Source organism: Paramormyrops kingsleyae, chromosome 4, assembly GCF_048594095.1.
Source record: "Paramormyrops kingsleyae isolate MSU_618 chromosome 4, PKINGS_0.4, whole genome shotgun sequence".
Lineage (NCBI taxonomy): Eukaryota > Metazoa > Chordata > Actinopteri > Osteoglossiformes > Mormyridae > Paramormyrops > Paramormyrops kingsleyae.
The window spans coordinates 22,536,859-22,598,286 of record NC_132800.1 but is presented as its reverse complement, the minus strand read 5'-3'; the positions used below and the strand labels follow the sequence as shown (position 1 = coordinate 22,598,286).

General features: G+C 48.6%; 1 protein-coding gene across 6 annotated transcripts; it reads left to right on the top strand.

Annotated features, from left to right (window-relative positions):
* The first annotated feature begins 12,562 nt into the window (after positions 1–12,562).
* On the top strand, positions 12,563–60,905 carry LOC111840226 (zinc finger E-box-binding homeobox 1-like). 6 transcript variants are annotated; one of them, XM_023804852.2, is made up of 9 exons: positions 12,563–12,808; positions 43,609–43,779; positions 46,709–46,744; positions 50,662–50,820; positions 51,449–51,651; positions 52,617–52,722; positions 52,923–54,664; positions 57,477–57,657; positions 59,958–60,905. In XM_023804852.2, exons 4-9 carry the CDS (start codon positions 50,712–50,714, stop codon positions 60,665–60,667), a joined length of 3,051 nt encoding a protein of 1,016 aa, XP_023660620.2. In that variant the 5' UTR covers positions 12,563–12,808; positions 43,609–43,779; positions 46,709–46,744; positions 50,662–50,711; the 3' UTR covers positions 60,668–60,905. The 6 variants fall into 6 exon arrangements, with proteins under 6 accessions (XP_023660620.2, XP_072566985.1, XP_023660622.1 ...); XM_072710884.1 differs by having other exon boundaries at positions 12,627–12,791; XM_023804854.2 differs by having other exon boundaries at positions 12,627–12,795.
* The last annotated feature ends 523 nt before the right edge of the window (positions 60,906–61,428 follow it).

Sequence of the window (61,428 nt, the reverse complement as noted above, 5' to 3'; positions counted from 1 at the left end):
GCGTTTTCCTTTGCATGTTTAATGTGTCCGTCCAGTTGGCGCTGGAGTGCGGTGAGAATGAATGTATTAAAACACGTGAAGTTATTTAATGTGCTGAAATGTGTTGGACGTAGAATGCAAAATAAAAAGCGTTAAAATAATGATCATATTCTAGTAAAATGAAACCACCATTACTCTATATTAAGGCATGTGTGTTAAGATCAGGGGTACTGACAGAACTACAGATGCGGTCGTTAATGTTCGATTTCTTTCATTTGGTAGGATTTTAATGGGCGTTACCGTGAGATCTCTTTTTGCGCCTTAACGGGCCACCCCTGCGTGTGAAAATATGGCAACTGGCCAGTCCCGCGCAGCCCGCAAACGATGTCTCCCGGGCCCCCAGTCGGCGGAGGTTTCCGAAGGTGTGAACTGCAATTCACCCCACTCTGCTGCGGCCTTTGTAGTCCGTAGTAGTACATTGTACAGCCCAGTCAAACAGTAGAACTTGTTAGATTTATTCTTTATTCCTTTCATGTCTGGCCGTTGCGCTTGATTATTAGGGTGCTGTGATTAAACATTTCCGTCTGAACCTGAATGGGAATTTTCATTGTAAACTGAGGGTCTCCAGCTAGAAAGTTCAAAGCAGCCTCGTTGTACTATGTATGTACGTGTGTGGGCTATTGTGAATGGTGATGGATTGTCCAGCTGGGAAAGATGGAGGATAGTAGGAGTAATGTCATGGGTGTTACCTTTGTTTTAAATTACCTGTCCAGATTAGAGATTAAGCACTACAGGAAACCCCGCTGCGGTGAATAATACGTCTTTCTTCTTGTGCTCGGTCTCATCAGGTCGGAGCAGCGTAATGTTTATTGTAGGAAAAAGGTTGTGCTGCATTGTTTCTGGCCGACAATCACATGGAGCCATGCTGTCTGAGGCCATTCCGGCACAGGATGCCTGAGCGTCCCTGAATAATTTTTGGAGCTGACGTTAGCACCTTTGGTCATAACCGGATTATGATAACCACCGGAACATTGGAAGTATTGCATGTATTGTGAATTAATTACTTGGGGTGGGGGGTGGTGTCGGATAATACCAGTACCTAGCATAAAATAAGAAAAGTAAAGTCTATTACCAGAAAATAAACTTAAGTAGCTAATTGAATCATTCATTTAGTCCCAAGTTAGGTGACCTACTGAACCAAGTGAGTCCTGTATGCCTGTTGCCAGAAATTAATATTGGGGTTGGGGGGCAGTCAAACCCATCATTTAACTGCATGACTTCATCTCTGGTGTCCTGCTACTGTAGATAATCTGCATCAGATATGTGCCGTAAATACTGCACGTTCCTCTTACAGTATTCTGCAGCTCCTACCTTTTCCCCAAGTTACCTGGTTGTGGTTCTCCTCTCACTTTCATGTTTTACCAGCATCAGGATGTGAAAGTGAAGGTGAGAACTGAACCTGCTCCTGTTTAGTTTCCACTGCCTGCATGGCCTTGTCACATGGAATGGGCCCAGCTGTGAACCCATACTGTAAATGGTGTGTGGTGGCATAGTGATTTGCGTCTATGTCCAGAAGGTTGTGGGTTCAAGTCCTGTGGCTGACGGGGTAACTGGGCAAGGCCCTTAGCACCACCCGCTCCAGTGGTGCAGTTTCCTGGCTGACCCTGTCCTCTGACCTCAAAAGTTGCTCATGGGAGTTTTACTTACACAAAAATGTTCTGAGTGCAGAATGAAAAATGATTGGTTCAGAGGTAACCAATCAGATGTCAGACCAACCAGATGTACCTTCTCTGCAATCTGACGAAGATCTGATTTTGTTTATCTCTCTGAACCAATCATTTTTCATTCTGCCCTTGGAACATTTTTATTTAAGTAAAACTCCCATGAGCTCAAAAGTTGCTATCACCTGTATCTGCATGCGAGTCTGTCTCATGGAGACCAAGACTTCGGAATGCAAAACCCAAAGGATTCTTTTGTACCTTTCACCAGTGTTTCTCTAGGATGTGGTGTTTAGCACCATAGCAAAGCACTTGATGCATGCCTAGGCGTGATGCACCCAAAGTTTATTCTAATTGGCTGAGGTAGGATATACGCTCAAAATATCAGAGTCTTGATGGTCCTCAGAAACCATTATGGTGTAGCGCTCGACTGCCATATAACCACAATGCCACGCTATCACAGAGACATGTTCATAATGCCTTTCAGACTTAACGAGAAGAATTTCAGGCTAAGTATTGTTTACAACGGAAGAGAACATGGTTCATGGACGCTAAACACCACTGCCTTCTTAGTATTAATGTGTCTAGTAAAGTGAAGTAAGAAATGAGGCCGTAGCAACAATTTCAATGAGCATTAATGCTACAATAAGTTGAGATACGCTGTGTACATTTACTTCCTCCTTTGATGAGATAAAGAGATGACGACAATAATAATGCCCACACTGTTCTTCACTTTTCATTTATTTTAAAAGCACGTTGGTAGATACTGCAAATTTAGTGGGGGGGGATTAATGGGAACGTAATGACTTTAATCATGGAATCTGTAGTAATTGGAGTTTGATTGCTCCCCCATGTTTACCAGGAAGAGGCATTCATATGTAAAAATAAATATGACCAAGCAGGATGCCTCTGTGGTGGTAATGTGCAGGTGATGTGGTCAGCTCGCTGTCTTGGTAGGCTGATTTGTATTGGGGGCGGGGTTTGCACCATGGAGGCTTTCAGTGAGCCAATGGGATTCATCCAGTGGCACCGGGAGGCGGGACCCTCTGCATTTGCTGGGCTGTAGAATGTGTCGCCTTGCCAAACACACCAGCGCTAAAGGCATCACAGCTGACTGACTGCACGGACCAAAAAGGCATTCAGGGGCAGCTTAACTGTCACCCCTTCACTTTTTATAGCCTGGATGTTGTAATTCCTTTGCTGTGACACTTGCTGCACCGTTGAGCTTCTAATTTCAAAGTAAATAACCAATGGCATTTGCTCTAGAACTGGAACATCCTGCCCGTCTTGAGATGCGTACAGAGAGCAACGGAAGCATGGGCCACACGGTGTGGAGAAGGAGTACTGAGGGGGGTGTTTGAGGAATCAGTATCATAATAAGTTTCGTAATAAGTCTTGTTTTATTTATATTCAGTATTAAATTTTAGAGAACGTGTACAGGGTGGATATGACTTAAACGCTCCCAGTTGGGAACTCTCTCTATTCTTAGCATTTAATTGACAAAGGCCACAAAACCAAGTCTTTGAATATTTCTACAGTGCTGATAATGGCCATTTTACTATACAGGCTTGTGGCGTGCATAGTTGATCTGTTCCAGGTGCGTACAGGAACCAGGTGATAGGTGAGTGAGCCGGCCTCTTCCCCGTAATCAGCGCCTATCTGGTCTCCCTCTCTACAGCCGACGGATGGACTCTGGGTGAACAAACATGCTTGTGTTCCTCTGATACCTCTTTCCCAGGTAGATTCACCTGAAACTGCAGGGAACCGGCCTTATTGACCCGGTGCTCATGTGGGCACCACGTGACGCGTTACAGGTGAGCACAGTAGTTATTGATCGCAGGTCCAAGGTTAGCAGCACTAGGCCCCCCCTCCCCCAACCAAACCTCGGGGGTTTACTCAACGGGGGAAATTCAGATAAACCATATCTGAATGACATGCAAACATTGAGCCTATCACAATAATGTAAAACGCATTGAGTATGGTCGTATTGCTCAGAATTATGATGATATATACTCATGCATATATTTTTTTGCTTATTCACGCAGTTCTTTCATGTTTTTTGATACGTGTAAGTGTCATCCTTTTATGGTGTTTAGATTTTCTCGTAACTGATTTTCAGATCAGCTCCAAGTTTGAATGCCTCCTATGCTGCCACCTTGGGTGTTGGTGTCCGAATGGAAATGGATGTTTCATTTATCGTAGCTGTATTTTGTATTTATTTGTGACGCGTCACTAATACGCTGCATAACTAGGGCTGGACAGTCAGAGTGGGTCTAGACATAGCAGTCACTGCTCAGCGCCTAATGAAGTGGAGCAAGTCTCTCTCTCTCTCTCCCACTGGATATGGGTCTGATTGTCCTCATCCATGGAGAGCTGAATGTAGCCTCGTCAATATTCATTTTGCTCGTCTTCACTGGCTGTGCTTGAATTTTGTAACTTTTGTAAAATGAACTGCATTTATACAGGGGAACACTCACTTCCCTGACCTGTTAAACAAATGGGTTCTGCATCAAATCCCTTTCAACAATTCTAACCCTTTAAATGTGATGTACGACAGGTCTGTTTGGTGGAGCTTACCGGGGAAATGTGTTCAGGACAAAAGTGTTCTGTGTCATGGTCATTTGCTTGAGGGTTAAATTCCGTTTGTTGTGTCTAGCTAACACATATTTGGAGGACATTGTAATAGTCATTTTGAGATTTATTATAAATCTGGCAAACAAGTGTTTTTACATAGTTTACGTACAGATAACTTACAGCATCTGTCAAAAGCTTGGACACACCCACCCCTAAAAAGGTTGGTTTGTACTATACTCTGCATTTCAGAGTAATTGTAAAGATATCTCAGCTATAAAATAGCATATATAGAATTATGCACTGACAAAAAGGTTTTAAACAAAATTAATTCATTTGTTTGGGGGGGGACTAAGTGGGTTGGGACTCAGAAGGTTGCCGGTTCAAATCCCTGGGTCGGTGGAGTGATCCCATCATTGGGCCCCTGAACAAGGCCCTTAACCCCAACTACCCCAGGGGCAGGCTGACCCTACCGTCTCCTCTACACCAGTTCCATGAGGCTGGGATGCTAATCCAGCTGTCCTGAAGGAGGTACCACGTACAGTATAGGAACAACGGTATTGGGACACATCTCTTAATCATTGAGTGCAGGTGTTTCATTCAGACATATTGCCACAGGTGCATAAAATAAAGCGCCTTGCCATGCAGTCAAGTTTACAAACATTTGTGAAAGACTGGGTCATTATGAAGAGCGAAGAGTGAATTCAAGCGTGGTACAGTCATAGGATCCCACCTTTGCAATAAGTCAGTTCATGAAATTCCTTCCCAGCTAGATATTCTTAGATCACTGCAAAGTGGAAGTTTTTTGGGAAACACAGGAACTGAGCCACACAGTGGCAGACCAACGTAAGAGTAACAGAGCGGCTCGCCGGGTGCCGAGTTGAGGTGCGTAAAGGTCACCAACGCGCTGCTGACTCAGCAACTGCAGAGTTCCAAACTTCCTCTGGCATAAACTGCAGCACAAAAATTGTGCACCAGGAGCTTCATGGAACTGGCTTCCGGTGTTTTCCATAGGTTTACAGCTTTGGGGGGGGGGGGGGGGTTTCAGGTGGTTGACGCGACGTATTTTCCGACGTGCACTCTCTGTCCGCTGGTGGGAGTGCGCTCACCTGTGTCTGTGCACGCGCATCGGGGCGGAACTCAGAGGAGAAGTGTAAACGCGCGACCGTAAGGCTATTTAGTTTGTTTAATAAAAGGACCATGTATAGACCTGTTCTATAGGAAAGGTAACCTATAGAAAAAAAATTTTATTGACCTTCAAGGGGGGCGGGAGGTGCCGTTGGGGGCCGGGGCGCCCCCCCCAATATAATGGTAGGGGAAACACTGGCTTCCATGGCCAAGCTGTTGCAAGCCTCACATCATCAAGCCACAATGCCAAGCGTCAGATGGACTGATGCAAAGCCCACAACCACTGGACTCCAGAGCAGTGTAAACGTGTTCTGTGCAGTGACGAATCACGCTTCTCTGTCTGGCAGTCTGATGGACAAGTCTGGGTTTGGTGGACGGCAGGAGAACGTTACCTGCCTGACTGCATTGTGCCAACTGTAAAGTTTGGTGGAGGAGGGATAATGGTGTGGGGGTGTTTTTCAGCGGTTGGGCTAGGCCCCTTAGCTCCAGTGAAGGGAACTCCTAATCATATCGAGACATTTTGGACAATTCTATGCTTCTAACTTTGTGGGAACAGTTTGGGGAAGGTGGCCCTTTTCTGTTCCAGCATGACTGTGCCCCAGTGCACAAAGCAAGGTCCATAAGGTCCTGCTGAGTTTGGTGTGGAAGGGCTTGACTGGCCTGTGCAGAGCCCTGACCTCAACCCAATCGGACACGTTTTGGATGGACTAGAACGGAGCACGGCCTTCATATCCAACATGAGTGTCTGACCTGACAAATGTGCTTCTGGATGAATGGACAAAAACTCCCACAGACACACTCCATAATCTTGTGGAAAGCCTCCCCAGAAGAGTGGCAGCTGTTATAGCTGCAAGGGGGGGGCAACTCCATATTGATGCCAATGGATTCCGAATGGGCCACATGTCCCTATGCTTTTGTCCATATTATGCATGCTGAGCAGTGATTGGCCACTTTTCCTTCACTCTCTTGCAAAACCATTTCTACTGTGTTTAGGTCAAGTGGCCAGGTCATGTGATGTGGCACCATCAGTCTCCTCTGTAGGCAAGGTGCTCTGAAAAGGGCGGCATTGCGACCATAGCAGGTAGCAATTGCGCTACTTTGAGTTTCCGGCTTAAAGAATGTCCGCATGGCAGACATCTTGGTAGTTTATAGTTTGAAGCCATTTGCCTCAGGCTTACTGACGGAACCTTACAATATGTGCGGTTAATGTAAATTAGGCAGATGTGGGAAATTAAATACTGAGGCTGTTAGCCAAAATTAATCAATTAAAAAAAATGCAGGTACAGATTCCTAACCTGCAGAGCCACGCATACCTTTACAGGGTAAGTCTGTGTGTTTTCAGTGTGTATATTGTACTATATATCAAAAAAATACGTTTTTCTAGAGTTCGGTAGATCATGTTCAGTAGCGGCTATCAGTGCAGTTAGACAACCTCAATGTGCAATTTCTAGTTTCTCCAAAGTTTGTGCTCAGAAAGTTGGTAGAGTGAGCTGCTGCTTCAGGCTTTGGGCAAATTGTTCTGTCCGCGTCAATTTGTAAGCATGACGTCATGATATTTCATCTCCCCGCTTTGATGAAATGCTTAAATGTCATCCAGATGTCAGAGGATGTTTAGCATCTTGTTTTTTCGGCACTTAATTGTGCATTTCAGCAGTATTCTGATCAAATGTATGTTTTCCTGCTCCTCTGTCATGGAAATGTTCATTATCAAGACAGATATGTAGGGAAGAATTTACAACAAATTATATACTCCACACTTGGCTTAACTTGATAGCATTAAATGTACTTTAGGACAAATGTACTAATTACAAGAATGAACGGAAGTGTCTTAATGGTGAGTTGTTTTTGTATGATTTCATCAGTAGAAAATATTAAGTTTCTCTGTGACACTTCAGATTTTCCACTAATCATCTGGCACCATTTTCCATGGCCCACCCCTGTACAAATACCGGTGATCAAAAACAGGGAAGAGTGGAAGATTTTATGACCTTTTCCACTTACGCAGGCAAAACAGTAAGAGAGAAACTAAGGACCATTTGGATGTCACGTCCTGTCGGTGTGCCGGTTTCGACATGAAAAAGTTTCAAGGCTTGTGCTAAAATGGACCTGTGAAAAATGAGTCCTTCCGCTTCACCTTATAATGATCTGTGCTAGAAGGTCACAAGAGGAAGTAACGTGGTCCTTAAATTGCAGGAGGAGGTGAAAAGATTCCCGGCAGCTCGGAGAATATCAGTTTAACAGACGTTATCAATCACCACAGGTTTACTAGCAACATTTAACGTGTTTTCCAGGCGCTGCCGGAAAGGGAGCTAAAGCCCAATTCTGTAATCGGATCTAGGACGTCCAATAGTAACTGCTGAAAGCGGATTTCCCACAATGCACTGCGGTCTTCCACCAATTTCCAGTGCAATACAGTTGGTGTTTGTCATTCCTTCTACTACTGTAAAAAATTGCTCTGCAGGATATAAATGTTGTCAAAAACACTGCCAAAAAAAGTTTGTTCCAGCTCCCACAAAACTAAATAACGGTGGGAAAATGGTTTATCTTTATTGTTAAGCCCGTGTTCTTTTCCAGGGTGCCTATGTTTGTTTACCCGGTATAGTAATGCAGTTCTATATTTTAAAATGTCACAGCTGGGTAATTAGTAGGGCAATGAAAGCTCAGTAGTAACTCATGGCACCTTGGGGAACTTGAACCTGCCTCCTCTAAACCACAAGATCATTTCCCTAACCCTCTAGTACCTGCTGTCAACTAAGACAAGGATGTCTACAGAACGCAGTCTAATGAAGTGAATTGTTTCCTGAGGAATGGTCATGGTAACCCCATTAGTTTGTATGTGTGTGTACATATATATATATATATATATAAACATTGCATGTTGGGCTCATGTGCGCAAGTCTGGTGTTGAATTGGTTATGCAATTAGCACAGGTGCAAATGATACAACATTCAAAATTATATTTAGGTTGTCTGTGAAGAAGTGTCATCCTCTATTTCAGTTATTAATTAATTAAGGACAGGGAGGGGACCTTGGCCATCACAGTGCTGCCCCTAGTGGACGTACACAGCTAATATCCAGGAGGTGCAGCTCCTTGGGCGAGGGTACGGCGGCAGGGTCTTATGTAGCGACCCTCCTGTCCGCCCAGTTAGGGGGGCCGGGGTCTTCCGCAGTCTCCTCCAATCAGCTGTAGAACATCCATCCAGACGACAGTGAGGACCACGTCCCCAGAGAGTCCTGTTTCCGGGCCGCATCTCCCTGTCTACTCACTGGGGAGGAGGTTTAGCGTTCTGGCCCGCACTGCTATTGGCGTTGACCTCCTAAGCAGTGCCAGCTACTGGGGAACTGATACCACTCTGCAGTGCATAAACTCCCGGCAGCATTTCAGTGAGGAAATGAGAGGGATGCTTCTTAATTTTTCTTTCACTGTGCCTAAATCAGTTAACCATGGTGACCCAGAAGATTATAGCAAAATGCCAAAAAAAAAAAAAAAAACAATCTAGAAAAGATATTATTTGAATGAATGCTATTAACCAGATATTAACCTTATACCGAACCGGTCCTCAGGTACTGAAGCGATACTTTACTGCCTTAAAGTCATTTTCATGAAGGGTTTAAAATGTTCAGTTTAAGAGGTGCACTTCAAGCGTGATGTGTAGTAAGAAGTAAAACTTGAGATAAGTAAAGCATTCTCACGCATCGTGGGAATAGATGTAATGTCATTCTACTGATTTGGTTTGTCCGTGTGTGTTGTTTTAACAGCCAGCTTGGTTTTCTGGACTTATCTGTGAAATGTTGAAACCGTAATGAAACTCGGACACCCACTCGCCCTGCACTGGTTTCTCCACTGTTTGCATCACTGCCTGGACCTCCCTCTCATTCGCATTACTTTTACACTTTACACATACTGCTGCCATGTTTTTGACTTGTTTACATACTGGTCATGTGACTGTGAATGGAATCGCGTGACAGCCGGACTTCTGTATTTATGGTTTCATAGGGGGAGTCCACTTTTGAGGCAAAAGTCAGTATGGAGGAAAGAGGACATTTCTGCGGAGAAAAGGGGGGAAAAAAACGCTGCAGACACAAACACCTCCCAGCATGGTCACTTAGGTCCAACACAGGGAAAGGCTTTAGTCCTGTTATGGACTGTTACTGTTACGTAATGACACCAGGAATGAGGAACAGGTGGAATGACAGTCATTTGACTTACCCTCCCGAGATTAATGTCGACCCAATCTACCCCACAAGGGCTATATCTGCCTACCCCATTGTTAACATGAGAACTATGCCCTTAGGCCCTTACAGGGTGAATTCCATCGTCAGCAAGGTTTCAAACAGGTAAGGCGACACACTAGGTACGCAGTCAACAATCAGTTATATTCCCAAGGTTTATTACAAAAACTGTCATGTCCTTTGTTGTGAGACAAGTGTGTCCTCAGGGCAAGTATATAATCAGAGGCAATCTGGTCCTCCATCTAAACCATTATTACTGACACATTTTTTTACACTTCTGTGAAAATCTGACTAATAATTAAGGGTGAAACAAATGACTGCTGGTTTCACATAAAGGCACCAAGTCATTTTGTCCTAGAAAAGAAGAAGGTCCCCTGTTTTGTTATGATGCAGATAATACAATGTATTTGCCGGAGTCTTTTTACCTTTCAACATATGCATGGTATGATTATGAATTGCAGGATATTGCATAAAGTGAGGTACAGGCCGTTTTCACAGTCCACAGACACTGGTACTGAAATCTCCATTGTTTAGTTGGCAATATGTACTTTGTTCCTCAGTTTAGTCAACACAAGCAAAGTTGAGGACAACATTTCATTTTTACTCCTTTGGGGTTTCATCTTGGACATTTCATTCATTCAGTGTGCATGTTTGGCTGGCATTTGTGCTCATCCAGATTTACAAGGCCAAAATTATGTAATGAAATGAAGGCATCTATTTCTGGATTGGATAAGTGTCCTCAGTTTCAGTGCAAGGCCCATGCTAAGATTCCACAAGCCTTTTAAACATAGCCAAGAAATTTCCTCTATGTAACAAAATGTATCCAGTATTATGTTGCGATCGTTCTATTGCTAAGCCAGAACTTTCATGCTAAGTGACTTTGCATATAACCCCCTAAACAGATCGATATATTTATCCGAGTTATTCAAAATAAGTACATTAAACAGGAATACTACCATACAAACCCTACAGAAGCTCTGGACTGTCCTATTCCACTACACCACATCAGGTTAGGCACATTATTACACGCGTCCTTCACCACTACACCACCCGAACACTGTTTATTATTTATCATATGATACCAAAAAGCGAAACGGAAACTGATGTAATCGATCAGTCGTTTAAAAAAAACTTAAGGAAAAATATGTCTCCACGAAACCAACACAGTTCATCTCTTCCCTTCTCTGTGTTTTTTTTTTCTTTCTTTTTTTAAATGCTTCTTTGTTGATCTTTGCTGACTCGGATTATCAAAACATATACACGCGGAGCGAGATATGACTGTTTTTTAGGGTTCGCAGGAAGAGGGTGGAGACGGTAGTTCACCTATATGTGACGTCACTCAGGAAGCCCGACAGCTGTCAGGTACGAGAATAACTCTGCTGTGCGATTGCTGCTCCTGTGACCTGCGAACGACTGTCAACGGACCTGAGCCCTCAAGGCTGTGGGGGGAGCCTTGTTTTCATGTCATATGAGTGCTCTGCCCCCTCATTTCTGGACTCGGATGAGCCCTGTGATTATGTCCTGCTCAAAAGCAAAATCAAGAGCGTCTAATTGAAAGCAAACCTGCCGGAGCATTGAAGCTCCCCCGGAGCGCGCGCACGCACACACACTCACACACACACAAGCACATGCATTACGATAAACACATCCCTCTTATTTGAGAACAGCCAGGGCTTTCTTCTGGCGAAGAAGTCTCCAGTCACCGGTGAATGTCCCATGACTGTCCACGCCTGTAACAATCCCACCATTCATCTTCCCTGGAATACGAAGTCAAGTCATGTAAAAGTTATACAAATAATTGCAGCGACTTTTATTCATATTTTTTATAAAGATCCCATGCATATTTAGTAATACGGGTGAAAGCTCGCTATTTGTGCACCTGATTAGATATCAACTCCCCCATTAATCTTGACAGAGCGCGTGCTTATACGAACTAAGAAAAACATCCGCTAACAGTAATTTGTAAATTATTTGACTAAGATATGATTGATTAGTCTTCCGCAATGTCCCGGTATATGAACCGTAAACCAAGACGTACTGGCTGCAGTAAGCATAGGCTGACCTTCCATTCCTCGCCGCACCCCCCAGAACCAAAGGTATGACTATGACTGTTACAGTTACTGCAGTCTGTCCCGGGTCTATGTATTTGGACTGAAAAAATAAGAGGGTGCTGTGTGAATCTGGCTCACACGCATGTAAATAAGCTCTAAACTATATGTATGATTCTCCTTTGCGCATTTTTACCATTCAATCAGAACGAAGTTATGCAATCTGGACTATTTTAAAACGTTCTTTTTAATCTTGAAATGCTGTCTTTATTAATAGACTGTAAAAATAGAAGGCTGAACGACGTGTGCATGTCTGTTGCCGGCTGTGTAAAAACATATGCCCCACCCAGCACCGAAAACACGCAGTGACCAGTTTCTAGCAGAGAACCGTAACATTGCGAATTTATTTGTGACCAATGGTTAGTGTTGCCAGCAGAACTGTGTTAGTTAAAACTGATAAATAACCGAATATAAATTATATATACTACAATAAAAATATAGTATTCTATATATATCCATACACTATATAGCCTACGTATTTATAAGTATATGTATATACACATATATGCATTTATTTCTACAAAAAAATCTAACATAGTTAATCATTCATTTTGTATTCGTAGACTTCTGATGGTTTTTAAGTCCTGACTTTGCATCTCGAAATGCAGTGGCATGTTAAAATCTTTCTTTCGGTCATTATATTAATGTAAATCTTTGGCAGAGGGAGGAGCAGCCGCTATGAATTATCTTGAATTATCATTGTTCTTCGTGCTTAAAAAAAAAAAAAAAAAGTACTTTCACAATACGAATGACAGCCCAGCGCCTAACGGGTTAAAAGGCTTGGTCAGCAGTTAGAGTTTTTTTTTTTTTCATTTTTTTCTGTGGTAGGGGGAGTTGTTTTTCTTTTATTACATATAAAACGCACAAAACTTGTTTTTAAAATAGCAAATTGGCCACCTGTGGACGAGTCGCCTGGCGCACACGGTCGCAGCCCCGTCGCACGGAGACTCCCGCCGGCGGGGCGGATGGAGACAGCCGGCCCGCCGGGCAGGCGTCCCAGGCCGGGGAAGGAGGCAGCGGAGGGGGGCAGAGAACCGGGAGGTGTTACCAGCTAGTAGGTAATGTCGTAAAGTAAGTGTCGTAAACCAGGTGCAGGGAGGGGAGGTGGAGGGGAGGTGGAGTGCAGGGAGGGGGGGGGGCGCGAGAGAGGAGGTGACTCTCCGGCAACATTTAGACACAGCGAAAGGATCATGGCGGATGGCCCCAGGTGTAAGCGCAGAAAGCAGGCGAACCCGAGGAGGAATAGCGGTGAGTAAAAGTGTCGAGCTCCCAAGGGTCCTCTCCCGGGGACGCGGGCGACGGCTCGGCTTTGTCGTCCCGGGCTGCGCAGCCACTTTGCTGCTTGTTTAGTGCCTTTTTTCTGGAGTTGAAGTGGTTTAAAGTAGCGGCGGGCGAGCGCGTCCCGGCGCCGCGCACCGTTATACCTGGCGCCCCCTCCGCCTAGCGGTCCGCTGCGCCCTGCCTGCATGCACCGTTATACGCACCTCATCGGCTCGCCCGGGCGCCTGCCTTTCCTAACCCCCCCACCCTGCCCGTCCCACTCCAAATCACCCCGTCCGGACTTTTGCGGACCTCTGGGCGACGCCAGCAACTCTGCCCGTGAAATGTGGCGCTCTTCTCCCTCATTTTGTTCATCTTTTGGTGCCTTTTTTTTGCGAACTGAAACTTAACCAGCTCGGCACTTTGTAAACTAACCTGGTTTTCTGGCGCACGCCTCGCTCCAACAAGTCGCTTTACAATAAGCTCCTTTTTCCGAAAGGGCTCACATATTCCATAATCCTCTCTCGATTTCAGACCGATGCCCGTTGAAATGCTTGTGTTTTGAAAAACAAAACAAAAAAAAAAACAATAAAAAATAATAAGCTAAACAGGATGGCACAACTAGCTAAGTCACCCCTCCCTGGCAGTAAGATCAGGTATGACGGATACTGTTGCTGTCTTGAATGTTAAACTCTGGCTTTTGATATTATTTTAAAATAATTTTTATCAGGTAGACAGTGCGATGCTCCAGTGTAGCAATTAAAAGAGATTCTTCTTCCACACTTACGTTTTCTCCTTTTTAGGTAATGGTTTGCTTGTTTATATCTAGATGGGTAATAAATTACTTTTCGCCGCGAATAAAGCAATCTGGGTTATTGCAATATGCTTTTGGGTAAATTACAAGGGCCGCGAAGTGGAAGATAGTGTGATCGCAGTGGCTTTTTTTAGAGATGCCCTACCTGTTTAGCACAGCGCCGGGCGTTAGCTGGGTAACGTTTAAGGAAGGAAAGGGGCGTCGCTGTTCTCTAGTATGTGTGCGGCGGCCACGGTCTATATAAGGGATATATTTACATCCACATGCGGGCTTAGACAAACCCGATTCAGGAGTCCCAATGCATTTAGTTTATATCTTTATTTCTATATACTTTAATTGGGCATCTATACAACCACGTTTTTTTTAATTCACATATTTTTTTTCCAAGATTTCTTTCTTAGTGTCAGTTTCGGATTTGAGTAAAGTAGACTTGAAAGTCGCGGTAGCCACCTTTTCTAGTCAAGTAAGACTTGAGTTGGTGGAGTGGGTGTGAAAGTTTTTGTTTTTTTAACTGTGTGAGATATTGCAATGTGGATTATTCTCAGAAGACCATATTCGTTGCTGCCAAATAAGCTCGACGCTTAATTTATTATTGAATTAATTTATTTATACATTGATTTGTGTGTTACTTTCTTGATTCTGTTGGTTAAAAGGAATTTCGCCCACGTTGTAATTTCTACCGGGGCGGATTTGCCTGTTGAATTATTTAGCTAATAAGATCAGAGCGCTAGTTTTTTTTTTTTTTTTTTTTTTTTTTTTTTGAAACTCACTTTATAAAGCAATTGAAGAGATTTTCGTAAAAGCTCCGGGGTTGTTCAATGAATGTACTGAAGCAACAGAGAATGGGTTTTTCCTGCTGACGCTGACGACATGTGTGTGACATGCAGTCAAGTATTGAGCCTCGGTGTGACTGTACAGGAGCCATAAATGTGTTTACCTGCACGGGGAAAAACGGTACTTTCAAATGCCCTCCCTCAAAGCAAAACTCGCAAATCTGACACCGAGGGAACTCAATTCGCAGGCTGCGAAAGGATATCTTTTGGCGAAAGCGATCGGTTTGTGAAAGCAGAAGGGAAAGAGGCTTCCAAATCGCTGCAGCAAATGGCAACTTGCGCAGGTAGAATAAAAAAGATGGTGTTTAGTTTTTCCTCCTGCATGCTGTCCGCTTCATTATCACACCGATCCGGGTTTTGTGGGAGAAGTGTAATGTGTCTTTGCCGATATATATATGTTTAATCCCTATGTGCTTTAAAGGAGAGAATGATTTTTTTTGTACATTTATTATATTTGACTAACGGAGTTTTTTTTGTCTGTACTTATCTGTGCCGCCTTGTGTCTGCGCTGTAGCTCGGGGGGTGGAGGAGGGGGGGGGTTGACGAAAAATGAAAGTGGTGCGTTAAGGTGTTGCGAATGACATGTTGTTTCCGTCTCTAATGGACGTGTCGTTGGGGTTGTGCAACGCCCTGGATGTTTCCCTTGACTATTTTCCGTTTGCTGCGCCTGCCGTGCGCGCGATCGGGGGGGAATGGCGGTCCCTAAACCGCTACTGCAGTGCAGGCGGGGCTCGTGCTTTTTAATGTAGGCGTCGGGCCAGGTAAGCAAGGTGATACAACACCTATAAAGGTGCTTATAATGCTAGGTGTTTCTTTTTCGATGTACGATTTGCTGTATTCTAAAACGTCGTATTTTGTGCAGGTTCATTTAAAACGGGACAACGTGCCTTGAAATAGTAAAAGCACGGTTATAGCTGTCCGTCGACGGCGAACACGTAATGCATATGGTATTTATTACAGCCAGCGAATCAATGGCGTTATTTCCCCTTTTGTAAAATTGCGTTATTATATTTTTTGTAGTTATGCCGAGTTTTTTTTTTAAAACAGTTTTGCATAGCCCATTAATCAACGATAATTTCTCCAGAGCTCCACCTTTTATTTTCTCTTTTCTTTCCAGCGAAAGGCATTGATTTCATAGCGTTTAAGTTGATGATGGGGGTGAGATCACCTGCATGTTTTGCGGTTCTCGGTACGGCTCCGGATCCGCGGCGTTCGCGCTGAAGGGTCACGTGGTGCTCGGCTCGCATTCTGCGCAGGGTTTTTTTTTTGCGCTTTTCAGAGCGATGCTCTGTGAATGACGGCCGTCCCCATTGTTTAGGGATGCGCTTCGGGCTCAGGACCGCCGCACAGTTTTGCACGGAGTGAGGATCATTGGAGCGACGTGCATTAAGGAAGATTCAGTGCGTGCGCCACTAGCCACTGTGCCGTTGCGGGTAAATGACCTGGCAGGTGACCAGGACTCTATTTATAGTAAATAAAAATTAAGTGGAAGTAAATTATTTAGTCTATAACATCGGGCTGTATAGGTTTGATGGCACTGCAGGAGAAGGATCACAGTGTCGTTGCACTTAAGTAGTTAGCAGAGACAGTGTACACTTTGATGCGGTGCTTTTGATCACGTGTTTGTTGAACGTTTCACTTGCAGCAAAGGCAATATTTTGGTTACGTGTAATTTAAATACAGCATCTTGGGAAATTAATAGCTTCTTTAATACGGTTTGCTCCCCTCCTCTTGGCCCAGGTTTTGTTCTTTTCCTGTTTGTTTTGTTTTTAATCGGACACCAGGGAATTAAGTCTAGATGTTAAAATGAATAAAAAAAAATCTGCAAGGCATCCAGGGAATGTAGAGGGGGCCTCGTCGGCAGACCCCCAATTCTGCAGGCCCTGGAACGAGGGCTGTTAGGAGCCATCCGATTCTCTCCCCATTGGCACGGAGGTAGCTTTGTCTCGGCACAGCCGTATGCGTCAAGGTGTTAACAGCTGCCCGGGGTAGCAGGTGTTCGCGAGGCCGCCATCCTGCACTCGGAATCCCAGATATTACGGCGGTAACGTAACACCACGTTTTGGGAATAGCGGAATGTGGCCGCTTTAACGTACCGTGCAAAATTAACAGAGCACCTCCCAGTCCGGCGTGGCCGCTGTCCGCAACGGTGCCGGCTAGAGTATGATTCTGCGATGTGACTTCGGCTTGAATCATATCACGAGTCGTTTCAGCTACCGTGTTGAAATGTTTATCTGCAATAAATAGGTGTCAACTTGGGTGTCTGTCTGAGGGATCAGAGCGAATCAGAAATGCAGAAAAACGCCCTCCCTGGCCAATCGGGGGACATTTGTTTGGTGACGCTTTTGATCCATTTTTTAGGGTATTTCTGTATGAAAGGAAGCCGTCTAACTGCTAATGCAGGTACTCTGACAATTGGGGTATAAAAATGTTGTCTGCCTGTGGAGCAAAAAGAGGAAGCCCTGTTTTTATCAGCTTGCTTTACAGATAGGCCTACTTCCTCTGTAGGCTGTGTGTGTGTGTGTGTGGGGTGGGGGGTGGGGGGGGGCAGGGGGGTAGGCAGCCCCTCCAGCCCTCTGCCCCGTTCATCCTCCCGTGAGAGGTGCTGTAGTCAGCGCCGCTTGGGCTTTTCACCTTTGACCCTGAGAGCTTGGCGCTCCTGCCCCCTTTAAAGGCTAATTTTATACCCCCCCCCCCCCCCCCCCTTTCTTTGTCGTCCTGATGCCTCGCTGTCATGGTGGAGTTTGATCAAAAATCTCCTGACAAAAGGCACTAACTGCTCAAACGGAAAAAAATCAAAATAAAATTAAATAAACAAAAGTTTGGATGTCTCTGTGAAAAGAGCTTTGTTAGTTTAGAAAACTAGGTGAACATAAACTTTTTTTTTTTTTTTGCTGGAATGGTGAGCGTGGTCAGGGGTCAGTTATTGCAAGCAAAGCAGTGTGACCAGAAATGCAAGAGTGTTTGTATGTATCATTGTGTCATATTTCTATATGCAATGCTTAGGTACCTTTACAAAAAATGCACCCTGAAGAGTAACAAAAAATGAAGCGGATGGGGGTGCAGGCCAGACCCCGCCTTCAGACTGCCGTATAGCTGGGGGAGGGGCTGGGGGTGGAGGGGCAGGCCTGGGGGGTGGAGGGGCAAGCCTGTGTGACAAGGTGGCTGCACAGCTCAGTCAGGCTCTGCATGAGATTTGCATTAATTAACGTGCAACTGGCCACGACTTGTAGCTTCCTGTGACGTGTGAGGTGCTTTTATCAAACAAAAAAAAACTTCCTACTTGTCAAGGCAGAACTGTATAGAATTGTAGGTAATGTTAAAATATAGTCAAAATAAAAGTACTGGGTGTGTCAAAATAAAAGTATTCGGGGTAAATTGGGCCATACTAGCGGCAATTGAATGATTGAAATAAGAATTTCCATCACTAGTGTTACGAAGAAAAGTTTTTCTTCAGCCGAGCTGCAGTCGTAACGTCTGATTTTTTCAAACTGTTGTCAAAAAGATGTTATTCACTCTCTGCTGCAGATATTAGCAGTATCCGCGTGGCTCTTCTTTCAGAGCAGCGAGGCTTGCGTGGACGAAGACGTCATGCCGAAACGGCCTGGGAAGTAGGATCTTAAGGGAAGCTGTTTGGCAGATTTAAAAAGAAAAAAAAAAAGGTGTTTTGAGTTTTCTGGCCAGTTTCACACAGTGGCCGAGCTGCTTCTGGATCGGCTTTATTGGGCCTCGTCGCACTGAATACTTAAATAAGCTATTGTTTGTTAAGGCTTAGGGGAGAGTGAACCCACAGAGAATGGACCTGGTTACCTTCGTAGTTTTGCCCCCTCTACCTCAGACAGTGTGTGGCTCTGAAGAAAAGCCCCATTGAACAGGCGGAGTGGGGGGGGGCAGCTCTTTCACACGCCGCTCGTGGGAGACCTTCTCTCATACTATGTGCGCTATTTGCATACTGGCCCTCTCTTGTGAAGGTCTCAGGAAGCAGCCTGAGACGTTCCCTCTCATGTTCACGCCCCTCTTTCCGCACTTATGTATGTTTTTTTTTGTGTACGGTCCCCCCCCCCCACCGTCGCACCCCCTGGCCGTCTCTGGCTAGGATGCTCGGCAGGTCCTGGGCTCTGGAGTGCGCGTGTCCTGCGTTCACGATGCCCATCCTGCTTGTGGGGGTGGGGACTTTTGCTCGGCCCCCACCGGTCCCCGAAAAAAGCGGCCTGCGTCAGTCGCCGCGAGAAGCGGGCCGACGGGATTGGCCGCAGGCCGACGAGCCCCCCTTTTGTGATGGGACGGGGGAGGGGGGGGGGGGGGCAGATTAGCGGATGCTGGTCCCGAGCTCCGCGTGCAGCTGCACCGAGGATCAACAATGAGTTTATTCTGCTCTGGCTGTAGCGAGCAGAGTCGCCGGAGCGAAACCCCCCAATTCTGTGGCGACAAACCCAGCGGCTCCATCACCTCTAGAGGACGGTGATGCAAGATCACATCCCTGTAACAGGTGGATATTCCAGTGTCTCTGTCACACAAAACTGCAACTCCCAGTCTGGCCCTGACATATCATTCATGTGTGAAGTGAAAAGAGAAAACGGTAGAGATTTTTTTTTTTTAAATCGCATGTCATGTTTATGTCATCCTATTGAACGATTTGCAGCGGACAGAACACCTGTGGCGACTTTGGTTACAGTAGCTACAGCTGACTGGTGTGTTTTCGTTATTTGTCGTGTGTTCGCCTGTGTGGGGATGGCGACTGACCTTTCGGGTCTTAAGAATAACCTGTTGTGTGTCCGTCCATCTGGTGTCCGGGAGATCAGCCTGTCACGTCGCTCTCTCTCTCAATCAAGCGGCTGCACAGCTGGGCTGAGCTCGTATTTATATCATATTGCAGTCAGAGGTGTTATGGACGGAAATATCTAGGTGGCCCTGGGCGGAGAGCCTGCAAGCGCGAGAGGGGGAGGGGGTGGGCGTGACGGAGGTAAAGGCCCGCCGAGGTCCACAGCCCCCACCGCCTCCGAGCAGGAGTGTAACTCATCCCAAAATAAACCCCTGGCCTGCTCAGTCTCCTTTCTGTGTGACAGGTCTGCCTCCAGCAGAGATTACTGTCCCAGTCGACAGGCGCTCCACGATGTTAGACTGGCATTTACCTGCGTCTCTGTGACTTCCATCTGATCTTAGATGCTCCCTCCTCTCGCTGTGTCCTGCCACTCCGACTTATGTTTTTTTTTATTTCACTTAAGAGGTGAACTCCCACTTGTAAGTTTGGCCATCTTTTTGCTCGATTGTTTAACACGTCGTGTGTGCTGTCTGGGCCCCTAAACAAAGCCAATAAACAAAAGAAATAAACAAACAAACAAATAAATGTGAACAGTGGTTGGGGGTCCCTGCTTGCAGCAGGAAAAAGATGTCATTTTTATAGATAAACAAATAAACAAATAAATAAATAACAGAATTTGAGTGTCTTGGTCTGTCAGTGTTATGCTGCAGTCGTGGAATTGGACGAAAACTTAAATGGGGGAAAAAAGTGAACTCAGATTATAATCAGGGAGGCATGTCTGTGCCTGGGAAGCTCTCACTAGTGAGTCACACATGGAAGCAGGTGCTGCGATTGGAAGAGGGGTCTTCCACTGCCCCGCCCCCACCTAAGCAGGTGCTGCGATTGGAAGAGGGGTCTTCCACTGCCCCGCCCCCACCTAAGCAGGTGCTGTGATTGGAAGAGGGGTCTTCCACTGCCCCACCCCCACCTAAGCAGGTGCTGTGATTGGAAGAGGGGTCTTCCACTGCCCTAACCCCTACTTATGTGTCAGAAGACGTGTGCGTGTGAGTGGGAGGGTGGGTGAAAACAAAGCTCTGCTCTGAGTGGCCCACATCAAACCATAACCCCCCACCCACCCCCCCCCCTACGCAGTCCTTGAAAACTTCCTCTCCCTCTCGGCGATAAGGACCTTCCCCTATCACACATTTCGGATGGGCTCGCAGCGCTAACCCGATGCGTGGCCTAACGGCTGTGTTTATGTTCCACATTAAAGCCTGCCTTTATTCCCGAGGTGTCTCCCTGCGTGATGTTTACCTCCCTTCCGACGTCTTCGTCTCCCCCTGTGATATCTCGCGCATGGCTGCCACCCTCCTCTTCATTGTTCAGATATAGATATGAAGCAGACAGCTTTTTTAAGGGGGACGGTCAGTCGGTCTCCTTCTTGCCCCCCCCCCCACACACACTGTCCCCATTGACTCCTTTGCTGATCCACTTCTGCTCATATGAACCACACCAGCTTGTGGGAAAAGCTGTTTCGGGGCTGCAGTCCACCATGAAATGCTGGCAGCTGAAGGAGAACCCATGCCGCGTCTATCTTCCTGTACCTTCCTCTCTGCCACCTCCTTCCTGTACCTTCCTCTCTGTACCTCTGCCACCTCCTTCCTGTACCTTCCTCTGTGCACCTCTGCCACCTCCTTCCTGTACCTTCCACTCTGACACCTCCTTCCTGTACCTTCCTCTCTGCCACCTCCTTCCTGTACCTTCCTCTCTGTACCTCTGCCACATCCTTCCTGTACCTTCCACTCTGCCACCTCCTTCCTGTACCTTCCACTCTGCCACATCCTTCCTGTACCTTCCTCTCTGCCACCTCCTTCCTGTACCTTCCACTCTGCCACCTCCTTCCTGTACCTTCCTCTCTGTACCTCTGCCACCTCCTTCCTGTACCTTCCACTCTGCCACCTCCTTCCTGTACCTTCCACTCTGCCACCTCCTTCCTGTACCTTCCTCTCTGCCACCTCCTTCCTGTACCTTCCACTCTGCCACCTCCTTCCTGTACCTTCCGCTCTGTACCTCTGCCACCTCCTTCCTGTAAATTCCGCTCTGCCACCTCCTTCCTGTACTTTCCTCCCTGCACCTCTGCCACCTCCTTCCTGTACCTTCCTCTCTGCCACGGCCCACCCAGCTCTGGTCCTGTGACCTTGCCTGTACTGATGGGTCACGCCTTCTAAGGTTATCCAGTGTGGGCCAGCTGTCCCCGCCCCACCCCCCAGTGATCCCTCCCACCCTGCCGAGGGATTCTGCGGGCTGGGGGGTAGACGGGTCTCTGCTTTCAGTCCCAAAATGCACAGGTGTTTAAGGCTGGTGACCTACCAAAGCCATTTCGTCCCCCCCATAGTCTTTCCTCATAACGACTGGATCTGCATTTGCTGTCGAGTGAGCACAGCTGGGCCAGCCAGCGTTAGCCGTACTTAACAGGCAGGACAAGCTGGGAGATGCCAGGTTCAAATATTTTGAGTCCAGACAGACACCAGACAGATGAGCTTGTCATTGAGACAGGAAGTAGAGTTCACGGGAAGGCTGAGGGATGGTACTGATTGGCTGGGCGCCTCAGGAACATGTCACTGTGCCTGTGTGAGGTGGCACTGATACCCATAAAGATGACAACCATCAAAATGCCACATTTAACCCTGTAGACCCACTACTGTTTCACCCAGCTCCTAAGACTGGGATTTTGAAACATTTTAATGCATTTCCAGAACCTTAGCACACTATACATAAACATCAGCCTGTCCCTGGGTTCTGTGTGTGTCTTTGTGTGTGCGTGTTCATAAATAGAATGTGAGGAATCTCAGTGGGTGGGATTACCGTCTACTGTCAATCACTGCCCACTTCCTGTCAGCTCAGCCCACTTCCTGTTGGCCTGCCCTGAGGAGACGGTATGTGTTTGAAAACACGAATCTGCGCACGAGTAATTGTTTACATGCATTAGAGGCAGAGGGAGCCCCAGGTGGGCGGAGTCGGAGCGGAGCGGGGTTTGGGCTGAATAACGGGAAGGAGCCGGACGGTGAGAGTGAGCGAGCGTGAGCACGCACGTGTCCTCGAGCGTGAGAGCTCCTGTGTGATGGCGGCGTGCCTCTGGCCCTGCCAGCTGGCTCCGCGGTGCCTCCCGCAGGTTAGCGAGCCCCGGAGGGGCCTTGGCCTTCGCCCAGAGCGTGCCGCGCGTCCCCCGTGTAAACAGTGAGGAGGCTGTTATGCAGGACTGTAGATCCTGAGATGACTATCTGAGTGGGCAGGCCGCCTCCGACTGCCAGGCTGACTGGCCATAATGGAATGGTTATCGAGCTTTGTTTGCTCTCTCCCTGACACATCTGAAAGTATTTTGTATCCAGAACCTGACTGTGTTAGTTAAATATGTCACACTTTAAAATATATATATATGGCGAGTACGGAGTTCCTCAGCTATATATGGCCATGGGTCCCGTTGCTGTGTGTGATCTCCAGCGTGCATGTAGGTGATGCCCTGTACCTACAGGTAGAGTTGGGTGCTTTTAAAAGGTATTTTTTTATGCAATTATTTAAAAATATGCCTATTAATGTTGATGTGCTCATGTGCTCTTTTTCAAAGTCCACTTAAAATCGTGAAAACCTAAACTTCGTGTATATGTGTGGCTGTGTCATGCAGCTGTCACTTGAATGTCGATCTGTGTATATGTGCGGCTGTGCTGTGGCTGTGTCGTGCAGCTGTCACTTGAATGTCGATCTGTGTATATGTGCGGCTGTGCTGTGGCTGTGTCGCGCAGCTGTCACTTGAATGTCGATCTGTGTATATGTGCGACTGTGCTGTAGCTGTGTCGTGCAGCTGTCACTTGAATGTCGATTTGTCGGGGGGAGAGGAAGGCATTAAATCCTGCGGCGGCCACATGAAACACAACCCTGGGTTTGTCTGTAGAGCGCTGTATGATATCGCCAGTGTCGCAGCAGTTTAAAGGTTGCGCTGTGAACTGGGCCCCTGAAGGTGAAGCCTGCGGTGTTTCCCCGAGCCGCTGTGATGTCGTCTTACTTGATTGGCTCATTTTGTCCCTTGGGGAGGAGTCACTGAGGGACATGGATGAAGCCCCCTCCTAGCGAGTCAGAAGCAGAGGCACAGTTATCCGAGTCCTGGACAGGTGGGACCTAGACGTCAGCTGCCTCCAGGCATGACTTTCACACTGGCAGCCTCTCCTGATGTCACTGCCTAAATTTGGGCTCGGTTAGAGCTCTGAGTTCTCAGTCTTCTTGTCTTCTGTGTTTCTTTTTTTTTTCCTGAATGAAGCTTTTTGCCTGTACATTCTAATGTGATTAACAGTTCCTGGTCAGAATTGAATTGGCCGTTGTTTTTTTTTTCTGCAGTAAGAAGAAAAAAATGGCAGCTCTATGGAAATATTTGCCTCGTAGCCTCTAATCCTGGTCTGGGTCACAGTGGGGCTAAAGCCGATCACAGACTGTACTCTGGACGGGACCCCTGTCTGTCGCAGGGCACATACAGTCATACGATATGGGTGAATTCAGACATGCCAGTTCACGTAACTGCGTGTCTTTAGACTGCGGGAGGAAGCACACGTAACATGGGGAGAACATGCAAACTCCACACACACAGCAAAGGCGAGAATCAGAGCCCCAACCCTAGAATTGTATGGCATCTATGCTCCCACTGAATCCCCCCGCGGGACATTATCTGACCCATAACCCTGTCCCTGATAAGCGATGGCAGGACAGGTGAACTTGCTTGGTAGGTGACTTCAGTTCAGCAATGTTGGCAAAGGTGCTATATGACGCTATATAAAAATGGACTGAGCTGAACTGAGTCGGGTGACAGTTTCCTGCTACAATGGATGTAGTGATAATACGTAGCATCTTCCATAGCTTGTGATTGAGTGTGTGTGTGTGTGTGTGTGTGTGTGTTCGTCCTGCAGTGGGCTGGCATCCCATGCAGGGTGCCGTCTTGCCTCAGTCGTCTCTGTTTGTGTGGCTCTCCGCCGGGTTTCCTACAATCTGCAGACACTCAGCTCACGCCAGCAGGTTATAGTTATTTCCTGTTATGTGGCTGAGCTTTTAGCATATAGCAATGCACAGTAGCAATATGCTGCCGTCCAGTGTTTCGTCAAATTGAATTATGTAACTCACGCCGTTATTCTAGGCGCAGTGGGTAGCGTTGTACAACGGCCGCCCCCGTTTCGGCTGTGCGGCATTTACTTCCTGTGTCACGCAGGTTTCCTCCAAAGTCAAAGATTGGTGTTTCTAAATTGCCTGTTGTGTGTATGTGGCCGCCAATAGGCTGGTGCCCCCCCCCCCCAGAGTGTATACCTGCCTGGGGCCTTCGCCTTTGGAACATAGGAAGCTCTTAGCTCTGGGTACCCATACCAAAGACCCGCTCGGGATTTGAACCTTCGGTTTGCTCCCATCAGCCCAGTTTGGTTCGCCTAGTCTACAATCCGATCACATGACGAGACCAGGTGGAAGCAGCTAGGAATCTGGGAGGGGCTTTCTGTGATGCGGCGGATGTCTCCGGAATTTACGGGACACGTCCTCCCATTCTGGTGTAAAGCACAAAAAACCCAGAGCCGCCCTCACGAGTGACATCACCGGACAAAACCCACAGCTCCCCGCGCCCGCACGACCGAAACGTGAGAGAGCGCGGAGGAGCTGGAGCGGGAAATTTACATAACCGTGCGAGTCTGGAGCGAGTGAGGAAACACGGAAACTCAAAATATACCGAGCCGGTTCTGGGTTTGAGCGCTCAGCCTTTCATGGGATACAATTACAGCTAGCATGACAGCAGCGGGGGTCTGTCATATTTACAGTGGCTGTGGGGCTGCTCTGCTAACTGAAGGGTAGTAGTTCAGAGAAGCCTGAAGATCCAGTCAGGGCATTCTGCAGGAATGCTATCTATAGTCAAGTCACTTTACTGTCATATCTTGCTGGTTGGGGACTCAAACCAGCAACCTTTCAATCACAAGTGCACTTCCCTAACCATTGGGCCACCACTGTCTATACCACCATACCAGTTCATGTAGCCTTTGAAGTGCAAATGAACAACTGGTGACAGTTTTTCCCCAGAAGAACCTTTTGTATTTCCAGGTCTTTCCTGTACAGTAGTCATTAAAAGTGACCAGGGGTGTCTGCCATCCTGACTTCATCCTCAGGTCCTGGCAGGTGACACATGCTGACACTGTAGCCATGGATGGTCTCTGTCGGTTTGATTCCTTAACGGCCGTGACTTTTGACCTCTTTGAGGCCAATTAGCTTTTATTGGGATGGCTGCCACTGGAGCCTGAAGGTCCTCTACTGTCTGTTTGATCTATGGTGTTGCTGCGGTAGCAGCCTTACTTGAGGAGCCCTGAAGACAACGGCAAGTTCTGTGACTGATATGAAACCATAGGGATGGGAATACAGACTCTGTGACTGATATACAATGATGCGAATGGGGATGCAAGCTCTGTGACTGATATAAAATGATGCGAATGGGGATGCAAGCTCTGTGACTGATATAAAATGATACGGATGGGGATACAGACTCTGTGACTGATATAAAATGATGCGAATGGGGATGCAAGCTCTGTGACTGATATAAAATCATACGGAAGGGGATACAGACTCTGTGACTGATATAAAATGATACGGATGGGGATACAGACTCTGTGACTGATATAAAATGATACGGATGGGGATACAGACTCTGTGACTGATATAAAATGATACGGATGGGGATACAGACTCTGTGACTGATATAAAATGATACGGATGGGGATACAGACTCTGTGAGTGATATAAAATGATACGGATGGGGATACAGACTCTGTGACTGATATAAAATGATACGGATGGGGATGCAAGCTCTGTGACTGATATAAAATGATACGGATGGGGATACAGACTCTGTGACTGATATAAAATGATACGGATGGGGATACAGACTCTGTGACTGATATAAAATGATACGGATGGGGATACAGACTCTGTGACTGATATAAAATGATACGGATGGGGATACAGACTCTGTGACTGATATAAAATGATACGGATGGGGATACAGACTCTGTGACTGATATAAAATGATGCGGATGGGGATACAGACTCTGTGACTGATATAAAATGATACGGATGGGGATACAGACTCTGTGACTGATATAAAATGATACGGATGGGGATACAGACTCTGTGACTGATATAAAATGATACGGATGGGGATACAGACTCTGTGAGTGATATAAAATGATACGGATGGGGATACAGACTCTGTGACTGATATAAAATGATACGGATGGGGATACAGACTCTGTGACTGATATAAAATGATACGGATGGGGATACAGACTCTGTGAGTGATATAAAATGATACGGATGGGGATACAGACTCTGTGACTGATATAAAATGATACGGATGGGGATGCAAGCTCTGTGACTGATATAAAATGATACGGATGGGGATACAGACTCTGTGACTGATATAAAATGATAGGGATGGGGATACAGACTCTGTGACTGATATAAAATGATACGGATGGGGATACAGACTCTGTGACTGATATAAAATGATACGGATGGGGATACAGACTCTGTGACTGATATAAAATGATACGGATGGGGATACAGACTCTGTGACTGATATAAAATGATGCGGATGGGGATACAGACTCTGTGACTGATATAAAATGATACGGATGGGGATACAGACTCTGTGACTGATATAAAATGATGCGGATGGGGATGCAAGCTCTGTGACTGATATAAAATGATACGGATGGGGATACAGACTCTGTGACTGATATAAAATGATGCGAATGGGGATGCAAGCTCTGTGACTGATATAAAATGATACGGATGGGGATACAGGCTCTGTGACTGATATAAAATGATACGGATGGGGATACAAGCTCTGTGACTGATATAAAATGATACGGATGGGGATACAGGCTCTGTGACTGATATAAAATTATACGGATGGGGATACAAGCTCTGTGACTGATATAAAATCATAGGGATGGGGATACAGACTCTGTGACTGATAAAAAAAAATCATAGGAATGACGATACAGGCTCTGTGACTGATATAAAATGATACGGATGGGGATGCAAGCTCTGTGACTGATATAAAATCATAGGGATTGGGATACAGACTCTGTGACTGATATAAAATGATACGGATGGGGATACAAGCTCTGTGACTGATATAAAATCATAGGGATGGGGATACAGACTCTGTGACTGATAAAAAAAAATCATAGGAATGACGATACAGGCTCTGTGACTGATATAAAATCATAGGGATGGGGATACAGGCTCTGTGACTGATATAAAATCATACGGACGAACCATAGGAATGGGGACAACATCAGCGTCTGTGGGTGATATAAAGCCATAGGGACGGGGACACTGTCAGGGTCTGTGAGTGATATTAAACCATAGGGACGGGGACACTGTCAGGGTCTGTGAGTGATATAAAGCCATAGGGACGGGGACACTGTCAGGGTCTGTGAGTGATATTAAACCATAGGGACGGGGACACTGTCAGGGTCTGTGAGTGATATAAAGCCATAGGGACGGGGACACTGTCAGGGTCTGTGAGTGATATTAAACCATAGGGACGGGGACACTGTCAGGGTCTGTGAGTGATATTAAACCATAGGGACGGGGACACTGTCAGGGTCTGTGAGTGATATTAAACCATAGGGACGGGGACACTGTCAGGGTCTGTGAGTGATATAAAGCCATAGGGACGGGGACACTGTCAGGGTCTGTGAGTGATATAAAGCCATAGGGACGAGGACACTGTCAGGGTCTGTGAGTGATATTAAACCATAGGGACGGGGACACTGTCAGGGTCTGTGAGTGATATAAAGCCATAGGGACGGGGACACTGTCAGGGTCTGTGAGTGATATTAAACCATAGGGACGGGGACACTGTCAGGGTCTGTGAGTGATATTAAACCATAGGGACGGGGACACTGTCAGGGTCTGTGAGTGATATTAAACCATAGGGACGGGGACACTGTCAGGGTCTGTGAGTGATATAAAGCCATAGGGACGGGGACACTGTCAGGGTCTGTGAGTGATATAAAGCCATAGGGACGAGGACACTGTCAGGGTCTGTGAGTGATATTAAACCATAGGGACGGGGACACTGTCAGGGTCTGTGAGTGATATTAAACCATAGGGACGGGGACACTGTCAGGGTCTGTGAGTGATATAAAACCATAGGGACGGGGACACTGTCAGGGTCTGTGAGTGATATTAAACCATAGGGACGGGGACACTGTAAGGGTCTGTGAGTGATATTAAACCATAGGGACGGGGACACTGTCAGGGTCTGTGAGTGATATTAAACCATAGGGACGGGGACACTGTCAGGGTCTGTGAGTGATATTAAACCATAGGGATGGGGACACTGTAAGGGTCTGTGAGTGATATTAAACCATAGGGACGGGGACACTGTCTGGGTCTGTGAGTGATATAAAACCATAGCGACAGGGATTCCATCAGGCTCTGTGACCAATAAGAAGCCCTTTGTGTTTCTGTAGATGCCAGACTCTCAAAAATGAATTTCCCTCTCAGATTTTGTTTTTTCTGCAATTAATTTGAGGCCGTAACTGTACCGTCATTTTGACATCATTTCCTGCGCTGGAATAGTCCGCTTCTGTGGAGCCGGCAGCCTGCCCCTCCCCCAGAGTGCATGTGGCTTTTGTGATTAAGAGGCCGTAGGTGCTGCTTTCAGAGGAATTCCTGCTGCTATACTTAACCTGTGAAAAGGTAAGGACCCACTGGCATGGCGTGTGTCACATGCCTGTCACATGATTCAGCTCTGCTGGGACTTTAGGAAGGTGGGGGCTGGGGGTCTATCTGCACCTCACCGTACGGACAGACAGTTGGGATTCTAGCACCTGTTCATGGCTGTCTTCAGAAAGAGAGGCTTGCGAGGTTTACAAGTGCCGGGATTTCCGATTTTACTCAAACAGATGATTGCTAATCTAGGTCAGCCTTTGTATCCACGTATGTAGCTACTGACTTTGTCTGTTACAGATGGGCAGTAACTCTATCACCAGTGCTTGGTTGATTCTGTACCCGGCTCGTTTGTGCGCTTTGATTTTCGATAGAGCAAATATGGAGAGCAGAGGTATCTGTGAGACTGGGTGCCAGGAATTGAGTCACCTGCAAGCTCTTTTGGGTTTCCCTAGATCAGCGTTTGATGCGCAATCTTCTGCAATCCCCGCTTAGTCAGAGGTCTTATTTTCCCTTATCACACTGTATCATCAGTGAGCCCCTATCGGTGTATCTGACTGTCCACAGGCCATGTTCAAACAGCTTGTCTGGTGTGTGGAATTCCACCCTGCGTCCATTGTGTCCTGTGCTCCTGCTGACAATGACAGCCTAGCCTATGTAGAAACGGAGGCGCATTAGGCTGTGTTAGGCCAGTACGAGATTTCTGGTTGATATCTTTGCTTTGTGTGCTTTGAGGGAGCCCGTCTCCTTATAAATGTGCAGCTGCACTAATTTCCTGTGGAAACAAGGAGACCCTGGTTTTCCCCCCCCATGTGCACCTCTGGACCGTGAGTCGATGTATGATAAGCTGGATCTGGAGCAGATAGATTTGCTCAAATCCACCCATTTTGGGAAGACAAGGACCACCTGCCTCTTTGTGTCCGTCGTCAGGGGCAAAATCGGGGAGCTCGTGGCTTCCTCCGGTCCGTCTCAGGCCTCTGCAGCCGGCCTTGCTGTCTGACTTTAATTGCCTAGCCTGGGCTGGGGAGGGACTGGCTGGGCTGGTTTGGGCCAGCATGGGCTGGGGGGGGCGCAGCTGCTACCCCAGCTGTCTGTGCCTGTCCCTGAGTCCCAGAGCACACACGGACTCCAGAAACCTCCAAAACGCCCAAAACGAACCAACACGCAATCCATGTTTGTCTTGACATGTTGCCAGTAATGGTACTGTAGTTTAATGAGTGAAATGTTATTGTTAACCTTTCAGTGTTGAAACAGCTTTGAAAAAAAGTCTGTGATACTGTACCACGATCCCCTGGTTTGGTCTAGTTTACTAGTGTAGGGTATGTTCCTCTGCACCAGACAAGGTGTCTTGGAGGCTTGTTTTCAGTGTGTGTTGACATTGTTGGGTGTCAAATGAAAATGCCGTAGGGAGCAAGCTCATGAGCTAATGATGCGAGGGCGGGGAGCCGTGGTTAACGTGTTGGTGGTTTTTGTGGTGGGTCCCATGCCAAACAAAGCATTATTAATAAGTACGCTAGATTGGTGGATCCTTCAGGGGGAGTCCGCCATAAAATGAGCATTGGCCTTCATTTGCGTGTGTGGTTTCGTGGTCATAATACTGTCTAGTGAATGAAACAATATGATACTTGTCATGGACAGAAGCTTGAGTTTCTGAATGTGTTATGAGGGGGGACCTCTTTTCTCCTCCAGTAGAGTGTACAGGAGTTACCACTTTGGTCTTTGTCCAGATGACCATGGACCATGCATTTCATAGGTTTGTTCAGTCCAGGGAGCCCGGATGCTGAACCACCCACGTGTTTACTTCCTCCTGGCAGGCTGTACACCGTGCTGGTCGGTGTCTCACCGTGCCTCAGATTGCTCTGCAGATCCTGGCCCAAGGGTCTAGCATGAAACATCACGAGTGACCCATGTGGAACCACTTTCAGCTCTGCGTTGTTAGTGTTCTCCAGACCAGCGTTTCCCAATCCTGACCTCGCGGACTCGCAGACGGTCCACGTTTTTGCTCCCTACTGGGAGCTGAGGGGGAGCAAAAATGTCTGTGGGCCCCAATGACCGGGTTGGGAAACATTGCTGTAGACCTTCTATATTGCCTGTTTGATTCATTTGCCACAGAACCTCCAGAAAATTGCTCTATCACCTAAGATATACATGGCCAGAGCAATCCTGGGTAAAGAGGATGCCCCCCCGCTCCACACACACACTAGTACCCCAGCCACACCCACAAAGAGGAGGTCCATGATTGAGCAGACATCTGTAGCGACCCCGTGTAGATACCCCCTCCTCCTGTGCCGGCAGCATCCACAGGCTGTCTGTTACAATGACAGCGGCTGTGACAGAGAGGGTCAGGCCACTGAGAGAAAAGCCCCTCCCTGCTCTGCTACGGGGGAACAGACGGGATCGCATGTCCCCTTGGGTCAGCCTGCCGCTTGGGAACAATTAAAAAAAAAGGGAGAGAGAGCGGGGGAGGAGAAAGGCAGACAGAGAAGAAAGCGAAATGGCGCGGCGGTGATGGGCCCCACGCCGACAGCTGGGTCCTTAGGTAAATTGAATCAGTCTCCTCTTGCAGCCTGGGAGCGCGTCGCCCCTGGCTGCAGACTCCATCAAATTGATTTCCATTTTCCATCTTTTTTTTTGCCCCCATTTGTTTAATGGAAGAGTGGTTTTCAGCCAGCAGTAACATGGCCACTGAAGCGATGTCTAAACCATCAGGGCCGCCGCTTCTTGATAGGTCTATGTGATTAACCACTGCTCTGCCATCTGACCGGCCCCTCCCTCCTCCAGTGTGTCCACACTGCCATGCGACTGGTCTCTTCTATCCCCAGTGTGTCCACACTGCCATCTGACCGGTCCCTCCCTCCTCCAGTGTGTCCACACTGCCATGTGACCGGCCCCTCCCTCCTCCAGTGTGTCCATACTGCCATGCGACTGGTCTCTTCTATCCCCAGTGTGTCCACACTGCCATGTTACCGGCCCCTTCCTCCTCCAGTGTGTCCACACTGACATGCGACCGGTCTCTCCCTCCTCCAGTGTGTCCACACTGCCATGTTACCAGCCTCTCCCATCCCCAATGTGTCCACACTGCCATGTTACCGGCCTCTCCCTCCTCCAGTGTGTCCACACTGCCATGTGACCGGCCCCTCCCTCCTCCAGTGTGTCCACACTGCCATGTGACAGGCCCCTCCCTCCTCCAGTGCGTCCACACTGCCATGTGTCCGGCCCCTCCCATCCCCCCATTTCAGCATTTATTTCAGCATTTATTTCAGCAGTACATCTTTGTCAGTTGACTTTGCACACTGTACTTTGAAGACCTCTGAACACTGCTGCACCCCCATTATTAACCAGTATGCACAGGTATGCAGCCAGGGTGCAGGTTTCCAGCTACTTATCTTGCTAATTACTCTTGAATTCTGTTGGTTGAAGGTCACACTATAGATAGAAAAATGACATGATTTATCTTGATTTCTGGTTTTACATTACAAAAACCTGTCATTTCAGTAACAGTGTATAGACTTTTTATTTCCACTGTATAAGCATGTCAGACAAAGCAGCTTTGGCTTAGGCCTGCACGATGTGTGATGTTAATCTCAACGTCATATGTTATGCACACACAATTTTCAGGAGACAAGGACCGTGATAGTCAGCTGGGGTTAGATTAGGCTTGGGCGGTATTTAACCCTTTTTACTGTCATACGTTTTGGACATTATGCCACAGTATAGGGCATTTTGATGATATTTTCAAAAGCGATGCTATTTTGCAATACAGTTGAGGTATTTTGAAATCTTGCTGATAAAATTTGCTAAGTGGTGTGTGTGTGGGGAGGGGGTGGTCTTCGTGATACGATTCGCCAAACAGGGCTCATGAATAAGTTTCCCAAAAACATTTTTACTGTGTCATAGGAAACACAGTTTAGTAAGATTAGCAGTTTTAATGATTATTCCCTTTCAAGATTACCTAGTATATGTTAAAAAAAATCAGTCTAACGTTTCCTCTGCCGCTTCTGCATGAGCTCTGCATGCTCCCTCCGAGCCAATCATAATCAATTACATCGTTGTTGTTGGGCTCACTCTTAGACAGTGTGGTGCGTTTGTGAGAAATCTAACAAAATAAGTGAGGGGCAGAAAAGTGAACAGGAAATGGTGACCAAACGACAGTTGTCTTCTGCTGTATGGCAATATTTTGGATTCCACACAGACTGCATAGAGCAAAAGTGAGTGATTTGTCAGCGCAGCTTCCTGTCTATTGGCAACACCACCAGTTTATTAGATAGACTGTTGGCAGAAAAATATTTTAATATAGTGTATTTTGAGTACATTTAAAAATTTTGCTTTATAAATAAAAATATTTTTGAAAATCACATCACAGCGTTTGAAATTTTTCCATAATCATGCAGCCCTATTTGAGGTACATCTGTTCTGTACTTAACTTCGAGAACTTGAAAACAAGGTTCTGCCTATCTAGTCTAGGCGAAGTTGTGCTTCTGTGTGGTTCTGAGTGACAGACGATTGCTGGACCGAGAGGAAGGAATTTTTGCCCTGTTCACTGGTGCAGTGCTCACTGAGTGAGGTGAGCACGTTTTGAGGTGACCTCCGTCTGGAAGCTTGGAGGGGCCTTTTGAGAAAGCTGGGAGGTGATTCACATTAAGTGATATAAGACGGTTTTGAAATGTTGTGTCTGAGCAGAAATCGCGCTGTTTTCTCAGTAGACATGTTTCGATTGCTTCTGCCTTATTCAGTATGCCTCAGTCATAGCACTCAGGCTCAAGAGGAAATAAGGTAAAATCACTATGCCTAATCCATTCCCTAAGAGGCCTGATTGCTGGATTCCGCTGTGTCTAGGCTCTCACTGGATTAATTAAAACCATCATTTCAAAAAAACACTTCTTGCAGGTAAAAATCAGCCTCTGACCTGAAAGAGGTCCAATCAGCAAATGGTTCACACCTGAAAATTCCTCCTGCACATAAATCTCTGCTGAATGGGTCACTTTCTCCGTCAGCTGCTGATTTATACCTGCTGAAAACCTGCAGTCCTTGCTGCCCTTGTAATACATGATTGGACTCCCCTGCAGTAAAGTAATAATGTCCCGCAGTGTTTTGACATCTCTTAAAGTATCGGCATTACAGCATAAGTGAATCCTTGCTAATTTGCATTTTTAACATGCAAAAAGATGGTGGGAAAAAATTCAGTCATTCCACAGGTGGGGGTCATGATTAGAGTGCTGTCAATTGTGTGCTTGTCAAATAAATGACATGCAATAAATGTAATGCTCTGGGTGCTGCAGAATGACTCACTGGTGCTTACCAGAAGATCAGGTGATTTGCTCAGAAGTGTTGCTGCAGTGCCAGTGACCTTTTTACCTTTAATGCTTACCTGGTACGGCATCCAAGGAGCAAGTTTAGAAAGAGAGTAGAAAGGAAAACCAGGGACCAAAACGAAGAGCAGAGGGGAGCAGAGAACAGAAGAGACGGGTATCTCCTCTTGGGTTCTGTCCCTCAGGGTACATATAGCTGGTACCTTCATCTAGTAACAGATGAACTGCTTTGTGGTGCTTTGCCATCCTTGCCATTCTCCCAGCACCACATCAGACCTCACATGGTTTCTCAACCACCGGATCCTCACCCTGCCCATTGATGTGCCTCTAATGAAATGCCTTTGTGCTCCCCGGCCAGGACCATCCCACGTTGCCGCCCTTTTCTCACATCGCATCACGTGGCTGCTGGGAAGATTAACCTTCGCGCGGCTTCCCGTTCTTATCCGTTACGCAACCGCTGGATTTTCCGGAGTCTTTCGGTCGACGTTCAAGTGGACTCCTTCTGTAGAGATTCACGGCGGAACGTTCACTAGAGACTCTCTGGGTTTGTTTGAAACCGTATCAGAAAGAAGGCATGAGATGGGCATAATGACAGTTTGTCTCACATACTGAGAAACAATAGCGTGAGTGGGTGGTATCAGTTAAGTGTGATACCGTTCGGTTTGCTAAAACGCCGCCACACTTTTGCTAGCATCAAATCCACAGCACGTTTACATCTCAGCCGGCTGAAAAGCTTTTATTTTGTCTTTTTTGAATCAGACCAAGCCAAGGGAGCTGGTGGTGCAGGTTGCCATCACGTGGAACTGGAAACCTCTCCCGTTGGCTTTGCCTTGACAGTTGGAGCACCAGCATGCTGACACGCACCCAGAGATTAGTCTGGATTACCTGTTCGCAGTCTGCTCCATAATAGAGATTGGTGGGCTGTGGTGTGTCCCATCTGTTGGTTCCTTAAAAGCAGGAGAATGTCTTGTGGCTAATGACAATGAGTTTGTTTGCTGGGTTTTTACTGGGCTGGGTGAATTATCTCCAGATGCTGGGTACTGTAGGTATCACGGAATAATGTGGACTCACTGAGGAGTAACACTGGCTCTTTTTGGTTTCTGTTCAGATGACTTTTGACACTTGAAAAAGGTTATTTCTATAATAAGGACATCCAGTCATTCCTTACCATGGCCTCGGGATTTGGCGGGTTATTCTGTTGTGTCCCAGATTTTACTCGAGTAATCAAAGTGATCCTTTGGAAATTAATATTTCACCTGGTTGCTGTAGGTGAAACCAAATCACTCACTGCTTTGTCAGAAGACCAAACAACTATCCTGGATTAAAAAAAAAAATGAGGATCCTCGTGCACCATTAGAAAAGCCTGCACCTATCTGGACATACCGGATGTGGAATGGGAGGAAAATGAATTAACTGCCCACTGCGATTCCCATAGCAAATTGGTTCTGAAACTGGATTCCTGGGAGTGGGTCAGCATTTCTGCATACAGTGAGGTAGTAGCATCTGTAGTTAGAGTGTCTGTGGTGAGGATGGCGGATTTTGTGCTGAACTTCTTCACCATGATGTTACAGCCTGAACAGCAGGTTATCTATCTGTACCTAGGCCCAGTAGCTTGTGGATTCAAATCCCATTGCTGGCAGAGTAATCATATTACTACTGGGTCCTTGAGCAAGACCATTAACTCCAACTGCTCCAGGGATGCCTGCTGACCCTGCTTTATGACCTCAAGTTGTGCGTCACTTTGAACCTGATAGATCAGGGGTGTGAAACTCCAGTCCTGGAGCCCTGTGTAGCTTAGTTCTTTCCCTGTTCCACCACAAATGATTCAGCTCAAGAGCTGTGTGGTAATTAGCACAATGAGTCAAATCAGGTGTGTTAAATGAGGGGAAACCCAAAAACGTGCAGGGCTCCGCCCCCCCCCCCCCCAGGACTGGAGTTTGACACCCCTGTGATAGATCATTTGATAGATGAGTAAACGTAAAGGATTGAGAGCCTCACGTGTTTACTTGATCTCAGCACCTTAACTCTCAGCCTTGAAGTTTGCCAGGCATGTAAGAGGTCAGCCCTAGATCAGGGTACGTGTAAAGACGTCCTCTGAGGGACGGCCAGCTGAAGAATCTGATTTCTCTGCTGTAGATGCAGGACTATGAGGGTCAATGTCATCTATAATTTTGGTGCTATATCTGCTTTTATTTTTATGCAGCAGTGCAGTGATAATCTTTATAATCCAGTCAACTGTAAGCTGAGTGTTGGATTAAAATGTGAAGTTACTTCAGTATAATATTTTATGTAAAATCAATAAAGTGAGAATTTTCCATTCCATTCAGTTCCATTCCTGGAAAAAAGAACACCTTTCGTCGTATTTTTCGTAATTGCATTCCATGATATTGTCATGTGTTATTTCAAGCCTGTGTATTTTGGATCGGTGGGGAATGTTTCAGAAGGTGTTCAGGTGACACATTAGATGTGCAGACCTCTGAGAGGTAAAGGTCAGGTTTGATAAGGTCTTTGTTCATGTTCTGATCTCACACTTTGAATTATTCACCTCATTCTGTCACCGTTTGTTTTTCAAGGTTGATGTAAGTTCGGTGAAGTTTCCGGACAAGTAGAAAAGTAAGAGCGGCTTTGCTCAGGAGTCCCAGAGAGGGTAAATTAATGCTGGCAGACTTACGCTGAAGCCACAGCGCCTTCATCTTAGCATACATTTTAAAATCCTCCTTGATTTCACTTGACAGTTGCTATTTTACGCGACCTGGTACAGGGGCTGCTCACTGCCGCCGAGGCTGACTCACGAGTGATGCAAAAAACAGAAACGCGCGCACATGCATGCTTACACACCTGCAGCCGCATGCACAGGGGCATTCTGGTGCTGAGTGTGAGCGTCTGCTAAACCCAACCGAGTTTCGTCCTGCCTGCCCCGGGCCTGATCGGGCCCAGGGATACCAACGCGGTCAGACCCCCCCCCCACTCTCACAGCTGTGCCTGCCGGGCCCTCTGCACACCTGAGGGCGCTCACACCATCCCCTCCTGAATCTTTGGACTTTTATTGGTTTATTCCTTTTTTCTCCTGTGCATCACCAGCAGCCATAGTCACCGCGCCCCACGGCGGGCAGGAAAGGGAGGCTCTCAGGCCGCCCAGCCCATCGGCTTCCTGCCTTTCTGTGTGGGAGAACCTCTCCCTCTCTCTCCCCCTCTTCCTCGCTCTCTCTCGTTCCCTCCCTCCCTCTCCCTTTTCTCCCCCTCTTCCTCACTCTCTCTCCTTTTTCCTCACTCTCTCTCTCCCTCGGTCTCACTCCTTTCACTCTCTCTCCCTCTTCCTTGCTCTCTCACTAACTGTCTCTTCCTCTCCCTCTTCCTTGCTCTCACTCCCTCTCTCTTCCTCCCTCTCCCTTGCTGTCTCACCCCCCCCCCCCCCCGTTTCTCTCTGGGGGAAGAATTATGGTGGGCCCGCAGCACCTGAACCTCGACAGGAAGCATCTGGAGGCACAGATTATGGCTGCTAATGACTCCAGCACTCGCCCCCCCCCCCCGGCCTTACCCTGCCGTGCCCCGTCCCGTGCGTCGCTCTCAGGTACCCCACATTGTCCTCTGCATGGCACCACCTCCACCTTACAAGCAGACAGAACTAAAAAGGTTATAAAGATACCATCTCACACGTGCCTTGCACCAGTATGGAGATCAGAGGTTTTTACTTTCACTATGAGAACACCCCCCCCCCCCCACACACACACACACACGTCTGCCACCTGAAACCTGTCACTGTTCTGTTTACCGGTCAGAGCTGATAGCTCAGGGTTTGGGTTTGACTTCATTCCAGGGCCGTGTCAGCGCCTTCAATCAGCACGATATAACAATGGGGGTCGCCCCGGCCCTGGGTGTCCATCACCAAAAGTAGAAGCCCTATTCTTTCGTGACATTCTGTCTGGCCTGGAGTTTCTTCTTTCTTATTTTGTCCAAAGAGCCTCAGGATCGCCTCTGTGTAAATCACAGCTCGGACTCTGTCATGGACTGACTGACTGGTACGCAAAAACCTCCATTCCCACTGTCACCCTTTGCGAAAGTACCCAGTGAGTGAGCTCAGGAAGCGCCGCTCAGCTAGCGGGGTTTCCCCAGATGATCGTAAACCAAAACACAGATCAACACGTGAGTTGAGCAAACAGAGAACCGCGTGTGGCGAAGCAGAAGGGGGTGGGGGGGGGGGGGGAAATCCAGACCCTTGCGTTTAAAAGCTGGAAACTTCCAGAAGCTTCTAGGTCTCTATAGGCTTACGCGATGTCACCTGACTTAATCTCGCTCTCGTGGATCTTAGACTTTCCAGCGTGCACGGCTTGTGTCACTTTTTGCGCAAGGGTGGTGAATTCCAGCACAGCCCCCACAACGGCACCCCTAACACACAGCGGTGAGAGCAGCCGTCTCAGCCTAGTAAACATGGCCGGCCATCGTGTGTCACCGCGGATTTTGCGTATCGAAACGGACCCCCGGCATGATCCGAATGCCAAAGCCCCTCTCTGGATGAGCCGTTTCCTGGAGGCCGGCCCCCGTGTGCCTAAGCCGGACTCTCTGTGTTATCGCTCAGACCTCAGCGTGCTCTGCTGCTCCCCGAGATCAGAGACACAGAGGGATGATTGTGCTTCAGCCGTTGGCCCGCGTCTCCCAAACCGGACAGCTGCTGAGTTTCTACAGCCAGGGTGACCCCCCGCCCCCATTGCTCTCCATTTGATTGGGTCTGGGGGCTGGATTCCGTTCAATATCCTGAAATCGCCCCTAAAGTGTTTGGCATTTTAAAGATGGCCGCACCGAAGAGAGAAAGAATTGTGGAGCCAGTGGTGGTTTAATGGGTAGGGAAGCGCACTTGTAATTGAAAGATCGCAGGTTCGAATCCCCAACCAGCAAGGCACCACTGAGGTACCCTGAGCAAGGTACCGCCCCCAAGCCCTGCTCCCCGGGCGCTGAATTAGCTGCCCCCTGCTATGTCACGATGTCACATATGGGTTAAATGCAGAGGACACATTTCGTTGTTGTGTGCTGTGGAGTGTCAACATTGACCACTGATCACCAAGTTTCTCTGAAATCTGCCTCCCCTCTCCACGAGTAGCCAAAGGTCAGGTTCAGAAGCTGGTTTGTGATATCGGCGTCTGTCCTGAAGTTGATTTCTTTCTGTGGCCAATCATCCAGGGTCTGCCTAGACTAGGCCACGCCCACAGGAAAGGTCCAACCCAGGAAGAGGGCTACCCTGCTTTACACACATTCCAACCCACAGTACTAATGAGCGATAATTTCCCTTTCAGATGTTCCTGGAGCCAGCTACAGTATGCTCACCTTCCCAACTGCCACTTTAAATACAGTGTCAGTCTCACTGTAGATCTCACTGTAACTCACCCAGCTGTAGCGGATGTCTGTATCTTGTTTGTATGCACAGTGCACATGTGTCAGCTGATAACTGTAAAGCTTATGAGCCATTCTGGATCTGACCAATGAAAACCCAGGATAGATGTTTTATGGAGAGATTCTGTCCTCTGTCGGCCTTGAGGTCTGCCTCTATTGGCACCCGCTAAGGCCTGATCTTCATCGGGTGTAAGGGGGAGCGGGTCTGTGTAGTCAACCCATGAGTTCGGCTGTTGGCCCACGCACAGCGTCGGGTCATCCTTGGTCAAGACCTGATTCGTGGACCCAGGTCCATGTGACACCTCCCCCTCCCCGCCGAATCCACGCTTGACAACAGGACTGTGTCCCTGTCTGTTCGCTTGACATTCCTGAGTTTTGTCGCGTCTGTCTTTGGGTGCCCTGGTCACATGGTGAGCAGTGTTGGGGTTGGGGCCCAGGGGGGGCCACGTGTCCCTCCGGCGGGGGTCCCACGCACTTGTCATTCCGGGAACGCCCACAAGCAGAGGGTGGTGCTGCATCCACACCCGCTCTTCCTTATCTGGGCGAAATTCCTGTATCCTCTCGCATCCTATGATGGAAGAAAGCAGCTTTTAAATTCAGGCGTGTGAGGTTTAAATGGCAGCCCTGTTAATCTGACCCTTCAGTCGGCGAATGGTGATGTGCGGTTTTTTTCCTTTGGTAATTCGTCGACGTGTTTTAAGCTGTCGCTGCAATGGAGAAGCTCACACACCCTTCATGACAGTGCAGCAGGACTAACCCAGATGTGGGAGGGCTTTTTTATTTTTTTTTTACCCCTCCTGTGTGAAATCACAGCAAGGCACAGGGGGACGCTCGCTTCAAAGGGGCTTTTCTGTCCGTATTAAGCAGCATGACACCTGTGTGTGTGTGTGGGGGGGGGGAGGAGTCAATGTTTAAACGTGTGATATTATTGGGTGTCAGCTGGTCTGCTTATTTATACGGGTCGGCAAATTTTTTTGATAATTACTGTCATACATCATTTCGGTTTTAGGATATCCTGATTATCCGATTATTTATTTTCAGCCAAGGTACTTAATTTTTCAGCCCACTTTTTAAGGATTTCATTTGCGGTTTTTTTTTCGTCCTATAAGAACAGTGATGATGGTGATGAGGATGGTGATGAAGACAGTGATGATGATGACGGTGGTGATGAGGATGAGGACTTTAATACAAACAGTGCTCTGTACCATGAGCACATTCACTTTTGTTGCCTTCATCCTCGGCCCAGATCTACATTCATTGTCTGGTATAACGGGAGGTTGTTTTCACAGTCCAGACCACACTCTCCATTGGGAGCTCCATTCCACACTGTTAGGTCTCTCCCAAAATTCACTGGACTGCACTTTTTCCCAGTCACCCAGTTTCACGGGGGCCAGGTGTCCTGGCTTACTTAAGCAAAGGTGATGGATTTCACAGGACGCAGCTGTTAGACTTTTCTGTAGATCTGATTCCAGCAGGGGGCGTAGTGTATAAGGTGTCAGATGTGGGAGGGGCCCCACTGTCCTACACTGGAGCAGGACGTGCATTTTCTTTTCAGGGATAATGGAAAGGGGCTTTCAGCATGCGCAGAGATTTTAATGGCAGATAAACGTCCCACATTAATTGGCTTGCTTGCATCAGAAAGGCTATGTAGAGCACTTGACAGACTTCCTAAAAAAAGATGAGGTGACCTAGGAAACTAATTAGCTGCTTAGATAAGACAAAACCTCCCGTACTGGCTGAGTCACAGAGGGGCCACCTCCATCATTTTCAGGGATGTTTTCGTGGGATGTTTGCCACCACATCCTCTGTCCTGTGTCAGTGACATTATTGCTTGTTTGCCACGTATCAGCAAAGATTACAGGATGGAGTGGCGATGAAGCCCGGAGAGGTATCACCCAGAAAACGGGTTTGCGGGGAGGTCGTGATACAGCGGCGAACGTGCAGGTGGGACCCCGAGCGAGGCTGAGAGTTAGCGGCGCCCTCTATGGGCCTGCCAGGGGAGTGCAGGAGAGAGAGGAGGTCTGGCAGCCAGCGTTTAAAGTGCAGCACGTCACCCACGTATCCTGCCTGCATTCTTGTTCCTTCCTGCTAGTAGAACAAAACCCTCGAACCCTCGACTGGAGTTCCTGCATCCATTCTCAGCTAAATTTCACGTCCTGTTTCGGAGTGGGGCACTTCCCTGCTGGGCTGTGGCCGAGCGCCCCCCATCCGGGACGCCCCGGGATTCCCGGCTGCACTCGCGGCCCTGACCTTGCAGAACGTGTAGGAAGTGGAAGGTGGGGGGGGGGGGGCGCCTGCTCCCCTCCCCTCCCCTCCGACGCTGGGGTTTTGTGGTGATGTCATTGTTTGTTTTGTAGGGGCTTTGAGCATCAGCGCTGCGGGGTGTCGAATCAGCCCCGGGAAATTCACCGCGGTGAAACACGGAGCGTACAGTCATTTAGCCTGACAGCCTCTGCGCCAGCCTCAGGCTAACCCTAAATATAGAAGAGTCTGCGCTCAAAACACACTTTGGCTTTATATTCCCTCTATTTTACGAGCATGTTGTGGTTTCTTACAGGAAAATTAAAAAATAGAAAGTGTAAATATCATCAGGTGTTTCATATTTAGAATGATAATAACTGAATGCTGGGCTTTGTGGCGGCTTTGTGCGGATTTCGCTTTGTGCAGATTTTCCCTTTGCTCGTCTGGGTTTTCCCTAGATAGTCCAGCTACCAGGCAAACTGCCATGTCTGAATTGCTTGTAGTGTGTGATTATGCCCTGCGATGGACTGGCATCCCGTCCAGGGTGTCCCCGTGCCCTGTGTCCTGCGATGGACTGGCATCCCGTCCAGGGTGTCCCCCTGCCCTGTGTCCTGCGATGGACTGGCATCCCGTCCAGGGTGTCCCCCTGCCCTGTGTCCTGCGATGGACTGGCATCCCGTCCAGGGTGTCCCCCTGCCCTGTGCCCTGCGATGGACTGGCATCCCGTGTCTGTGTTTATAGACACATACATGTGCATGTATGCGGTTTATATGCACATTGTGTGCGTGTGTATTGGCGTGTATGTGGCTTGGTGCTGATGGCACAGGGCACTGAGAAATGGCTGGAAATGCTCCCTTTCAGTCTGACCGTGGCCAGGGATGAAGTTCCTTAAGTCCCAGACAGACCGACCCCCACTAGGCTCTTCTTGTTGTGATTTGAGGACACCCCCTGAGAGGAACACTAATCCCAGTGGGGGGGGGGGGGGTTAGTGATGTCTTCCCTGGGCATTTGTGCTCACTTTCCAGAATGTTCACCAAATTTGAGCTCAGTTCATACCCTGACCCCTCAGTATTATGTAACGTAATATGTGCTGCAGTGATTGTAGGCCTAGGGCACCGCTAACCGCTAACATGGGGGCCGTAGCTGCCATATTGGCGCCATGGGCTTTGGGGTGGCTTCTGGCAAGCTTCTCTCTGTACCTTCACAGGGAGCCGATCTGAGAGTCGCAGTAAGCGGCGCCGATCGTTATTCTGAGGCCTGCGTCCTCTCTCTGTATCCTCAAAGCCCTGAGGCATAGCAGGGCCTCTTTGCAGTTTCTGAGGGGCCGTGGGCGAGTCAGAGTTTCCCCCTGACTCTATGTTGTGGTCACTTCACTTGTTTCTTAAATGTTGTTACAGTACAATTGTAATTTTCAGGGGGGGGGGGGGCAAAGGAAAGCTCTGCACTAGGAGAGTGCTGACTCAGTTCGGAGGGGCGGGGCAGCCCCCCCCTGTCTGCTCCTCCTAATGTCTCGCTCTCTCCGTGGCCCACAGTCTCGAACTATGGCAACGTGGCAGAGGCTGCCTCAGACTCGGACGACGAGGACAAGCTACACATCGTGGAGGAGGACAGCTTACCGGACGCCGGTGACGGGGACAGCAGCCCCCCTGAGGACGAGTTGGCACATAATGGCGCCGCAGAGCACGAGGAGGTCTGGGAGGAAGGTGGGTGCACCGTGGCCACGCCTCCTCAGGCCAAACAGGAAGTCCTGATCAGTCAGACAGGAAGTCGTAATGGTCCGCAGCCTCCATCATGCGCGGTCAAATCTGTTGGGCACAGATATTGCTGGGGGTCCAGAGGGAAGGTTCTTATCGGTCAGGGAGGTGAATGAGAGGCTAATCAGGTTTAGCCTGTGGGCTAATTATTTCTGCATAGAAACACGAACACTGCTGTCTGAATGACGTCACTCAGCGACTGGGATGAGGGAACGGGGGAGGTCAAAAGTCAGGGTCCCGCACAGCAGTGCATGTTCCCATTCCTGACACTAATACAAGCTTTGGGAACAGCAGATGTGACTCTACTGTTGGGTTTTTTGCCAGCAGTTAACAAAAAGATTTGTACAGCCTGATGGACTCTGCAATCTGAGGAGGCTTAAGTGATCAATCTGTCGTCATTCCTGAGCACGGACAGTGGGATTAACAGTATCTGAGTCCATAACTCAACACTCCGATCAGATCTTTGTCAAGGAGCTGGTCTTCGGAATAATAAAGTAATCATCACATCATTAGCGATGTAATTATGCAATCTGCCTCCTTAACGAGAAACAATTATGTCATTTGTGCCCCCGAATTTGGAAACAATTTTTCACTGGGCAGCTGCTCAATGGGGTGATTAATACCGGCAGACAGGCAGCGTGTTTGAGCCCGAGACGGGAGAACCCCAATCAAAGGCCTGTGGATGACACCTGCATCGCAGACGAGCGTTTGGGGAAGGACAGGAGGACGAGCCTCTCTCTGAACCTCGGGGGCGTGGCCTCCTCACAGACCAGCGGCTGATCCGTCGAACGACAGAAGGCAGGGGAGGTGAAAGTGTCCTCCTGCTCCGTATGAACCTCCCACTTCAGCCTGTGGGGCACGGTGGGGTAGCAGTAGGGAGAGTTTGACCTTTTTACCTGCCTTAGAAGCGACAGCTGTCAGATCCTGGCAAACGGGGCAGCTGGCGGCCTGGGGGCGGGACTTCAGCAGCCTAAGCGGGTGCCTGCTATGAGGACGGTGTATGTAGGTTTGAACCCCTGAGGGATAAAAGGAGGGTAGGAGTCACTGCCCTGTGCCCTGTGATAGACTGGCATCCTATCCAGGGTGTCCCCCTGCCCTGTGCCCTGTGATGGACTGGCATCCCATCCAGGGTGTCCGCCTGCCCTGTGCCCTGTGATGGACTGGCATCCTATCCAGGGTGTCCCCCTGCCCTGTGATAGACTGGCATCCTATCCAGGGTGTCCCCCTGCCCTGTGCCCTGTGATAGACTGGCATCCCATCCAGAGTGTCCCCCTGCCCTGTGCCCTGTGATGGACTGGCATCCCATCCAGGGTGTCCCCCTGCCCTGTGATAGACTGGCATCCTATCCAGGGTGTCCCCCTGCCCTGTGCCCTGTGATAGACTGGCATCCCATCCAGGGTGTCCCCCTGCCCTGTGCCCTGTGATAGACTGGCATCCTATCCAGGGTGTCCCCCTGCCCTGTGCCCTGTGATAGACTGGCATCCCATCCAGGGTGTCCCCCTGCCCTGTGCCCTGTGATAGACTGGCATCCCATCCAGGGTGTCCCCCTGCCCTGTGCCCTGTGATGGACTGGCATCCCGTCCAGGGTGTCCCCCTGCCCTGTGCCCTGTGATGGACTGGCATCCCGTCCAGGGTGTCCCCCTGCCCTGTGCCCTGTGATGGACTGGCATCCTATCCATGTTGTCCCCCTGCCCTGTGCCCTGTGATAGACTGGCATCCCATCCAGGGTGTCCCCCTGCCCTGTGCCCTGTGATAGGCTGGCATTCTGAAGCTTCTGGGCCTCGTTCTGAGTGGAGACCCTTTAGTGACCTCTGTCCCAGTGCCATTTGCTCATGCGGATCTCACAGGGGACTCTGTCCTACTGCCCAAGGGGCCGGCTGAGGTCCTTCCGGTCAGTAGAGGGTAAACAGCGCCCCCGGTGGTTGTTGGTGCCTGCATGCCCCCTCATCTGGCAAGGTCCTTCCTGGCCTGTGATCTTCCACAAACCCCTGAAGGCTGTGTCAGGTGGCTGCGGATGCTGCATGTTACATCAGCTTCTTCAGGAGACACCTCAGTTCTCAGGAATATGGACTTTTATGATGCAGACCATCTTTGGGCTGAATCATTCCTGATTCCGATCAGACGCTGCCATGTGTCCTTACCAGCGTCTGCTAAGTTGTTCCTTGTCCTTTCACCTCATTAAAATGTCAGACGTATCAATGGTGTTTTGGCACTGTTACGGACATGTGCAGAATGAGCAAACAGAATCCGTGACGCCGTGCTGCATTTGTTCAGATTTGTATTATAACTCACTCGCCAGATTTGGCTGAGCCGCAGCCGCTCGCAGGACAGTGCGACGACAGCGCCCTCCTGAAAGGCCGTACGTCTTTGAATCTGAGGCGGCGTAAATTATCGGCCCGTCCTCATTACCCAGCAGTGCAGACAGGAGGGTTCACAGTATCAGAGTCCATAATTAAGATCAGAACTTTGAGACGGCACTGATTTTCGGAATAATCAAACGGCCGTCACATCGTTACCTGACTAATTACACGGTCTACCCCTTTAACAAGAAGCGGTTACATCCTTTGTGCTACTGACTGCAAATACATTTTCACTGGGTAGATGTTCAAAGGAGTGAATAATGCAGAGACACACAGCTTAAGACTGAATGGAATCAAGAACACGGTGGATTTGCCTTTTACCAGAGTTTAAAATATGCAGGTTTTTACTAACACCCCTTATCCAAGGTGTATTTTCCTGAAATAATCCTGCATGAGTCACAATAACACAAATCGCATAGTTTTGTTGTTTTCATATCGTGTTGAAAACAGGCTAAACGAGCGGCTTCCCTGCATCCATACTAGTCGTTTAGCTTGATCTTCTCTCTTGGTTTCCACAGAAACTCTGGTCCTGAAGCCCAAGCTGGGATACAAAGGTGAGTCTGGCTCCGTTCGCTGCCACAGATACTGAGATGCTTCCCCCTGTCTGCGTTTTCATGGCTGCATTTGGTTTGTTTGTAAAACTCGTTGTTGGTGATTGATGCGTTATAGACGGCGGAGTGTTAATAGAGTCCTGACATAGCAACGATTCGGCCGTTAGACCCTGAGCTGAGATCATTCAGGCCACCTCAGGTCCTCGCTGCAAGCCCCCGTCGGGTATTTGCAGGGCCGTGAGTGTCTAATGGTGGTGGGGGCAGCGGTGGCCGTGGGGTGCATGGTACAGGAAGCACCTGACAAAGACCATCCATCACGCGTGTCAGGGACGGTCAGCTCCCATTAGTCAGGCCCCGTGTGACCGGGAGGGTCTGTGGATGAGCATTGGCTTGCTGTTCACGGCCTAACTCTCACATCCGTCACTGTCTGATGCAAGAGGCAGCACCTGTAGGCCCAAAGCTCACTGACATCCGGCCAATGAGAGAACAGCGGCGGTACCTGTAGGCCCAAAGCTCACTGACATCCGGCCAATGAGAGCACAGCGGCGGTACCTGTAGGCCCAAAGCTCACTGACATCCGGCCAATGAGAGAACAGCGGCGGTACCTGTAGGCCCAAAGCTCACTGACATCCGGCCAATGAGAGCACAGCGGCGGTACCTGTAGGCCCAAAGCTCACTGACATCCGGCCAATGAGAGAACAGCGGCGGTACCTGTAGGCCCAAAGCTCACTGACATCCGGCCAATGAGAGCACAGCGGCGGTACCTGTAGCTCGCTGATATCCGGCTGAGACGGAGGAGGTGACCGTCTCATTACTGGTTCTGCCCAGTCCTGTTTAAAACAAACACGCTTCCATTTCAAATGGAGCTGCCACCCTCAGATTTTCCTGAAATAATGCTTTGGAGAAGCTTTGTATGTGTACTCTTAAATTCTTTGATCACGTGACTCGTGCAAAGTGAGCATGAAGGCCTGCCCCTACCTGTGCTCGGAGTGCTTGCAGCAGATGGGCCTGGGGGGGGCGTGCAGCGTGAGCGTGTGTCACACGGCACTTGACTTGCCGGTCTTGAGCGCCTGATCGGGGGCCAGCCCCCGGTGCTGGCAGCCCGTTTCCATGGCAGCAGCTGAAAAAGTTACATTGGGGACCCCGGGTCTGGGGGGGTGGTCGTCGCCGGAGGGTGGGGGCTGAAATGACAGCGATGTGGGCAGCCAAGGGAAATGGTATGTCGAGTGATGACATCATTTGTGACCTAACACACACGTGAGGGGCCTCACAGTAATTACCTGTTCAAGGGACGCCTTAACCCAAAGCAGATGGTGAAAGGCGTTGACTAGTCCTTCGAAGGCTTATGTCATGTTGAAACCTTCAAGACCTGCGCATGCTGGTCGATTAGTCACATTGGCGCAAAATCGGTTTCCATGGCTAATTTCCTCAAAACAGAGCGAGCTGCAAGCGGTTTGTAATTATTACAATCAGATCGATTAACTGCGCTCACTGTTTATAACCTGTGTCTGGAGCCGTCCCTCTCAGCGGTACTTCGCCAAGCGGAGCGCGGAGCGTGGAGATGGCCGCTTTTCAGCACCCGGTGAGGCACAGGAGAATAGCGGCACCAATTTGTTAGAGAAAAAAGGGAAGAGAAAGGCATCTTACTGACCGAGGGAGAGAGTCTCGTATGAGGTCATGGGAAGACAGGCTGCAGTGCATCATGGGTAGAAAGGCACTTGAGTCTGCTTTCCCCCCTGTTTGTAAGGGTGAAAGGGCTCCCTCAATCCGATTCGTCAGCCACCACCTGGCCCCTCTCAGAACTGCTTTGGTGTGTGTGTGTGTGTGTGGGGGGGGGGGGGGGGGCGTTCAGTTCCCATGGCAACAGCCGCAAAGCAACGGCCTCCACCGGCACTGCAGCTGAATCAAGCAGTGGTCCTGAGCGTGAGGGACGTGTGGCAGGGTGGTGCGCAACGTTACGGCCGCTCTGTGACGTGGGGGCGGCTGGGAACAGTGTCATTCAGGGGAGGCACAAAAGTGGCTTTCACTGCACCAGCCACAGAGCCACAGAGCCACAGACCAACGGAAAAAGCCGTCTTTTATGCACACCCCCTGAGAATCTTTCAGGGAGTCACAGAGTAATTAGAGCAAAATCAGTTCTGTTTGTTAGATTTTAACATCTCTCCCTTCCCCGAATGGATCAGTCACAATAACATCACAAATAAGCACTGTACATATCATACATTCAGTCCCAGTATCACCAGTAGACTCAGAGCAATTACTGCTATACACATTTTCTAAATGCACCATTGCAAACACGGAATAATCAGAATCATCCACAAAGAAATGTAAATACACACATAAAATAAAAATGTTAATTTGACCTTAAGAAGCAGTTCTTTGTAGTGGCGCCTAACATATTTCTTTCGACACCGGAAAGAGGAGAAGAGTATTTATTCGAAAGTAATGGGATCATGTGCGGGCACTCACCTGACTTCGGGGTGAAGGGTCTGCTGCAGAAAGCACGGGTTCGAGGGGAGCCTGGCCTCAGATTACTTGTCTCTGGAAAGGCGCCTTAATTGGCCCTCATTAGTGCACACAGATCTCATTAATGCCATGAGGGATTGCACATGTTGTGCAGATGCTGCAGGCATCTGCCGCTTCCCAGACAGACACCGGCAATCTCTGCGTTTCTGGCCTGCTATTTTTCCCACAAGAAAAAGCTTTGTTTTTAGAGCATGAGACTCGGTGATTTATATCCCACTGAGTCAGTCGGGTCGAACAGCCCAGGGACAGCGGGGCTCTGGAAAATGCAGCAATATGTTCACCTGCGATTCATTGCGATCTTTTCCTGATGTTCACGCTCCTTCCAGGCGCATCTCCTGACAGCTGCATTGTTCCCCCAAGTCACAGTGATTCCCCTAAGAGCCAAAATCATCACAGGTTTCCCTAAGTAGTCAGAGGCCGTTTCTGTCCTCGCTGTGTGACCCGCGTCACGTGACGGGATGCCGGCAGCACAGCATAGTCACATGTACATATCGCCATAGATATGGTACCAGTCAAAAGTCTGGACACGCTAAGCTGCCTATGAAGGAGATTGATAGTGCGACCTGGCCGCCTGATCTAGACACAGTAGAAATAGTTTTGGAGGAGTTAGACCAGAGAGTGAAGGAAAAGCGGCCAGTGTTTGCTCAGCATGTGTGGGAGCTACTTCAGGACGGCTGGAAGAGCATCCCAGGAGGCTCCTCATGGACCTGGCATGGAGGACACAGTAGGGTCAGCCTGTCCCTGGGGCAGCTGGGGTTAAGGGCCTTGTTCAGGGGCCCAATGGTGGCCTGCCGACCATGGGATTTGAACCGGCAACCTTCTGAGTGCCAACCTACAATAGTACAAATGAACCAATCAAAGGGAAGGTGTCCAAACTTTTGACTGGCACTGTATATGATTTATAAGGCTGACATACACAGACGAGCATTATCTCACGGACGGCGCTGCATTCTGATTGGTCAGCGGAGGTAAAGCAGTATAGTGACCCCTTGGGAGATGCATCAGTCTCTCAGGAGGATGTTCGCTGTCTTGTTCGCTTCAAATGGAAGCTGCAGGGGCCAGTAGGCTTGGGAATTCGAATGGAAACTTCTAGGCATCGCAGAAATAGATAGATAAATATAAACAGCGAGGCAGGCGGCGGATGTCCGGCGGCTCCTAATCTCCGTGTGCGATAAGCTGCGCTGCTGAAAAGGGGAGCTTCTCCGTTGCATGAGTTTGCTGATTTTATGCTTGTATATTTAGATCCCCTATGTGTATATAATACATTAGCCACAAAAAGCTCTTATATTTAAGAAAGTCACAACCTTATTGCTTTTGTCTGATGTTTGAACTTGCTTTACTGAAGGAAATAGTCCCTGATGTAATATGACAAGCAGTCCACGTCTGCGTTCCAGTGAAGGACGAGTGTGGTTCGGATGGGGAGGAGGAAGGCAGCACGGACGCCATGGTGGAGGAGATGCTACAGCAGGGCGACACGGCCGTCATCTATCCCGAGGCCCCCGAGGACGAGCCCAGACAGAACACGCCAGAGGCCAGCGGGCATGACGAGAACGGTAATCCGCAACGTCCGGGGCTGCAGTAAGGTCTTCCAGCCACCAGGGGGCGAATGTAATCGTTTTCAAGACACATTTGCATGGGGTGTTTTTGTGAAGGTGTGTAAAAGAGAAGGAAAGTACCCATATTTTTACATGCAGTTTTAGACAAGAATACTTACTCACAGGAAGCTTGCCAACTGTTAAAATTACCCATTTGATTTTCCCTGCTGCCGTCAAGTGAAGTTATTGTTACACACCTGGTTTCATCAATTACCTCATTTTGTGCTTTTGTTTTTTTTTCGGTAATGAGGAACAAATCTACCTGAATCGAGTTTTTCAAGTGGATATTTAAAAGAAAAGACATCATTGCTTCTGCCTGGAAATTTCTATACTCGTTTTTTCCAGGAATGTTAGCCATTGCATCAGTGTAGTTCAAGGCTACCTGCCAGAAGGGTGTGAGAATATATGCCACAAGGGTATGCTTGTATACATCATTTGAAATCCTTTCACATTCTCAGCAAAGCTTCAAGGTCTTTACACATCTGTCAGTTTTGCTGTCCTCACTCGCCCCGAGAGGTAATAATGATCCACGTTGGGAATGGGGGGGGGGTACGTTCTGCGCTCTGATTGGCCGTGACTCCGGCAGGTACCCCGGATGCTTTCTCTCAGCTACTGACGTGCCCCTACTGCTCCCGGGGCTACAAGCGCTACACGTCCCTGAAGGAGCACATCAAGTACCGGCACGAGAAGAGCGAGGACAACTTCAGCTGCTCCCTCTGTAGCTACACCTTCGCCTACCGCACGCAGCTGGACCGGCACATGACGGCCCACAAGTCCGGCCGGGAGCAGGTACAGAACCGCGTCCAGGCCCAGGTCTGCTCCCGCAGTGGGAACCTGTTCCTCTCAACCATCACTCACACAGCAGACACTAGTAACTAGAAACTAACATGAATCAATTTGCCCAAAAACGGAGCTTAATTTCTAATTCTCTGCTGAAATTCAGAAGCTGTACATTTGGCAATTTAATTCGTTCGGTAAGTTTAGAATGTTTACAAAACGCTGATTATGTTGATGATAGATAGACTCAGTGGCTGTTTTATCAGGTATACCTAGCTAGTGCTGGGCTGAGCCCACTTTTGCCTCCTGAACCACTTGAAGGGTAGACGAGTTTAGTGTTCAGAGGACTTCTGTCATTTCTTCATTTCTGGTCTTCCTGTTAGCTTTCACAGGTCTGCCCATTCCCCTCTCACCTCTTTCATTAACAAGACGTTTTTTGGCACCGGAACTGCAGTTAACTGGATGCTTTGTTGTTCGTCGTGCGGCCCTGTGCGAACCTCCAAAGCTGCAGTGCATGAAAACCGCCAGCCCGTTTCCCAGCCACTGGATTCACTGCGTCTGGCAGCAGCAAACGCACCGCAATCGAAATGGCTTAGATCAGGCATCTTAGCCATTCCAGTGCTTAGCCAAACAGTAACTGAACCTCCTGACCCTGTGTGCGGCATATATATTAAGCTGCAGTCACAGTTGCCATTTAGAGTAGCAGGCTGTTCGCATTAACGAGCAGGTGTACCTAATATATTGGACGCCGAGGGTATTTGTTTATGCTGTAGTGACAGCAGAATTTTAACAGAATTTTTTTTTTATTGTTATTTTAAATATTTGCATAGCAATTAAATTTGCCACAATATCCACAAATGCAAGTGGAAGATATTGGTAAGATGGTGCAGACATATCAGTGATTTAGTTACTTACTTAGAAACATACAGAAGAAGAGCCTATCAGAATGGTGTGTATGTGTCTCCCTGGTTACGCAGCGTCACGTGACTCAGTCCGGGGCCAATCGGAAATTCAAGTGCACTGAATGTGCGAAAGCCTTCAAGTACAAGCATCACCTGAAGGAGCATCTGCGCATCCACAGCGGTGGGTACAGCCCTGTCACCATGGCGACACATATTTATATATGAAGTCCCAGGATTTCACCGTTAAAGGCTTTGCTCTTAGATGTGTGCGTGATCTCGAATATCGCGCAGTCACTGCGACTGTTACTGCAGAGGTGGCTGGTGCTCCCCGCACTCAGCCTTTGCGTGTCCCGAGGTAACCGGAACGTTCTGTGTTTCCAGGCGAAAAGCCATATGAATGTTCCAACTGCAAGAAGCGATTCTCCCACTCCGGCTCCTACAGCTCCCACATCAGCAGCAAGAAGTGCATCGGCCTTCTCCCCCTGAATGGGAGGCCTCGCCCAGTGGGCGTCGCCCCTCCGTGCTCCTCCCCAGCCCCAACCTCCCTGCCTTCCGGGCCCGGACGTGTGCAGCTCCGCGAGAAGGTTGACAATGGCAGGCCCCCGCAGGAACCCCAGATCAAGGCCGAGCCCACGGATTGCGAGTATAAGCCCCTGGTGGTGGCCTCCAGCATCAACGGTGTCTTCAACGGCCCCACGTTCCAAGCCACCGTGGCCCCTCCCCAGGGTCTGGTGCAGGCCGTGGTGCTGCCCACCGTCGGCCTGGTCTCGCCCATCAGCATCAATCTGAGCGATATCCAGAACGTCCTGAAGGTGGCCGTGGATGGCAGCGTGCTGCGGCAGGTCCTGGAGAGCGCCCAGGCCAACTCCTCAGCCAAAGAGCCCGGCGTCACGGCCGCACACGTCCCCCTGCAGCCGGCCGGCCACTCCGTCATCTCGGCCATCAGCCTGCCCATCGTGGAGCCAGACGGCACCACCAAGATCATCATCAACTACAACCTGGAGCCCAGCCAGGTGCAGCAGGTCGTCCCCATGCCCAAGGAGGAGGCCCCCAAGAACCCAGACGTTTGCAAAGCCGAGAAGCTCCCGGAAGACCTCACTGTGAAGCCGAGCCAGAGTGAGAAGACAGAGACGGAGAAGATCGGGTCGGAGGCGGCGGTGGCACCGACTGGCAGCACCTGCCTCTTGTGTGACGACTGTCCTGGTGGCCTGGCCGCCCTGAACAAGCTGAACCACTGTAAAGCCTCGGCTGGTGGCTCGACAGCTGAGGCAGCAGAAGCGGAGGGCACCGACGCCCGCATCGCGGCGCTCCTGTCCGACAGGGACCCCTCGCCCGGCCAGCCCCCCCTCAATAACCTCCTGTCGCTGCTCAAGGCGTATTTCGCCTTAAACGCAGAGCCCACGCAGGATGAGCTCACCAAGATCTCGGACTCAGTCAGCCTACCGGCGGACGTGGTCAAGAAGTGGTTTGAGAAGATGCGGTTGGGTCAGGAGTCGGCGGGAGGGTCCGGGCCCCCCGGCCCTGCTCCGGAGCCCCCACCGTCCGAGAGCCACGGCACTGAGACCGAATCGCCGGGCCTGGCTGAGCGACAGGCTGAAGAGGGCAAGGCGGCCGCCTGCACCAAACCTCAGACCACGCCCGGCGAACCCAGCGACGCAGACGTCGAGGAGTCGCCACCATCACCACTAAATCTGTCCTCCACTGGGCCTGTCATTGTCAAATCCGAGGGGGACTCGGAGGGCGGGGCGCAGGCGGAGCCCCTCGACCTATCACTACCAAAGCTCTCGCGGGAAGCAGCGGAGGGTGCCGCCGGCAGCGTTTACCACAGCAGCGTTTACTCTGTTCAGGAGGAGCCCTTGAACTTGACTTGCACAAAGAAAGAGCAGCCACAGACTGACACTATTTACGTTAGCCCACAAAGTGCCAATCCCATCAACATCGTCGCCACGCAGCTGCCCACCATCGTGGCCATCGCCGAGCAGGGGAGTGTGCCCTGCCTGCGGGCACTGACCACCAGCAAGACCATCCTGATCCCACAGCTGACCTACACCTACACCACTTCAGGGACAAATCCTACAGGGACCGAGATTCAGCTGAGGACACCGCAGCCTAGTGGCAACCAGGTTGGTGGCACGTGCCGTCACACATGCTGTCACACGCCGTCACACGTGCCGTCACACGTGCCGTCACATGCCGTCACATGCCGTCACACATGGCGTGCGTGGGGAGCTTAACAATCACTTGGTAAATTATTAGGTGGATTTAATTCCTTTTCTATTGTTGTCAAACATCTTGCAGATCCCGTTTACTCATCTTACAACTGCTCACACGATGCAGATAACTCATTAAGTGTGAAGGCAAGCGTAGCAAGATGACGGTTGATATGACCGAAAATTACATGTAATTTAATGTCATTGAAAGTTCATGTATATCTTTTCAATATTTGCGGTCAGTCTGTAGCTTCGTAGCTCATGATGATTTGTCACCGCAGAGATATGCAGCTTCTTAGCCCAAACATTGAAGGGGCTACCTAAACAGATAAACGGATGACTTCATAGGAGAGGATGCACAGCAAACACTCAGTACTTTATCCTTTTTGTTTACTTTGAAGAATATTTTTTGCGAACGCGGGTTTGTCTTTTGGTAGTTCACAAATCCATTGGGATTGCAGATGTTTAAAGTCCAGAGCGGGTTCCAGTGTGGTGTGGACTGATTTGTGTGGTATGCTCCAGGTGGTTTACTGCAATGGGTGGAAGGGTGTCATGTTTTACAACCAAAGTCCAGTCTGAAGGGCGTAATATCTCCCGTGTGACTCTTCCATGGAAATGCAGAGGTTTTCGACCAGATGTTTGGGCCGGGTCCCACCCGCAGTCATGCAATGCAGTTAAGCCCTCCGTTTAGTGCTGTGAAGTTTCTGCATTGGAGCCTGAGCAGAACGTAGCCCATGTGGAGATATAAGCTGCTTCAGCTACCATACATTTGATACTAAAAAGTCAGTACTTTACCTTTTCCATAGACTTCCGATCCAGTACCAGTACCAAAATCACCAGTACCAAACCAGTTAGAGTACTTTTTTTGGTACTTCGGTACATTGGGGTGGGAGACTTACAAACATGTTTATGCACGTTATGCAAATAGCCTGGCTCTCTCAAAGCAACAGCCGTCTCGAAAACGGTTAAGAACCCAGGAACACCCAAACGTTAATTGTTATTCGGTCAGAAAACAGAGTAAAAATGTTTTGGTGAAAGTTAGCCCCCCTCTCCTCGACTGTCACTATCACGGTTCCTGCAACGCAAGAATCGGACGTGCATAACATGAGATGTTGGTATTAAAATCGCACATCATCCAGTAATATACTACAGCCATTATCCAAATTCAGTACCCCGCCTAGTATTGCGATAATGTCTTTCAGTGCTGCTACAATCCACCACAAAGTAGTACAGCCTTTTGGTACTTTTGGTACTTTTTTGAAGTATGCAAAGTACGGTACCTGGTGCGGTGGAAAAGTGCCGATAGAGGGCTGTTCAGGTGCCAGTGTTAAGTGGCCAGTGTTGTGGGGAGGGGGTCTCCTCCCATTTCCCTGTCACTCGCCAGACTGTGTCCCTTTTCCCAGTGGGAGTTAGTGGCCAAGCTCTGTATCAGGTTCACAGGGTGAGATTTGAAGCCAAGTGTGATGTCTCTTGTAATGAAGGTCTTGGTTCTTCATGCTTGAGTGCCATGTGGCCTAATTCTGGAGCTCCCTCTCCTGCAGAATGTGCAGTACTTACAGGTAGCCTAACTTGAACACGTCTACTTTCCTAAATCATGTATTGGAAAATTTTCAAATATCACAATGCAGTCTTTTTACGATAAATTTTGCGATATTTATGAAGTAAAGAAGGAGTTAAAAATGTGCTCAAAACCAAACATATCTATCAACAGAGTCTGTCAAATAACTTGGTGATGTTGCTGTGAAATGACTTTTGCTCAGTATGAACTATGTGAATCCAAAATCCATACAGCTGAAGATGAATGATTGTCTCTCTCCCATTTTTGTGAAATTTCTCACAGATGCACCACATTGTCTATGAAAATTACAAAGCTTGATTTGTTTCCTATGAAATTTTACTAACGATTTCAAAATACCAGAACTGTATTGCAAAACAACGTCGCTTTTAAAAAATCCATGTAGCACGGTGTAATGTCCAGATGGAATGATGGTATGAGAATTTAGAAGCCGCCCCATCCTGATCTCGGCCTAGCTGACTGTCGCAGTCTTTGCAATGTGACCGTTGCATTGGCATAACATGTGATGGCAATATTAATATCACACCTGGCCCGGCCCTATCAATGATACTCGTTAGATGTAGAGTTTAACACTTGGCTGCAGGCCTAGAAGATGTCATGCTGGAGTAGGGTGTAGCGGGCTGGTTTTATCGGTTGACGGCCTGCGTCTTGTAATCAGCCCGGCAGCTTTGGTGCGCTGCTGTGTCTGTGTGCCGTAAAATGCTAATAGTACCTGGAAGGGCTTTGGCAGCACCATCCAGCAGGCGTTTAAGGACGCGGTTGGCGTTTAAGGATGCGGTTGGCGTTTAAGGACGCGTTTGGCCTGCATCTGAATACCAGACCCCTGGCGCCGTCCCAGATCTCTCTGAGTTTGAATAATGATCTGTCGCCCAACTGTGGTGAACAGTGGCAGAGTTCTGTGGGATGACATCACCCGGCATGATGGTTTGAGGGTGTCGGTATGTCTCTCGCTGCTTTGCATGCGGTTTTTTTATGTTCTGTGTGTTCAAACAACAAAACAAAACCTCTTTCTGTTACCGTTACCCCGGGATCGGCACCCGGTCGCCATTCAGCTGCCATTTCTGCTCGGGTCCGACTCATTTCGTCTCGGAATTTTATCCTCCCTGCGATCCTGCCTTTCTCGTTCACGTTCTCATCCTTACCGACCAGGAGGAGAGGCTGGACAACAGCTCCGACGGAGCCCCCGGCCCAGAGGATCAGAATGACTCGGACTCGACTCCCCCCCGGAAGAAGATGAGGAAGACGGAGAACGGGATGTACGCCTGCGATCTGTGTGACAAGCTCTTCCAGAAGAGCAGCTCCTTGCTGAGACACAAGTATGAGCACACAGGTAGGTAGGAGTCACTCTGACGTGTGGTGGCCATTCAGAGCAGCTTCCTGGGGCCTGAAGCCTCCATTCCCTGCAAGGTTGCAGCGCCAGGAAGCTGCAGAGCCGGGGGGCCGGTTGCAAGTGCCTCGCTTTTCAGGTCCTGCGTGCCTGAGAGAGTGACCCCCTCGATTGTGCACTTGCCTCTCGATTGCGTCTCTGCATGGCCCTCTAGTCATCTCACACTCTGCACTCAGATGTTGCACCATCGTGCTGCTGTAGACCTCGGGAATTTTCAACACAGTCTATCCATGTGGGGCCACGCTTGAGGCTGCACTCTCCGCCGGGGTTTCGTTTGCAATTGGTCCGGTTCTCTCTGTGCGTGGAGGAGGTTCTGTCTCCATGATTTACAGACTGCCCAGGCCTCTGCTGCACCCCAGGGAGGGCTTGGCTTCTCACGGCCATTTAATGGCCAGATGACTTCAGCGCTTTTGATTACAGCAGCTTTTCTGGACCTGCTTGGGTTCGGTCGAGCTGCTTTCAGTTTTGACGGCGCAGCCAAGAGTTTGTCCGTTGACTGCAGTGTTTTAGCAGCTCGGTAACGTATTGCCTAATAGGCCAGAGTTATGATTCTGGAAGAGCAGCGTCTGATCGCATCCAGTTCAGGGCAGGATTCTGTCATTATGACGTTAGTTCTTCCAGTGAAGGTCTTCACTGGCAGTGACTGGAGCCGCCTTTACCCACCCTGGAGCATCTCAGGATCTGCCTTCGCCCTCAGAGGCGTCGGGCCGCGGTTTTTGCTTTCGCCGCCGAGTCTCTGGGCCACGTCTTGACTGGGAGCCGCCTGCCATAGTGTTCAGTTACTGAGTGGGCAACAGAGTCCCACCAAGGCGGCCGCTTCTGCAATAAATTATTCACAAATCCCGGAGGCCCCCACGGCTCAGCCCTGCCCTGCAAGCAGACTCTGAAAGCCTCTGAAAGCCAGGCGACCCTATCCCTGGCCTGGAACACTGTTCCGTTCATGTCCAATGTGCTGTGCTTCTGTGCATGGCGAGTCAAGGCGCATTCCCGGTTATTCAGACTCATATTCCGGGTTTCGCAGGGTAACCTGGGAACAAGTCACCAACACAAACTGAACTTGAGAACATTTCTGAGAGTAACTGGAGTGCAGAATTAGTTCAAGGCCACGAGCGGCTCTTGTCAACCCTGGAGCTCATTAATTACAAGTAAATGGAGTTGGGAACGATGCCACCACCGTTCTAGCGGTAATGAGCAGAACATAGCTAGCTCCACTGTTAGATTTCATCCCGAAACGCCGGGCTGTCCCGCTCTCAAGATTCAAGATTCTTCCTTTACCATTTGCACATCAGTACACAGGATTACACAGCACCAAGCCAGACACTCACAAACATTAAAGCAGACATGTGACCAGGTACTCTAGAGATCAGTCATTTTTAAATAAATATAAGGTAAATAGAACATATGGCTGAAATTAAAGATTCCGAAGTTATAAATATAAATATATTCGCAGATCATTCATCCCGACAGCAGTTAGACTCTATAACATAGCATGATGTCATGAGTCACCCAGATACTTACCTCTATGGTCACCACTACTTACCACTTCATACATAACGCACCTTATAGTGAAATAGTTATTTATTATTACTTGCACTTTTTCCCACAACCCACTATCCATATATTTACATACTGTGTATGGGTGTACATAGGCACTACTGCTGTATTTGGTGTTGATCTTATTGTATTTTTTATTATTTATTTTTCTTTTTTTCTTGTATTCTTATTCTGTCTAGAGCTGTGGTAACGCACAAATTTCCCCACTGTGGGATCAATAAAGTCCTATCTAATCTAATCTAATCTAATCAAATATGAAACCAATGACACGAAATTGCATGAGAAATTGAGGATTCCTCTATTTGTAACAGACACACTTATACAAGTACAACATGTAGTGGAATGTACACCAAGTCACTCCGAAGACATAAATATAGAAAAATGCATAAATATAGAAGGTGTAGAAGGTATACCATGTGCATATGTTTAAGTAGTAGTACACCTTACTATACGGTGGGCATTTGTTTATGCATTAAGTAACTTATGCACATGGTCAGGTATAGGCAGTATGGCAAAGTACAGTGCAATGTGCAAAGTGTCACTCAGTCCTGTGTAGTGTGATGTGCATTTATGAGTTTGTATTGTTATTGTTCTGTGTTGAGATGTTGAACTGCAGAGGGGTAGATACTCTTCCTAACACAGTTGCCGGTGGTCCTGGGACTGATGTTTCCTCTCTGCGTTTTTGTCAGGCAAGCGACCTCATGAGTGCGGGGTCTGCAGCAAGGCCTTCAAACACAAACACCACCTGATCGAGCACACGAGGCTGCACTCGGGCGAGAAGCCCTATCAGTGCGACAAGTGCGGCAAGCGCTTCTCGCACTCGGGCTCCTACTCGCAGCACATGAACCACCGCTACTCCTACTGCAAGAAGGAGGCGCGGGAGCGCGAGGGGCACGGGGAGTCCCCAGCCGAAGAGCGACAGACCGACAGCAGGGCCACCTCACCGCCCTCGCAGCTGGACTCGGACGACAGGGAGAGCAGCACGCGCGGGGACGAGGACAGCGAGGACGAGGAAGAGGAGGAGGAGGAAGACGAGGAGGAGGAGCACAGCCTCAGTGTGAACGACGACGAGATACAGGTGGTGCGAGTGGGTGAGGGGGAGGAAAGTGAGGAAGAGGAACAGGAGCATGTTGGGGAAGGGGCAGAGGAGGAAGGGGAGGGGCATCTGTTTCAGGGGGCAGTGCTAATCAAGGAAGAGGAGGAAACACAGGAAGTAGGTCAGGCTCAGCAGGAAGTGATGGCAATGGAGACAGAAAAAAGCATGGCGACCGAAGATGATGTCATGGAACAGGTAAAACAGGAAGTTCTGAGCGAGACCATAATGCAGAGCATAGAGGAGGGTAATGGGAACACTGGGAAGGGCTCGGAAACGGGGGCAAAGGACGCAGATGGAAACTGACGAGAACAACATTTTTTCCTAAACTAAAAAAAGAGAAGAAAGGATTTAAACCACATTTTTGAATATAGGATGTGTACAGATCATTGGTTGCCTCTACGCTGTGTTTCAGTTCACTACTGTGTATAACTCCTGGTGTGCCTGAACTTAAAAAAAAAACAAAAACAAAAAAAAAACAACAACAAACTAGTAACTTTTCCATGTGAGACATTTTCAGTGTTAGAACTCGTTTGTAAAAGTACATAAAACTTTAACAGAAATGCATATAGACTCCGAAAGCTGGAGTTGACACGTTTTAGGTGTTTATTACTAAAACGTCCTGAGTTGTTATCAGTGTTACTAACTTTGTCACTTACATTTGACCTTTAAAGCTGTACAGTTGGGAGAGATTTCTATACCTTTTTATTGCCAATGAAGTTTGCTAAATCAGTATTTTATTAAGTTGGAGAGAGGAAAAGAACCTGCACTACAGTATTCCTGGTTTGCCTGTGGACACAGCGTGCTTCAGTGTCAGTCACCTTTCAGTATTACCATTGTGTTAGCCACCGTCAGCGTGTTCCGAACGCGTTTCCATTGGAATGTCAGTCTTAAAAAAGGAACTGTAACACCCTGTGTTTTTGCTCACGTTTTTGACGGATTTCCCATCCGGGATGCAGTGTTATAGCCATGAAGGCAGTTTCTTACTTTCGTTCGTTCGTATGTCTGTGTCTGTCTGTCATTCGTTTTGCAATCTGTGATCCATGTCACTATTTTCGTTTGGATCT

Coding starts and splice junctions, on each gene's coding strand:
- LOC111840226 (XM_023804849.2), top strand. CDS start 14,739: ATGTGTTTACCTGCACGGGGAAAAACGGTACTTTCAAATGCCCTCCCT. Junction 14,929..43,608: donor GCAAATGGCAACTTGCGCAG/GTAGAATAAAAA, acceptor CGTGGCCCACAG/TCTCGAACTATGGCAACGTG. Junction 51,652..52,616: donor ACAAGTCCGGCCGGGAGCAG/GTACAGAACCGC, acceptor CTGGTTACGCAG/CGTCACGTGACTCAGTCCGG.